Source organism: Martes martes (genome assembly GCF_963455335.1).
Source record: "Martes martes genome assembly, chromosome: 6".
Classification (NCBI taxonomy): domain Eukaryota; kingdom Metazoa; phylum Chordata; class Mammalia; order Carnivora; family Mustelidae; genus Martes; species Martes martes.
The window spans coordinates 96,170,942-96,243,030 of NC_137893.1; the positions used below are offsets into that span (position 1 = coordinate 96,170,942).

At 42.2% G+C, this 72,089-nt stretch overlaps 1 protein-coding gene across 3 annotated transcripts; it reads left to right on the forward strand.

The window, feature by feature from the left end:
- Positions 1-11,848: 11,848 nt before the first annotated feature.
- Positions 11,849-38,341, forward strand: TFAP2B (transcription factor AP-2 beta; the record flags this gene model as incomplete). 3 transcript variants are annotated; one of them, XM_080807120.1, is made up of 8 exons in its annotated part: positions 12,195-12,285; positions 15,453-15,479; positions 16,734-17,192; positions 22,046-22,106; positions 29,633-29,852; positions 31,509-31,627; positions 33,844-33,985; positions 36,981-38,181. In XM_080807120.1, 8 exons carry the CDS (start codon positions 12,205-12,207, stop codon positions 37,279-37,281), a joined length of 1,410 nt encoding a protein of 469 aa, XP_080663246.1. The 3 variants fall into 3 exon arrangements, with proteins under 3 accessions (XP_080663247.1, XP_080663246.1, XP_080663248.1); XM_080807122.1 differs by lacking the exon at positions 15,453-15,479 and adding an exon at positions 38,280-38,341 and having other exon boundaries at positions 12,205-12,285; positions 36,981-37,240; XM_080807121.1 differs by lacking the exon at positions 15,453-15,479 and having other exon boundaries at positions 11,849-12,285.
- Positions 38,342-72,089: the final 33,748 nt, after the last annotated feature.

Consider the following 72,089-nt stretch of genomic DNA (forward strand, 5'->3'; position numbering starts at 1 on the left):
CTGAAACCAAGAATTCGACATTTAAGTGACTGAGCCCCCCAGGTGCCTGTTGTATGTGTTGTTTAAAGTTTAGCAGCATTCCTGGTCTCTACCCACTAGAGTAGCAGCACCCCCACAACCCTAAATGAGGACAATTAGAAAATGTCTCCAGATGGGGTACCTGGGTGGCTCAGTTGGTTAAGTGTTTGACTCTTGGTTTTAGCTGAGGTCATGATGTTGAGGTCCTGGAATCAAGCCCCAGCTTGGGCTCCTCACTCAGCAGGGAGTCTGCTTGGGATTCTCTCTCCCTCTCCCTCTGCCCCACCCACTCCACTTGTGCTGTCTCATTCTCTCTCTCTCTCTCTCTCAAATAAATAATAAATAAAATCTTTAAAAGAGGAAAATGTCTCTAGATGTTTCCAAATGTCTCCTGGGGCTGAAGGTTACCCCCACATTAGGTTCACTGCCTGGACAGAAAGCCAACAGCCTACCACACACTGTATCTGTTTTCTTTCCTTTACGTTCATTTTCTCTCTTTCTTCATTCATCTTTCTTTCCTTTCCTCCATTTGATTCCTTTTTACTCCTCATTTTATTGTTCTCCTTTTCTCTTTTCTGTCTCTAATATGTAAGACCTGGTTTTGCCATCATGCACACCAATGGCCCTTGGAAGCCAGAGAAAAGCTGACTCTGGGCCTCAATGAACAGCAATAGACTAGCAGTCAGGCTAAAGGGATATTTCTGAAGTCAAAGTGGGGCTCAAATCCTGTTTCTGTAATTGACCCATTTTATGACAGTCTGGGAAGGTTGCTAAACCTCTTTGGACTTTGGTTTCCTCATCTGAAAACTGCAATAATAATGCCTTTTTCATAGGGCTTGCGAAGAATAAATTAAGTTAGCTCAAGTGCTTAGTATGCTTAGCTTAAAGCATGGGACACAGTGAGAATTCTATTGGTGGTAGTTATTATTGACTCATACTAGGCTACTAGAAAGAGGGAGGCTGTGCTTTGATCACAGTGAAGAAATTTAAGAGTGGAAGAGCTCGTAATAGAAATTGAAGCATTATTATTGTCAGTCGTCAAATCTGTAGAAGCTAATCAGTCTAAGGAAAATAAATGTTAAGGGCAAAGTTAATGACGGTTATGCTTTGAGTCTTTCTGCCCAGTTAAATCCACAAATTGCTAATTTAATTGAAGTGTCTGTAATGTGACCAATTCACAGAGGAAAAGCTGCATTTATCCTCAAATGTAAGCTGGTGATACTAGAATTTATTCATAATAATCCTTCCAAAAGCTATGGCTCCCTTCTTCTTTTGAAGAAAAAAATAACCATTAGCTGGAAACAATAGTTCAACTCACCAAATTACGTTCAGAGAAAGTTTTGAAACACCCTGATTCTGAAAGGCTAGAGCTGGTATACTTCTACCCTTCAGATAGATCTAATAGGACTAGGAAAGCCTTAGACCTCTTGTCTCTGTAGCCAAAGTCACTTTGTTCTTTGGAGTCACTTGAGCAAAAGGCCACTTTGCATTATCATCACAGTCTCTAAAATTGTGTTTCTCATTTTCTGGTACTGTCCTCATAACTAGATCTGAAATGAAAGGTATTTGCAAAAATAACATCAAGCTCACTGATTTAGAGAGAGAGAGAGAGAGAGAGAGAGAGAGAGAGCTCTTGCCCCAAGATACCAGGTTAAGAATAAACAATGGTCAGACTTGCATGACAGATTCGTGAACATCAGAAAGATGCCTGCCAGGTAGAGCTAGGGTGTCTGTAGGTAAGTCCAAGTATCTGACTAGTTGCTGCCTCATCCGGCTGGTTCCATGAGCTGTCATTCAACACGCCAGCGCACTCACTCACAGAATCTCATTCCTGGATGCTGAGACCCAAGGAGAGAAGAAGACCAGCCAAAGCCACAGGCTACATTGGTGTCCAGACCAAGACTTGCCCCCTTATAGGTACACAATCCAATGCTCTTTGTTGCCCAAGGGTCAAGGGCTAAAAGCTATGAAGTGATAGAGATGTGGTGCTAACGACAGGCTTCCACTGGTGACTTCATAAATCAAGACCTGGGGACACTCGGGATGTATGGGACAAAGAGTCAGGACTGGCAGAATATAGAAGTTTCTCCTATTAAGAAATGGGAGAGAGGCACCTGGGTGGCTCAGTTGGTTAAGTGTCTGCCTCTGGCTTGGGTCATGATCCTGGGGTCCTGGGATGGAGCCCCATGTCTGGCTTCCTGCTCTGCAGGAGCCTGCTTCTCCCTCTCCCTGTCACTCCCCCTGCTTGTACTCTCTCTCTGTCAAATAAACAAAATCTTAAAAAAAAAAAAAAAAGAATGATAAGTTACTTAGAAACTTAAACTTAGAAACAAAATACCACTAAATGTATGTAATTTCATAGTCAAGATCACAAGCTCCTCATCCCATAATATTTCATTTTCTTTACTAAGACAGCAAAACGTTCTAAACCATTTCCTTTTCTGATTTATCTTCATACGTACTTAATGCATGGCAAAGAATATAGGCCCTGAATACATATTGTTTGAAAGGATGAGCCCCAGAAAGTCATCAAATGGCTTCAGAAGCTACAAATATGACCTCGCTCAAGTCCCCATTTCAATTCCCTGAAGCTTTTAGGTAGTTTTCACAATGAAAATGCGTATTTCACATATTGACCAAAATTCTGAAGGAAGTCAGAGAAAGAGGACTAAAAACTGTTCATTCTTGGGGGGCCTGGGCTGCCCAGTCAGTTAAGCATCTGCCTCCACTCAGGTCATGATCTCAGGGTCCTGGGATGGAGCCCCACATCGGGCTCATCAATCCATGGGGAGTCTGCTTCTCCCTTTCCTTCTGACCATCTCCCCCACCCCGTCATGCTCTCTTTCTTTTCTCTCAAATAAATAAATATAGGGGTGCCTGGGTGGCTCAGTGGGTTAAGGCCTCTGCCTTCAGCTCAGGTCATGATCTCAGGGTCCTGGGATCCAGCCCCGCATCAGGCTCTTTGCTCGCCAGGGAGCCTGCTTCCCCTCTCTGCCTGCCTCTCTGCCTACTTGTGATATCTGTCTGTCAAATAAATAAATAAAAATCTTTTTTAAAAAATTTAATGAATAAATAATTAAATAAAAATTAATAAATAAAAGTAATAGGTCTTAAATATTTTTTTTTACTCTTTGTTTAGATCATAATGCTGGAGTTAATAAAAATATTTACAATACAGCAGGAAAAGAACATGCTTCATGATTTCTTTATAAGTAACTGTGGGAGTTTTATGAAGAATCTTCGCATTCTTCCGCAGTTAAAGAAAGTCTTGGAAACGATTGCTTTTCTATTTGTTGTGCACTTATTAAATCACCTAAAGATTTTTTTTTGTTTTTATTATCGCTTTTTAAATTATTTACTCTTTTAATATACCTCTCTGTGAGGTAAGATGACACAGTGTTCCTGTAATACGGAGAGCAGAAAGATTTGCTTATAGAAAAGAACCCAGAAATAATTACTGTACATTGTTTACAAAAACAAACTTATAATAGCTTAAAGATTTTGGAAAATTTCTCAAAGGGAGTCTGGCTTGGAGTGTGATCATTGGATAAATCCTCTACCAAAGGATTTATTTCTTTTAGGAATGAAACAATTGTTTCTCAAAAATGATCACAAACAAATGCCTAAAACGCCTTTCATCCATACTCCAAATAAATAAATCTCCTTTTTTTCATTCTATAAAAGCACCCAGAGAAATTTTATTAAATATGGGGGGAGTGTGATAATTACAGAAGCAAAACAATCAGAGACTGACAGACCAATAAGGCTATTGAGTATAATTACTGTGATGTTATTTCTACTAATAGAAATCAGATAACATATGCAGTACATGGAAACATGGGTTCAGTAAATGTGCACAATTCCCCAATCAGATAATACTTACACAGATGCAGAAATAATGGGATCTTCCACATATACCTCTCAATGCCCGTCCTTTACAATTATTAATCTGCTAAACTCGAAATGCAGCATCCAGCTGAGTACGTGGGGTAGAATCACAATATGGTGTCCCTCGTAAAGGACCTCACGGCCAGGCTTATGCCCGCAGACCTCCTGCCTAGCGCTACCACATCCCTGACAGAGGTCATCCAGGCTCTGTTCGAATCCTGTAGGGACTGGCAGTTCACCACAATCAAAACTGCTTTGTCCAGTACATCCAATTTTTAGAAAAACACTTTTTTTCTTACAGAGTTCCATCAACCTCCTGGGGAAGCATCCCTCTACTGCTCTTTGTTCCGCATCTTTAGAGGAAGAGAATTATTTCACCTAAAATGCGTTGAGCACATTTGGGCTAGCCACTTCGCTGGCTATAGAGCAATGAACGAAACAAATACCAACTTTTTTCTCCATCCATGCCTTCTTCCCCAAGACCAGCCCCAGATATTGGAAGACCGAGTTCACATCCCTACATTTCCTCTGGTCTATGACGACTAGCCCAGGTTTCTCAACTCTTTGTCCTTTGATGTGGCTTCTGATACTTTTTAAAAAATCTGATCACTTTCTTTTAGAAACCATTCAGTTTATCAAGGGCAATCTCAAAGCAGGCTACTTGAGTGGAACACAGTGCCTAAAATGCCGTTATGTAGGGCTATGGGATTGCAAATTCTCCAGAACCAAACATAGGACCTTGACTAACATAACGTGGGAGGTCACTCACTGTCTGTGTTTACCAGTCTCAGTGCATTGTTGGATAGAATGCCAATGTGATTATTGTGTTCCAGATACCATAAAGACGCTGAGCAGTGGAAAATTATTGGTGTTTCTTTTTCTTTCCTTTTTTTTTTTTTTTTTTTTTTTTTTTTTGCGGTTGGGGAAGAGCAGGAGACAGGAAGAGAGAATCTCAAGAATTCTCCTTGCCCAGCACCCAGCATGGAGCCTGATGCAGGGCTCAATTTCACAACCCTGAGATCATGACCTGTACTGGGATCAAGAGTTGGACACTTAACCGACTGAGCCACCCAGGTGCCCCAACTGTAGGTATTTTATTATCTTCCTCTGTCAGTCTCTGATTTTCCCCTTCACACTTATGTTTTTGTTATTTTTGTGTTTGTTAAAATTATAGATTGGGGGATTTGTTCCAGAGTATCACCCTGTTGAAATGTTTTGATTCCTTATGCTATAATCCGGTGTATTGACTGTTCTCCCCAGTGTTTAATACCTGAGCAATACAAAACTCTTCTCCTGTTTCATCTTCTGATTCATCAATTTTTCAAAAAATATTAGAATATGGGGCACCTGGGTGGCTCAGTGGGTTAAAGCCTCTGCCTTTGGCTCAGGTCATGATCCCAGGGTCCTGGGATGGAGCCCCACATTGGGCTTTCTGCTCAGCAGGGAGCCAGCTTCCTCCTTTCTCTGCCTGTCTCTCTGCCTACTTGCGATCTCTGTCTGTCAAATAAATAAATAAAATCTTTAAAAAAATATATTAGAATAAGACTAAAGACAACCTCCCATGGAAACTATCGAAAAAATGGCCTCAAATTGTTTTTCATTAATCAATCAATCACTTCGGGAGAGAATTATTCAAATAGCTGTAAATCTATGTAACAGTAGATAGAACATACCAAATGGTTTCCTTAAGCTGGAGGCCAAGATACATATTTTATATGTATTATCTCATTTAATCATCATGACAACCCTCATCCAGTCGTTATTGCTATGTGCAACTTTCATATGATAATAAGTCTCCTATATGGAAATGTATTTCAAATGTTCCATATCAGGAAGTGGAGGCTGAGGGAGGCTAAGCAATTTTCCTACTATCCAGGAGACTAAACGGTAGATTTGGACTTGACACACTTCTGTCCCACTCCAAAAGCTCATGTCTGTAGTCAAAAAACAAACCGCTTCTACATACCATGGCATCACTCAACTCAGATGGGGGAGCCAATGAGAAATTCTTGACACATCTCTGTGAGCTCCAGATGTATTATGTTCCTGATACTCAGTCTACTGAACCTATAACAAAAGGGAACGGGAATGTATGGAACAATCTGTTCTTCCTGAATCTGTGTTGGTTCCTAGGGATTTCCTCTTCCCCTTCCAGAGTACATGGCTAACCACTCTGACAGCCTAAACTATCATTTTTCTGGCTAAACAATAGCATGAGTCCCTAACTGTGCTTTTCCTTCTTTCTGAAAAATGGAGTGTTTTCCCACCTCTATTATTAGCCATTGCTTCCCTTTTGCATGTTTTATCAACAGGTTATTGACCATAATTTCAAGATCACAACCACAAACTCTTTTAGCACATTAGGATACAATTCTAGACGTAGATGCCTGACCTCCTTCAAAGTGCCAATTAAGTACTGTTAAGATTACATCCTCTTCCTAGAGCTGTATTCTTATCCTTTCTTTCTTTGCTTTCTCCTCAGATGATATTCCTAAAAACCGTGTGGATGTGTGTGTGAGAGATTAGTATTTATCAAAAGATCAGGGTCAATTCTCTTAAACTCTTCCCTAGAGAGTCCCAGAGAGTTGAGCTTTTGCTGTAATGTGTTCAAAAAGGAATACTTTCATTTTAAACTTTTCTTTAATTCCTCTTTGCTGCTTTCATAAGTCTCATAAACTCCATTTCTAAGGAAGAAAATTGGCTATCACCCAGTAAATTTGCTTCATTTTATAGATAAGAAAACTGAGATCTGCAAAGGTCAAAGGACATGCCCATGGTGACATACCTGATAAGTGGAAGAAACATCTTATGTTAAGGGAATAAAAAGTCATAAAATGAATATCACTTTCTGTTTTTATCAAAATGCATAAATGTGAATTTTAGCAAGTAGTTCCATGGTAATGTTAATTTCTCCCAAATGTCCCTTGTACTTAAGAGACATTTCAGCCCTGATGTTATACATTGTATGTGTTTATTCATGCTTTAAAGGTTATATTTCTGCTCTACATCTTTCCATGTCTTTATTTGCAAATTTTTACTCACAGATATGTATTGGTCTATTGCTTGCATTTTGAAACCAAATTGTTTAGTGTTCTCACCCTTTGAGATTGCTCCTTCTTAAAGCAATAATATGGAAAATGTCCACAATGATGGAAATACCTGTCTTCCCGCATTAGTCACGCCAGGGAAAGCGCGCACCTCTCACATTTTGTGTATGAAATATCCCTTGGTATTGGGAATAACTGTGCTGTGGCTGTTTGCATCATTTACTCCAACCCCCCATCTTCCATTTCTTAACCTCTTTATCTCCAGGAGATAGAAATTTGAAAATTGTCCCCTGGGCAACTTCATACCCCTGCAATTAAACAGAAAAGCCTAAGGACATCAGAACATCTAAAATATGTAATAAAATTACTACTGCTCCTCAAAAGTCCAAGAGAAAGTAGTTTCTACAGGCACAGCGATTTTCATTCTTACAAGTGATTTCAACTAAATATCACTTTACAAATTCACAAGTACCCAACTGTTTGAAGATTGCAGTTAAAATAATAAATGCTATTTCCTTTCCAGTGTTTGTCTCACTCTATATAATCACAAAGAATCAATAGTCACTCTGTACAGTCACGAAGAGATCATTTCATCTTTGTTTAATTTTTGTAAACACTCCTGTGTAATTAGCTCCTCCTATTTTGTTTCCTCAGACCCAGACCACTGAAACCTATGTAGTAGCAAGTCTTCTATATCCAAGGATAGGTACTTGAATTGTGTTTTCACACATTTGACAGTAACTTTTCCAAGTTGATGTTAAAAGTATATGATCAGGGGGCTCCTGGGTAGCTCAGTCAGTTAAGTATCTGCCATTGGTTGAGGTGGGATAGAGCCCCATGGCTGGCTCCCTGCTCAGTAGGGAGTCGACTTCTCCCTCTCTTTCTGCCTGCTGGTCCTCTTGTTTGTGCTCTCTCTCTATCAAATAAATGGATAAAATCTTTAAATATATATATATATGTATGTATATCTGATCAAGATTCTTTTAAAAATATGATTACGAGAAAGCTGCAAGATAGAACCATGTTAGAAAAGTAGTCAGGCTGTCACCAATAAAAAGGGCAACTGTCATGTCTTATTAATCAACTTGGTGGAGAATTAATGGTTCTGATGGGTGAAAGGTGGGAGTGGAATCTGCACATGTCAGAGTAAGTCAGTGCTCCCTTTTGCCTTCTCCTTTGCCTGTTTGTAAATCCAGAACAAAAACAACTCTGGAAAAACTTAATCCAAAAATGCTATCATCTTAATTTCAAAAGGAAGGGAGAAACAAAGAAAGACAGCATCATGGTGCTGTGAAGAAAGTGCTCAGTACATGGAAGACCTGAATTGGTATTTCCATCCCACTTTCCAAGCAGGAGCTTATTCGAGCTCCTGCACCCAGACTGAGTGCAGGCACCCGGGCCGAGGAGGATCAGGGTATTGACTTGGCACAATAATCCTAATTCTAAGTCTTGGCTTTTTCCATTTTATTATTCCTGTGTTTGTGGAGGATAAAAAAATAAATAAAAAGGAAACCTAGGTGGCTCATGTAATGTGTAAAAGAAAAGGTAGTCCATCAGGCAGCTGCAAAGGGAGCTAGTTTATGACCTGAAATCGTAGGTGCCAAGAGCGAAAGGAAGGAAGTATGAGAAAATTAGTTAATTCATAATTAGATTTTTAGAAAAAAGGAGACATGACAGTGCTAGTAGTTGATCATGATTTATTATAATGGTATTTTTCAAGGATGCCTGGGTGGCTCAGTCGTTAAGTGTCTGCCTTCAGTTCAGGTCATGATCCCTGGGTCCTGGGATTGAGCCCCACCTTGGGCTCAGCAGGAAGCCTGCTTCTCCCTCTCCCACTCCCCCTGCTTGTGTTCCCTCTTTCGCTGTGTCCCTCTGTCAAATAAATAAATAAAATCTTTTAAAAATATATAATGGCATTTTTCAGTAACATTTTTAAATGAAAAGTTATAAGCCTACTCCGAAAACCACCAGCAGAGGGCTCTATCCTAGGTGCTGTCGCCTACGTTTATCAGAAAATACTCCCTCCATTTGAGACTGAGAAAACGAGGGCATTATTAACTCTCCTTTCCGTTCTTATAAATGGAAATAAATATAAGTGAAAAGGGAAAATGCTAATATAACTATCTCGAATGTCTCCAGCAAGCTTTGAACCTAGGCGATTGTGTGTGTGCCCTGAAAAAGAAATAGAGGCATAAGGCAGGATGAATGGAAAAGTGAAATGATGAAAATGCATATTTTACTCGTTTATCCCCCTTTTCAAACCAGAATTTGTTTCGCCTTTACGTTTTCTTTGTTCGGCATCTATTAAGTCCTCCCGGGGTTCTTTTCCTACATCATGTGATTGGAGGTTAAAGCGAAATGTAGCAGAAAGTGAAGAGCAAAGCAAAGCAGGCTCAAGTGAGGAAAATTTTCTCAGTAGAGATTGAGTTTTTAAGTGTACATTTTTTTAGACTTTTGAACATTTTAGATCTTGAAACAATCGTTTAAAAATTAGTACATGTAATAAGAACTGAACTTTTAAAACGCTTTTAACGGAAACAGGTTTTCAAGAATGGAACTGAACAGCTAGAAAAAGAAATCAGCAGCCCTGCAGGATTCGCTTGTATAAAATCCCGACAGAGGGCGCTGTTGCCCGTTCGATGACTGAGCGTCGGCCTCCCAAGGAAAGATTTCTCCTGCAATTTCTAGGATTTTTTTGAATAATGCCCATGTGGAAAAATTGACGCGGGTTTTAATTATCCTTATGTATTTCTTTGCATATCTCTTTATATATGTGTGTATATTTTTAAATTTATACTTCGTTCTCAATAAAACTAGATTTGGAGGGTTTTTTTTTTTTTTCAGTTTTCCTAAAAAATGTATATAAATTTTAACCAAATATTTCAAGATGTTTCTAATCTTAAAAATACCTAATATTAGCAAAAAGTAAAATTACATATGCAAAATTTGAAATTATACATATATAAGACTATAAAATAGCTATGCTGGTGATATAATTTAAATAGCTTTACATATAAAAGTATCTTCATGGGGTTTTTTCTTGTTTTAAGCTTTAGAGTTTGTTTATTTTAAACTAATCAATGATATACGAGAAAGATTTAAAGGATTTTAGAGGAAAAAAATTAAAATTTTTTCAAATGTTTTTTATTTGGGTTGGAATGATCTTTAGATTTAAAAGATAATGGAGTTATTGACTTGAAAGGAAAAAGACAATTATTCTCATTAATAAATTTGTGTCTAAAGCATCTGAATTTCCAAGTCTGTAATAACTGTCTTGCAAAATATTGATCTGGGACTGATTTTAATTCTGGAAAGGTGGGAAGGAATGGTAAAACCCGTCCCAAGTCCCACCACACAATGAAATTAGATAGAATGCTTTCCCATGTCCAAACCAGCTCTGGGGGCAAAGAAGAAATCTTTGCTCATGCTCCCAGTGGGAAATCTCTATAGATTTTGTATGATTTAGGGTGTTAATATTTAAAGTAGGGGAAAAGAAGAAGGAAGGAGAACAGAATGGAGGGAAGAAAGAAAGGAGGGAGAGAGGAAGGGTAGGAGGGAGGGAGAAAAGGAGAGGCGTACCATGAACATTACAACTGGAAATGAAGAAAAAAAGGGTTTATTCCTGAAGTTCATTCTGAAGCACATTTTTTGGTGTTCCTTTCATTGGACTTATCGTTAAGAAATCAAATAAAAAGCCTGCAGAACTGTTCGTTCTGCATTATATGAAGCTTCTCCTTGGTTTTTATCAAGTCCACCACGGTTGTCCGGAGCCCTGTCCTGAAGAGCGTCTGTCCTGCGCGCACAAGGCAGCGCTCAGCAGTCGTGAGATTTGCAGACAATCGCCCTTTGCAGATTCACTCTTATCAGGTTTAATAACTTCCACCCCAAATTGCCCCGTCCCTCCTCATTCCCTCCTGTCATTTATTTTCTGCCCCAGGGGCAGAGATCCTCCACTGGATTTCCCTTCTGGCTGTGGGAATCCTTCCGTACCCTGAAAGGGAGTAGAAAAATAGAAGGGGTGGGAAAAAGAGGAATGAAGTGAGTATTCACTTCGTGATGAAATTCGGAAACCTTGTGCCTTAAAGGACACCCATTTGCAAGGTTTGGGTAACTTCGTTATTGTTGTTTATCTGTTCCTTTTTGAAAAAAAAAATACAGAATTCACTTAAGGGGGGAAAAATACATTCTAAACAAAAAATTTGCACATAGTAAATATTTTCACTATCTCTTTGAAGAACATTCTGCTTAAATCTCCTACGGGTTCAGGTGAATATTTCTTTGACTGTCCATGATTAAAACCACTTAAAAGTTATAGGCAACTGTGCAGATACAATGTCCTATGCCTCTGCAAAGAAGGCTTGGAATTAACAGTGTGTGAATGTGTGCATGTGTTGCTCCCAACATCTGAAAAAAAACCCCACTTCATAATATGGAGACTCTAGCCAAGGCACAAGGAATTCGTTGAAAATGCACACAAACAACCCTTGAAACGACAAACAAGACAGACTGAGGTGTTCATACAGTATTTAAGTTTCCAAAAGTGTAGGGCAAAATGGCCAAAAAATATTAGACATGGTCACCGTCACGAACTGGCTTTTGCTGTTGTTGTTGTTCTACACTGACAGAGGTACAGCTTAAAAAAAAAAAAAAAGTTTGTAGACATCAATACAGAGAGATTGCCCTAAAAAATCCCCAAATCCAGCTTTCAAAATACCCTCCTGCTGAACACACATGAATAGGAGCTTTTGTGTATAAAAATCTCAGAAATGGTCCCCCTTTTAAAATCTACATAGAAAATGGGGGACTCTTGGCCCCCTGGTTTCTCATTATGAATTGTAAAGACTAGTCAGTGGCTACAATGATTCATCATTTTCCATCTAGAGGTTTTTAAATCTGTATATTTATATTAATCACAATGAACGACTATCTCTCCTTTAAACGCATGTTCGGAGTCTGCAGACTCTGCGTGACCCAGGGGTGCTTATATAACTCAATGTGGGTGTCTGGGTGTAAATACGTGTTTATGATTTTTATAATATATATGTCTGTGGGTTGCATCTAACTCCTGTGTGTGTAATAATGTTTTTCTCTCTGCTGAGGCTTACTTCTCCAGCCTATTGTTTGAGACAACAGATATAAGTTGCGATGGGAGAGGAGCGTCGGATTTGGTGTGTATCCCCCATTTCCAATTATAGATGGATCATTACAGACAGCGGAGTCCTGAGAAGCCAGACATCTGCTCCTCACATGAATGCACTCACCTCCTAGAGACCAGGCTGCCATCATGCTCTGGAAGCTCGTGGAGAATGTCAAGTACGAAGATATCTATGAGGTGAGCCGACACCCCCGGATGCATCTTAGAGCTTTGCAGATAGAGAATTTGAGCTTCTTGACACCCCAACTGATATATATTTTTCGGCGTTTAGTCGTAGATTTCCGGCCGGTTTTCTCAGCTTTCTCTAACTTTTAGAAAAGGGGCAGGGGGGAGACTTCGCTATTCGGAAAAAGAACTTTAAGGTTGAAATCTGGCTACTTGAAGTTAGGAGATTTCTCTCGCCGCGCTCTCTCTTTTTCTTTTATTTTTCTTTCTCTCTTCCTCGCTCCCCCCCCCCTTTAAGGTTCTGATGGGGAATGCGGTGCTACTGAATGTGGGCAGAGGAAATAGGGTCTGATAAAGGAAGAGGCTCTCCTCATTTTGAGCGTGGGAGAGCATTAGATTTTCAAGCCTCATTCGTAACAGACTCGGGCTTTTAATTTTTATTTTCAATAATATTTCTGAAATCAATAACCAACGGATCCAAGTAGAGGACGGAAAATTAGAAGGAGGGAGGTCGATAGACGGCTAGACGGGTGTAGACAGAGCACAAGCCAAGGAGCCCTAACAGACCTTTTATTTTTATTTTTGTTTTTCTTGTGTTTTGCTTTCTTGAGGGCCAGTGCGTCCAACCACCCCACGTCTGGGCATTTTTAACTCAATGTTCTGCGCTTGTTCAGCGCGCCCGGCTCTCCAGCGCTGGGTTAGCGCAACTCTCCTCGGGCTGGGGAAGTTGCCCGCCGCCGGGTGTGCGCGTGCCGCCCGGCGAGGCCGTGGCCGCGCCCGCCTCTGCCCTTCTCGGTCCGCGGCGCCGACCGCTGCGGCGGCGGGGCAGCTCCGGGGCTCACGAGCGAGGCGGGCGTCCGGGCGGGGCACGCGGCGGGACGGGGAGGGGACGGCGGCGGAGGCCCGCGGAACTTCGCTGGGAGCGGAATGGCCTCGCAGACCCGGACTTAGGTGCCAGGGCAAGAGGGAAGCGAAGGCTGGAGGAGACGTCGAGGGAGGCAGGACAGACAGAAAAGCTTCGAGGAAGGGCGCCGCCGAGTCCAGGCGTGGGGAGGTCGAAGCTGGCGAGCCGGGCGACGGAGACCGTAAAGCGGAAAAGTTGGAGCGAGGAGGGAGGACGGGAAGCAAAGTCCCGGGCTGGGAGGGCCAGGAGCGCTCGGTCGGCCTTACCCAATGGCCGCGGCGCGACGCACAGAGGCGCCCCCAAACCAGTGGGGGAGAAAATGCGACCCCTGCGCGCCGGGACCACTCCGGAAAGCCCGGCGGGAAGCCGCCTGGCGGATAATGGGCGGCGCACGGCAACGGCCGGTGAGCTCCGACTGACGCTGCCGGCCCGGTCTCACCCGGCGGACCCGGGCTCCGAGGCCCGCCGCCGCCTGGCCGCCGCGTCCCGCGGGCAGAGCCCGCCGCCCCCAGCTCGGCCAGCTCCTAAGCGTGTGTGTGCGTGTGTGCGCGCGCGCGCGCGCGTGTGTGTGTGTGTGTGTGTGTGTGAGTGACAGAGAGACGGAGACAGAAAGGGAGATTGAGGAGACTCGTCTTTCCGCGGAACGATGATTAGGGTTTTCCTTTCCTCTTTTGTGGCTGTGTATTGACTGTAACGAAGAGCCGTGCCTCCGCCTGGTGGGGTTTGTTTCGGTTCGGCCTCCTTTTCTTTCTTTAACAGGCGGGATAATGGTAAAGTCGAAGTCGCTAGAACTATCCTAAAGAATGTGAGCGCCCGAAGTGGGCAGGAGACGGGCGGAGACGGGGGCACGGTGTGTAAATAGCTCGGAACATACATACAGGGATTTCAGTGGGTTCCCAAAAGTGAGCAGGATGAAACTTGTTCTTAGCTTATGAAAAAGTAAATGGCTAAATGGGGAAAGAGGGAGGGAGAGCAGAAAGGACTGACAGAGGGAGAGAGGGAGAGGGAGGGGTGGAGTGGAAGAGGGGTAGAGACAGGAGAATAAAATGGGAGGGAGGGGGGAAGAGAAGGAGAGAAGACCGAGGGGGGAGGGAGAAGAGAGAGAGGAGAGAGAATATTGCAGGTATCCCTATTTGCCTAAATTTTCTGCTCAGTAATACAGGAGAACCCGCAACCCTGTGGAAGGAACCTTTTTAAGTCGGGAGGAAGGTTGAACTTTAACAGAAATGGCAGTCAGGCCAGTTGAACGGGTTCCTGAAACATCCAAAAAGGTTTTCTGTTGCCCCTGGCTTTGCCTGGAAAGGATAAGTTTAGTGTACTTGAAGATTGATTGCATATATTTTAAACTGAGGTAAAAATCACGGGTCGTATGAGCAGTATAAGGAGGGAAAGTCTACGCAAGGAATGAAAAGCCCCCATCTCGCCCCTGTCCTTTAGAAAGTAAGCATAATCTCCAGTATTCAGTACAAGTCTTTAAACGTCACTGTAAACAACCAGGCCCACCGGTTTACTTTCCTCTCCCCTCCAAATGATGAGGCAACGCCTTTTTATTTTGTTTTTTAATCTGCACACAAAGCACCTAGGGCGATCAGTTCTTCCCATTAGGAAAGTCCCTCTCCAGGAACAAGGACACCTACGTTCTGTAGAAGCCCCCAGCGATGCTCTCCCTCACTGCCTTGTCCAAAGGAGCAGGGGCTGCTTTACGCGTGTCCCCGGCTCAGTTAATTGAAGTTCTGCCTCTTTCCTGCTAAACTTTTTCCCCAGTCTGCCTTTGCCAGCCCCCTCGTCTGATTACATCTAGTAATTCTCCACTGAATGAACGTCATTTACAATAGTAGGGGAGCTCTGCGCTCGCTGCTGCTTCACGCTCCATTTGTCCTCCATTCTCCCTTTAAAGTACTCGTGTAATATTAATAGTCATGAATATCAATTATTATGAGGCGGTGTAGGCAAGCGGAGGGAGGAAGGGGCGCCCGAGCAGTCTGAGCCCAGCTTCGGGTGGAAGAGGACTGCATCTGGAGCCCCGAAGAGCGGCAGAAGAAAAGAGGCCAAAAAGACAGCAAGAGACCGATGAACAGTTCTGTCTGTGTGTGACAGGCATCGCCAATCTTGTTTGGGGGTGGTGGGGGGGATTTTTTTTTTTTTTTTTGATGGCTTGTCCTGGAAACCCCTCAAGCTCGGCTCCTGTGTCCAGCTCGTTTCTCTGCTGGACTCCTTGATTTTTTTTTTTAAATCATTGTTTGATTTTGAGCAGTAACCAGGCTTTTTTTTCCAGATGTTAGTCCACACCTATTCATCCATGGTGAGTTTGGATTCACGTTGTACCAGAATTGCATGCTCCCTCCTCTCACTGTCTCTCTGTCTCTCCGTCTCTGTGCGTGTGTCTCACTCTCTCTGTCTCTGTCTTCCTTTGAGCGCCTTTGGCTTGGTAATTTAGCACCATAATTGGACGAGGCTGCAGCTGCTTCTCTCTGCATTGTGTGTTCTCCGTCTGAGCTCCATGAGTCAGCTGGGAAGGGGGGAGGCCTCAGAGAAAAACTTTTTATTTGCCATTGCAGTTTGGAAATTTAGGTGACTGTTTCTCCAAAAAGAACTATAGGGACTTTACCAAGGCGTTTCCACAGAGGAGAGGGAGAAACTTAAACACTCCTCACACACACACCTCCCCTATTCTCCTTCCACTTAGTTTGCCACTCCAGATAGACCCAACAGTAAGTTGTCTGGGTTTTTCTTGTTTTTCCCTCCCAACCCCAGGTCCTTCATTTTCACACCCTGGAGTTTAATAGCATTAGATACAGAAAAGCAACCTTAGAAATAACTCCTCGGAACCACAATTCGACTTAATTTAACGTGGGTTCAGGATATGATTTCAAATGAGAGTCATTCCAATCAAATACTATTTAAATTATTTAATTCCTCGTAGGGAGGGAGGGGTGACTGGGAACTCAGAGTAGGCAGATTCCTCAGAGCTCCTGGAATTATCAGGTTCCTGTGGGGAGCTCTTTGGTCAGCTGGCTGGGTTGCCAGGGAGGGCAGAAGTTGGTTTTGAACAGGAGGAGCAGCACAGCAAAAGTATGGAGTTTCATTTGTTATGCTTTGAACCTCTGAAAGAGTTAGAAAAAAATAGTTTAAAATACCCAGAAGAGGAAACACTCTGTATAAGGCTACTGTATTTTTAACCAAGGAATTTAGAATCTCTCCCCATACATGGTTATTTTACCCTCACTCCTTTTGCCCGCTTTACATTCCCAACACAAGGCTCAGATGTTGGTTAAGTGGGTGGTGATTCTCCCCATTTTTTCCCCCAAAGCCTGGCATTTGGAATTGCTGAAATCATGTGCCCTCTGAGTCAACTTGGGAGTATAAGTTTCAGACTCTTGCTTTCCCTGTCCTGGGAAGAATATACAGAAGCCGGGCTTCTCCATTAGTCGCTTGTATTTTTTTTTTTTTTCTTTCTCTCTCTCTCTCTGTCTCTCTCGCTCTCTCTCTCTTTCTCTCTCCCTCTTTCTGTCTCTCTCTGTCACTCTGTTTCTCTCTCTCTTCTCTCCGCTCCCAGGACCGGCACGATGGCGTCCCGAGCCACAGCTCCAGGCTCTCCCAGCTGGGCTCGGTATCCCAAGGACCTTACTCCAGCGCCCCGCCGCTGTCCCACACCCCGTCGTCAGACTTCCAGCCGCCCTACTTCCCGCCTCCCTACCAGCCGCTTCCCTACCACCAGAGCCAGGATCCCTACTCCCACGTCAACGACCCCTACTCCCTGAACCCACTGCACCAGCCCCAGCAGCATCCCTGGGGGCAACGGCAGCGGCAAGAAGTGGGTTCGGAAGCCGGCTCTCTCCTGCCCCAGCCTCGGGCAGCCTTGCCCCAGCTCTCGGGCCTCGACCCCCGGAGGGACTACCACTCGGTCCGCCGGCCAGACGTGCTGCTGCATTCGGCGCACCACGGCCTGGACGCGGGCATGGGTGACAGCCTCTCACTGCACGGCCTCGGCCATCCCGGAATGGAAGACGTCCAGGTAACCACAAACAAACAAATGAAAAGGACAATAAATAAATAAATAACGAATGCCCCTGGGAGATGGGAGGTGTGGGGGAGGGGCAGCTCCGTGTCCTCTGGGGGTGGTAGCTTCCCTCTTTAGAACAGGAATAGCTGGACACCACATATATAACTGTTTCTGTGTTGTACGGGTATGGCCCTGTAGTGGCGATTTCTGGAGGTCCGATTATGAAAGCTGGAACCACTTGAAATCACGAAGGAGAAAAATATTTGTGTGTGTGTTGGTAGTTTAACATCATCAGAATTAAAGTTAGATGTCTTTTGTCTTGCCTTAGCTACCTCCTAGTCCCTTGTACTTTGTGCCACCCAGCTGGGTACCCTTCCCAACCCACTCCCCATGCATGTCCCTTAGTGGGCCTGGCCTCCTGACAAGGCAGGTGACAGACTGGGCTGCCTAGTCTGGAGCTTCAGCAGAGAGGCACAGGGTCCTCTCAGGCTCCAGAGGTTCCTGCTGGATGTTAAGCATGACAAAGCACATGGGAAGAAAAACATGTGCTATGATTGTCCGAACTGGGTCCTATTTTGAATGTCTCATAAGCTGCTGAGCCCTTTTTCAAGATAACTGAGTTCCAGAGTCATCTCCTGAGAAATGGAATAATTGTGGGGAGAGACCCAGAAAGCCATAATTCTGCTTGGGAGTCCAAGAGGACACATACCATTTTGGAGATTGTTTTCACCTTTTGATCCATTAAATGACTGTGGAGCAATATTCTTCACATCGCTCCTCAGTCCTCCTCCTCTGTTAATATTCTTCTCTCCCCAAAGCCACTATCCCAGTTAAAAAGGCATCACGTGTTTGTTTCTTAAAACAAAAGGCTCAAAACACTCCCCCCACCCACTCCCTAACCCATCTGCAACCTACACAATGGAGCCTGATTTGGTTGAGAATACTTGGTTAAACTAAACAAAGAAACATCAAAGAAATGATTTCTAAAAACTGTCTGGGTGATTCTGAGCAGGTCTCCCTTTGCTCCCTAATTTAAATAGTCTGCAGAAAAGATAAATATGGTTGAGAGGTATTTGACATTTCGGTCTCATTGGCATAGTTGTGTATATTATGCATCATTTTAGACATACCTCTAAAGCAAAGAAAAATGAAATGGGGAAGAAAAAAGAGTACTTGGGTCCTTTTTTTAACCTTACTTGAAAAAGAATGTATTCTGAACAGTTAAAATGTGGTGACAGCATCAAATGCTGTTTGTGTGTAGTTTATGATGGTTTATTGTTTTAGAGGAAATTCAGTTATTTACTGTTTCCAAAAATGATGGAATCACCTGATTTGTGGCTGGATTTGCCGGTAGTAATAAGAATGATAGTTCTGTTGGTTTAATCAAGCTTTCTTATCCCTGTCTGGAGGGATTGCTCTTTTTGGAATACCATACAAGGAGGAAATATTTAATAGCTTTTTAAAAAATGTACTGGGGTAATGAGTGTGTTTGGGGAGGGGCGTAAGTTCTTAAATTAACCTTCCTGGGTGCGCTCAAAGTGCCGATAATGAAAGTGGATCAACTCATCACCAATGCTGTTGGCAATGCCAACACACTAGCCGCGCCACCATCAACCCGCAGCCGAGTGACTTGGTCAACTGAACCCAGGAATTGTCCTAAAAGAGAGAATATATTTCTTTAGTTTTAGTTTAGTTTAGGTTTAGATTAGTTTTTAAAGATATAATAGTGAGGGGTTTTGAGTGTTTGGCCAAATGCAAAGGACGAGAGAACAGGAGCACTTCAGTGTGTGTTGGGGAGACACACACTGTGTTGTCCAGGCGTCGCGCGGCAGGCTGAGTTATTGCGTCGGAACTCGGACCGCGAGGTGCAGAGGGCCGGGAGGAGAGAAGGCGCAGGCCCCGGCCCACGAGTGCTCCCCGCCCACACACCTCTGCCGGGTTCCTCCCGCAGAAGCTTCGCAGCCGCTCCTCTGGCGAGGTGGGGTGGCTCGCCGGACTTTATCTGGACGACCCTCAGTGCAGGGGGTTGGGGAGAGACACCCCACGCCTGTCCCAGGCAGCGGGGACGATATCTGCTTCCGTGGGGATGACAGGCCTTCTGAGGCCTGGGTGTGCTTGACGTGACATGGGACAGGTGACGAGGAAAGGGGAGAAGATGTACCTAGGACCAGAGCCCCGAATGCAGAGGCTGTGCCCCATCTGCTCCATCTTGGAGGATCCACTTCCGAATTAGGGATCTGGAGCGCACGGGGGCAAGGTGGGGGGAGCTGAAGTTACAAGAGTCTGTGGGGATCTCGCCTTTTCCTGCAGCGACGGATTGGGTTGGCTGTGCCCGACCAGTCTTTAAGAAGGGACCAGAGAGTGCCTCGGCCTGGACCTCAGTTATTGTTCGATCTCAAGAACCTGTTCTGTGTTCCGGATCCACCACCCCGCCCCCGCTCCTCCCCCCCCCGCCCCCAGCCGCGGACCAGACAGATCCCCAGGGCGCTGCTGGGCCAGTGGGCTACATAGCGAGGGGTACTCACCTGGCCGAGGCTTGGTGTGGGGGTGTGTTGGGTGACCCGGACACACACGCAGAGGGCCACCGCCCCGACCGTGAGAGAAGAGAAGGACGGGAGCTAATTAACCAAATGCTTCTAATATTTTTTAAACGAAACTATAAAACCCTGTCAATTTCTATTTCAATTTACTCGCAGGGTCTATTAAACTAGCAAATCGCGGTTTGGGTTCTGGGTATGCTACATTTCACCCATTGTGTGTATGTATGTTGGGGGGTGCACTGTTAAAAACTCAGAAAAACAGCATCAGAAAGAAAGATGGAGTGAGATGACACCTAGTTTGGAGTTTAGTTGTCCTGAACACCTCTTCTTTCCAGTCTTGGCTCTCTAACCTCTCTCACCTCTACTACCCCTGAGTATAAACATATCAGGATGTTGTCAAATCCACCACACACACACACACACACACACACACACTCTCAAACACACTCTAGTGTCTTAAAGCAACCCCTGGTATCACTTTTAACTAAAGAAGTCTAGTAATTACGAGTCTGAGTTGTTTTTCTGCGCTTCCGCATGCAGTCCTAATTAAATCTTTACGATCCTCCCTGTGACGATTAAGCGCCAGCATGCTGCGTGAATATCCTGTACAAAAACCCAGCAGGCGGCCGTAATTAGATAGAAAATCAGACAAGAGCCTTCTCATTAACTACCACAACTACCCCACGTCGCTGATGAGGCGTATATACATATTTACGTATGGATGTGAGGGTGAGGTGTGGGGGCGCCTGGGTCCTGGCCTCTGAGATCCCTGGCCAGTTCGCCCCCAGACACAGGCGATTATTTTTGTCTTGAGTGGATACCTCCCTTTGTAGACACGTGAGCATAGCAAGGTGTGAATCGTGTGTGTGTGCACGTGTGTGCGCGTGTGTGTGGCAGGGTCTCCTGAGGAGTTTCAAACAAGTTATATGAAGTATTTTTTTAAAGAAGTTTTTACTATTTCTTAATATGTACATGGCATGTTGCAACATGGAAAACGGTTCTTACAGAGAATAACAATTTTCCTCACCTTTCCGACAACTGAAGAGTGACTATTAAAAACGAAAAGAAACAAATTAACATGCTCCCTTCACGATTAGATCATCTCATTTCTAATGTGCTGCTTGTTTGGGGTAGACAGTCTCCTCCTTGTGATGAACACACGCCCTGTCTGGGGATGCAGCGTGAGTGGGTGGAAGGTGCTGTGAAAACATAGCCTCACTCTCAAGCCCTTTGCTTTTTACTTCTCTGTAGAGTGGGTGACAAACTGGTCCAAACTTAGGTTTCTAAGAATCAGGGAAAGCAGCAGTACATTTCAGAAAGACCTAGTATTTATTTTTCTTTGGGGAATGGAGGACTTTTGGATGTTCTGGGATACACAGCCAGAACTCTGTTCTTGTGCATCCTGACAGTAAGAAACTCATTCCAAAAAAAAAAAAAAAAGAAAAGAAAAGAAAGAAAGGAAGAAAGAAAGAAAAAGAAAGAAAGAAAGAAAAGAAACTCATTCCAACAGCTATTTCCCCTCAGAAGTGCTGCCAACACCCAGGGTTGAAACTTCCCTTTTTTAGGATAAGACTGTGGCACAGAAGATGAATGCTCTTTGCCATTACCTAGGTGCTGACTGGGAGGATCTGAGTCTCTGTATCTGTGTGTCTGTAGTTACTTCCCTCCTAACAGGTGTGTTTCTTGCTGGGAAGTAGCAGCAGCAGGATGGGGGTGGGGAACAAATTGTGCAGGTTCCTCTCAGGGATTATCATGCAGCAAGAAATTCATAGCACACAAGGACGTGTATGGACTGCATGGGTGTGCGGTCCTGCCAGCTTGCAAACGTGTTCCTATGTGTTGCTGTTTGCATTCCATTCCAAATTGCTCAGACTTTAATTAAAATCCCATAATGTAAACTATTATGTATTTGTAAAATGACTCTAGGGTTAAGATGTGCTGGGATAGAATTGAAAACAGAAATTATTCTTACTAATATTGGTGAAAATCTTTCAGCTATTGCCAAATTTTCACAATTCATAAGAGCAAATAATATAAAATTTTATATGTCTGTGTAACATCTATGTTTAATATAATAACTAAACCAATACTGCATCCCAGATGTCTCTCAATTCCCTTTTTCCTCTGTTTCCATTGGAAGAATTTATAATTTGGGTGACTTTCATTTCCATGTTGATTTGGAGGTAATAATGATAATAATAAAACCTCCCTTTGTGAATTAATATAAATGGAAATAACAGAAACTCCAGTTTGGAATGACATGATTTATGTGTGCAATTCTTTAATATCCAGTCAATTTGAATAGTGATGTTTTTATATTCACAGTCAGTTGAAGATGCCAATAACAGCGGCATGAATCTATTGGACCAGTCTGTCATAAAAAAAGGTATGGATTATCCCTCCCAAAAGTAAGCAAAGTTTTCCTGTGCAGTCATGTCTTTATGAGTTTTCACTTTGGGGGATTTAGTTATTTTATAAGACAGAAATGTTTGTTCACAACCATAGGACAGGGGCTGTCCAGATGAAAAAGGCATGTCTGGAAGAAGGAAATTTGGGGTGGGGGCAACCAAAGGCAGAAGCCCAGATAAGACACAGAGGGACAGAGACTACTGGTATTTTTCTCAGGGTACATTTGGTAGCAATTCTAGATGTATCTTAAATAACTGAACTACCATAATGTATGAAACTGACTAGGAACACTGCTTTCAAAAATGTGCTATAATTATTTCATTGATAACTGGAGTTTGCTGAGCTAAACCCAAAGTTGTTGAGATAGTTCCCCTTCTTGTTTTTTTATTTGGTGTGTGTGTGTGTGGTAATTCTGTTTCCAGTTCCCTGTGTTTTAGGAGTTGTTTCTTATTATGTTTTTAAAAATTGTGCCAAATGTGTTGCTAAATATGCACATCCTAAGATGTTGAGACAGCCTATGCGGATTCCTAAATCTTTCTACATATGCATTCATGATTTAGTGTGACTGTGGAATCACCCCATACTGTTAAAGGGCATGTGATATTAACAAATGTTTGCAGTCTCTTGTACAGCTGTAAGCAAAATAATTAACTAATTAAACTAATTAAATGTAATTACAATAACTCATTTCGGGCGTATTGCAGCTGCTTAATTTTTCCCCCTCTCTTCTGACAGTCACTGAGAGAATGCCTGGCGATTAGTGTGGCTGCCGAAAGGCCCGAATGTCACTCACATGCCACTATTTAGGATCCTGAATGTGTAAACAGTGCAATCTTTAATTATCACAGGACCTGGTATTTGGAGATACAATTTTAACTACTGTAACCCTTGCTTATCAATTCTGGAAAAAGGCCTGTCCTTATATTTGGTGTCAACAATCTCTAGCTTCAGTCATTTATGATTAATTTGAGCCACATAACACTCACAAAAATAATTGAAGAAAAAGTGCTTTGGAAAGTAACCCAAAGTCAAGCCGTTAGAGTAGGAGTGCCATGAAGTCAGAATTCCAAACAGGGTGAAGTATTCTAAATTATCTTCTTTTATACAGACAGAAAAAGTGGCTTTAAGAGGTGGAGGATGGGTGGGGGGGAGCTGTACTTGGAATAATGCCATTTGGCTTTGGAATGTTATATCCTGAAGAAGAAATAGTAAGATTTGGGGCAAAACTATTTATTTTAAGTATTGCTCCAAACATCCCTCCCTCTCTTCTTTAGATAGTATCATTTCATTATTTATTTTATTTATTATTATTATTATTATTTTAGATAGTATCACTCCAGTTTTTAATGCCAGCTTTTGGGTTTGCTCAGACACCCAGTGTTGGTGCTTAGATTTGCGACTGTGCTGACAGCTCACTTTCACCATTTCCTCTGGGGTCCTTCTCTTTTGGTTAATTGTTGGTTGATGGGGGTGAGTAGGGGGAGGGTGGGGAGGCACTTCTCCATTGGCTTTTTTGTTTCAGCTCCCTCTTCCTTTTCACGGAAGACTAGAACCCCTTATCTCAAGGTTCTGTATCCTAGAAACAACATTTGGGCTGTCAGTGGGGCATGCCCAACAGATGACCAATCAGAAATGTTATTAATAGGTAGGCCAATAAAAATATTTGGAACTTAGCTTGCTTAACAAAACGGAGCTGAAAATGTTCTTAGATGTGGGATGCTTGGGTTTCAGGGCTCATGTATGTTTGTCAGCAAAATGTGATTATCTATGTAGAAGGGTATCTCCGGTAATAAGAAAAGGAGAATATTGACTGAAGTTGCTGGTTCTATTTTGAAAACATGGAGTACTTTTTCTGGCTCTGAAAGACTTTTTTAAAAAGACTTTGTGCAGCTTTAAACAACTAAGTGGCATTCCAGTCACTTTATTGAGTTAGAGGGCAAGGTATGAATATGAAGTGTTAACTCCATTATTTAATATTTCAGGTATTTGCTTTATTACATGAAGAAAAGATCCTAATATATGTTTATATTTAGAGAGGCATAGGTAAAATAGGAATAAGTGGTTGATTTACTGTTCTAGATAACTATGAACCACTTGAGGGTATGGATTCACTTGCTCTTTCCTGGCCCTCTGGTCTCTCATCTTTGTCCCCTCCCCTCCCCTTTAAGGGATCTCTCCCAGAGATTAATTTCATAAAAAAGGAGGTAAGAAAGTTTCTGAACTAAATTTTCTTAATTTCAACAACTAGCAAGGGACTTGGTTACTTTATTTATGTTCTACTGGGCTTTTAGAGAGATTTTAAAAAAATTTTATGTTTTGTAGAGAGATTTTAAAAAGTCTGCCTCGTTAATAAAAGTGCAGCCACCGATCCAGGTTCGGATGTCTCTGCCATTATGTATACTGAAGCCAGAAGACTTGGGCATAAAGGATATATGTCTTTATGTCTCTCACTCTAATTATTGAAGGGCTCCCTCCTAAAATTTAACCAGTCCAATTTTTCACCCGTGTTGATATCACCCTATAGATTATAAGCTAGCTCTCTTGTAATGTTTGCTATCTGGGCTTAGCTGACATTTCTGAAGTAATTTAGTTAAGAGGAAATGAGTTGTTCCCAGTAGAGAGAGCAAACGAGTGGAGTGAAGGTAGCCAGCGTGATAAATGGCTCTTTCATTTGAAGATCTCCAGAGCTCGTTTACGGCTAATTTTCTGTATTGGCCCCCTTTGAGCTATTAATGCAATCGGCAGGGACCGTGGCCCCTCTCCTCTTAGCTGCCCCATTAGAGCTCCCATTAAGATGCCGAGTCTCAACTCCAAGGCAGGAGTGGAGGGAGTAATGAAAGGTGCTTTTTAAACTCTCCTAATCTAAACCGGCAGAGGGTGGTTAATACGATTTGAAGGGGGCTGGTCAATGAGCAATCAATAAAGTAATAATGAGAAGGATTCGGTACATTAACAGTCTAAAAATCCAACGAGACATTAAAAAATCATTCTTAAGTCTCAGTTCCATTAAGATTAGGAATCTGGGCTGGGGAGGGGGGCAGGTTAGTGCCCAACTGATACAAATGATCACTGCCACCATCCTATAGCTTACATTTAAAAAAGGCTCACCTAGGCTTTAAGAAAAAGTTTTTGGTGCAATCAGAGGCTAATATGCAATCGGTTTGACACCTTAGAGAGCAGAAATTCGCTGGGATTTCTTGGAAAGGCTTGCATGGCTGGAATCCAAGGTTCAAATGTGACTGTGGGGCATTTTGATTGGTCTTAGGGATATCCTGTTTGGTTAGTTTCAGTTCAACCTCAGTTCTCTCCCACTTTTTTCCCGTTAGTTCTGGCCCCTTCCCCATATAAACACTTTGGTTAGTGTGGATTTTCTTTGGGGCGGGGGAGGGGTTATGAAGAAATTGCCAATTTCATTACAATGTTAGGATTCTTCCTTCTGACCTAGAAGGTAAAAAGCACCAAGAGTGTGTCTGAAAAGGTATGAGTTTCCCCTCAAAGGAAGAGGTTCGCATTTCCAGGGCTGACTTGGATCCCAACAGGTATTTATTCAACTGGAGATTCTGAGATACATTCCCGCCACCCAGGGAGTAATCAGAGTTCACAGAATTTCAAAGTTGGAAAGGTTAGTCACTCTTCTCCAACTCCCACCCCCCTCCACTCCCAGTGAAAAACTGAGACAGAGAGAAGATAAATGACTTTCTCAAGGTCCCACACACAGAGTAAGTGATGGGACCCAGTTCAGTTTCTAGACTCTTAGACTTTGCCCCTAGAGGGATGTTAACCCTGGATGTTTGTAGTTCTTTATATTCCAGCTTTCTTTGTAAGAATCCTTTTATTTTTCTTTACAGGAATTTGGTGCTCACATTTATAGAGGTGCTATATATCCATGTGAAATAACATTTAGCCCTCAGGTAGATTAGAAACAATGCAAGTATAAAGGAAGGGGATGTTCTGCTGGTGAGAAGTAATTATTTCAAGCACTGTTCAACCTCTTGGTAGCTTCCTGGTGTAGCTTACATATTTAAAGTCTGAGTATCTTTCAGGGGGGACTTACCCTTGAATCTATTAAATGGGTTCATTTCTTCCCTTCCTCACCACCACCAAATCAGAGCCATAGGGGGTCTGTTTGCAATCAAATTCAAAGATATCAAGGCTCCAATTTCATACTTAAGTTTAAAGAATACAGATTAAGTGCTAGTCTATTAACCATTTGGCTCTCTGTAGTCCACTAATGAATAATACTTTCTCTAATCAGTCTTTCTTCTTCTCTCAAATAAAATTCCAGTCACTGTAATGAATATTGATCAGTTTTAAACCTTTCTTTTTCTCCCCAATATAATGCAAGAAGAAAAAAAGAGGGGAGCAAGTTTTGTGGATGTTACATCCAGGAGTTGGTCATAATATGCAATGGAGAACCAAACGGGGTGGGGGGGGTACCACCGGTTTTAATGTATGCACAGAAAATTGTAAACATGTAAAGAACTGAAAGCTTCACGCTGAGTTTTGCTATGCTCTATTTCCTTACCATTTCCTGCTGTCGCTTTAAACCTATCTTAGTCATCTCTGGGTTCCATGAGCAGGAACAGTGTGCTCATAATTACTAACAAATCAACCGGGCCCTGTTGCTCTCTGGGTTTATTGATAAGCTGAAGGAAAGCAGAAGGGAAAAGACAAAGAGAATAAAATATGGGGTTAATCAGCTGAGCTAAGCAGGTGTGAGAGTGGAGGGGAAGGTAGATAATAGTACTAGGGATTTTAAGGAAAGTTAGGACAAGAAATGGGTAGGATCTATTCCACCTAGACCTAGTCTAGGGTCTAGGTTTAAGGCCAGAGTAGGAGAGGGTTAGAACCTGAAGATGAGAGGGTAGAGGGTAGGAACATGATTTATACTTAAATTAACAAAATGGAAATATAACCTGAAGCATGTCTGCTCCAATAGTTTGCCTCTTTGGGGGGAAAACAACAACAACAAAAGAAGACAGTGGTGTGCTGACAGAAGCTAACTGGGATTTGTGATATTTTTGTGATAATGCACTTGTGAAAGGTACAGCCCATAGGAGGGAACAATATACATTCCCCATAGGAAATGGCTCTTGTCAGGTAAATCAGGCAATTAACAATAGTGAAATTAGAGGGCAGGTTATAAAGTGTCTCTAAAGGCCTGGCTCTTCAAGAGATTTGGCAACTGGGACTCTCAGAAGCAGATAAATTACAAACCTAAGGAGATATTTGGTTGTCCGATTAGGGAAACAGGAACTGAACTTACTATTTTCAGCTTAGCGAGGTTCTTTATTGTTAAAATATTCTTTCTAAAAAATAATTAATAGTATTAAGTATTAAATATAAAAACATTGCTGAGTGTCGAAGGTAGATTTTTGTGCAATTTATTTCTATAGTTCTTACCATGTTAAAATTACAAAAGGCCATCATCTGTATTTTGAGGAAAAGTTTCTCCAAGATTATCTGATGTTAATTCCTATGATCATAAATTATTTGCTTAGAGTTTTTGAATATGAATCTGAAAGATGAAAATTGAGAGTATTGCAAAGAATGAGACTGATCAAAACAGATGTAGATGTTGTGTAAGAGAATTAAATAACAGGGTGTTCCCACCCAAATCACTCGCTTTTAAATAACTTTAACTCCACATTTTACTCAAATTTAATTAGTACTTGCACTTGGACTTTTCATTGGTTCACTCTCAAATGGGAAGCAGCTTCACTGATAAGAATATGATGAGGGGAATCAGAAAGAAGAAAGCACCCTCTGTAGCGCCCCACCACCATCACAGCTGTGCAGAAGATCCACTCTGTTACCTAACATCATTCACCTGCCCTGAGACAAGGCTTTGGACTCTGTAGACAGATCCAGATATACCAAAATGTGTACTAAGGAGTAGCAAAAGGGAATGCTCCTGGACCCCCATCCATTCTCCTAGGAAAATCCTTTTCCACGAGATGTTTCTAAAGGGCCAAATGCAATTCCTAATAAATAAGAAATTTGGGACCTACCTGGCTTTCAGCAGTCTCTAGACAATCATGGAGGTCTGAATGGCAGAATCTGTAGTAGAGAGAATAAGCTGTCACAAAAATACTCAGTGTTGGTTATTCTGTTCTATACAAGGGAGGTTGTGCAACTTGTTTGATATATAGTATTCTAGGCTCGAGATGGTGGAAAGAGCTTATCTTTCCCCTACCAGGATTATAGGATGAGACATTGTGTTTATTAAAGAGAAGGAATGGAAACATTTTTCATGCCAGATGCATGTTCAGCAAATACTGTTTGAAGATTTGGGAGCTTCATATCCCACTGGAAGTAGCTAAGTCAGGAAAAGTCACCTGCCCTGTGGCTTCTAGAACCTGCAGAAAGAAAATGGGCTTCAGCTGTATAGAAGTCTGAGGGAGTAAGATGGCCAGCAAGAACTGGGACATTGACCATTCATTGTTCCTCATTCCCAGCCTTCTGGTTCTACTGAGCCCCGCCTCTTCCTGAGGTACAGATGACACTGAAACACAATTAAACAGACATACAGGCTGGAGAGACTGAATGATCCTGGGTAGCAGTTGCAACCAGCTGTCAGCTCTTATTAACTTCTGCATAAAACATACCTTGAGTGCGGTTTGTTATCAATTACTTGCCGAAATGAAACAACTGGGGCAAGGCAAGACCTCCGCTCACATGAATTAGAGTGATTGGTTGATTGATCAGGGCACCTGTTGTAAATCATAACTGCTCCAATCACCAGCCGGCGCTTTAGTTAATTTGTAAACAAAATTCATGTCACTGTGGAATTGCTTTCACTGGAGAGGAGCATTTGGGTTCATTTCTAAATGAATGTATTGTTATGATGTAGGGAAGAATGAGATCCACTTTGGAGCAATGAGCATCTCCTTTGAGCCCAGGCATAATGGTATTACTTGGCTGTTCTTGAGCACAGTGTCTCTGATAGGGCCCACTCTCCAGTGCTTCCAGTGATGACCACATAAATGGGTCCAATAGGAAAGGAGGGAGGGGTTCCCATAAAGAACACCGATATTACCATTTTATATCATTTATAGTATAATCACTTTCAGACTTCAGCACCAAATGTGGTTATTCGCCTTAGGAGACCGTTGAGGAATCTGAGATTCAGAAAGGTTCACTGAGATGTCTCAGGTCATAAGCTAGCACATGATGGAATAGGATTCGCCGGGTTTCGCAGCACAATCTAAACTCTAGGCCGTGAGTTTTCTAGATTGATATAGTGAGCGGGACTGTGGCAAGCGACACGCATAGGTCTACACACATGGGGTAAGTTTCCAGAGGAGTGATGGCTTTTCCATTTGTTTGTACACAGTGCTCTGAACGCACGGCAGCCCCACTGGAACAAACACTTCCTCCTCCAGCTTTCCACTTGGCGCCTGTCCTGTGGCCTCGCCCCTGCGCACGCACCGACACATTCTATCAGCCGGTCACCAGGATCGAAACCCGGTCACCTTTATGGCATATTTTTTTTCTCTCTAGTTCCGGTTCCTCCCAAATCTGTGACTTCTCTGATGATGAATAAAGATGGCTTCCTGGGAGGCATGTCCGTCAACACCGGCGAGGTATTTTGCTCTGTCCCCGGCCGTCTGTCTCTGCTCAGTTCAACTTCAAAGTACAAAGTAACTGTGGGGGAAGTTCAGAGACGGCTTTCGCCCCCCGAATGCCTCAACGCGTCTCTCCTCGGCGGCGTCCTCAGAAGGTAAAACCCCCGAACCGGTTATTACCGGGTGAAGGAAGAGGGCTCTCCCGGAAACCAGCAGATAGCCGGACGCAGTTGCCTAGCAACCGGGCGTCCAGCGCGCGGCCCCGGCGCTGCGCGTGCAGAGAACCACGGCCGGCCGCCACGTGCTGGGCGCCGCGCGCGCGCAGACGCCGCCGCCCTGGGACCCACGCGCTGCAAGCACGCGCCGCTCGCTCTCCCGCTGCCGTCGGTGCTGGGAACCTCCCTCTCTCCCTGCCCTGTGCTTGGCGCCTGGCTCTTTTTCTCGCCGGGACACTTGGAGGGCATTCTGTAGCCTGAGTGAGACTCAGAACCTACACACACTTATCTAAAACAGACGTTTCATGGAGTAACCTGCTTTGTACCAGTAATGTACTGTAATATTGCTCTGTTTTGTTTTAAAATATGGTTGGCAGCTGACTAAATTGGTCACTGCCCACCGAGGCATTGTTCCCTGCAGTTTGAAAAATTCCATGCTAGACTTGCAACCTCCTGTCTTCAGTAAGAGCACTACCAATAATAACAATGAAATAGGAATAGTTATTTCTTGGGGGCATTCAAGTGCTCCTTAATATGGGAAGAAGACACTCCATAGACTCCTCTGGGAAAATGGGGGAAGAGATGGCTTTTATCTTCAGATTTACAGCCTTCCCCCGGAATCTCTACCTGTGCCTGGTCGAAGGGCAATTTGGTAGTGTCTCTAATATGAAGGTGACACTGTAGGAGACGAACTTTTCAAGTTAGCCTCTTTGGGGAGTTGAAAGTCCCTTTCTTTCCTGAAAGTGGCTGTGTGAATAGTACCACAAGAGAGGTGGGAGTAACTGGCTTTTTTCTTGTATTTTTGCCCAGAATTTAACACATACAGGGAGAATTTGGGGAGGAAGTAAATGTGTGACTCATGGATTTTTCTCACTTTGAATCCTCTTGCTCTGCTCTCTTGAAGTGAGCCCTTTGAGCCCCAGAGTGTGGAAGTTTCTTTCAATCACCCCTGGGCATTGAGCGTGTGTGTATAAAACTTGCTATGAGATTAAGTGAGATAATCAATATACAGTGCTTATCGCATAACTAAACTCCCTAAAGTGTTAGTTTAACAGTTACTGCGATTACCATCATCATGTTGGTTTCATGTTTCAGTCTTCCTTCCCCTTTTAACCTAACTCCATTTTATATCGACTCTTGACCCTTTCCTTCCTGGAAAACCCCACCTGTTTCAGCTAGTTAGTGCCTTCTCTCTGAACCACCCAGTTCTTTCCCTCTTTTCAGCAAGGTTGTGCTTGCCCAGTTTATGTTCACCTAACTGGCTCCATTACAAGGAAAGAGCTTGTGTGTTGCCTATGCAACTTCTACCTTTTCTGGACCCACAACCTAAACCCTGATTATTCCCATCTGGTATCATTTTTTTCCTCACGAGATAAAAAAAAGAAAACGACTCAATTTTTTTTTTTTATGCTCTGTATTGCAGAAATTAAGCAAACCTCAGCAAACTATCAGCAAATAACCAAAAGGAAAGGGGGAAAATGTGCTAACCTCGAGTTAAAACCTCTTCAAGCTCCACTGGGCTTTAGATTGCTAAGTCTAAACTTTGTTTCAGGAACACTCTGAGGTTAATCAGAATGTTAATTCTTGCAATTTCAGAGCCAAATCGAAAAATGGGGGGAGATCTTTGCGAGAAAGGCTAGAAAAAATCGGTTTGAATTTACCCGCGGGCAGGCGCAAAGCAGCAAATGTCACGTTACTCACCTCCCTGGTGGAAGGTAAGCAAGACGTGTGGCCATTTCACGAAGTGGCTGAGTTTAACTGTTGGCTGAAGGCTGACATTTTACACGTTTCATGATTAACTGGAAATCATTGCGATTGTTGTGCCCTTATGAGTTGGATGTCAAGCGGCTGCCTGAGAGAAGTTCAAAGGTCCTTTTACTTAGAGGGAGCTGGCAATTGCAGAGAGGCCAAGGGACATGTGTGAGGGTCCCTAAACTCTGAAGAGTGCTCAGGTCCAGGCGCCAAAGCAGTGCAGGGGTTACCTCTGCCATCAGGGGCGGGATGCAGTGTGTGAAACCCCTCTGAATGAACTCTTGCAAGGTAACTCTGGAAGCAGCAATGCATTCTAGACTTCTGTCCTTCCCAGGTTCTACCTCTGAATCGTCAGTAGTAGAAAACACATTGTCAGTTTATCAAACTATTATTGCATTCATGATCCCTATGGTTATTTTAAATCTCATGCCACTCCCAGGGTCCTATCTCCTGCTGATTACCTGGAACTTATTATTGATGAAATTGGCTTAGTGAAGTCAATGAAGCCTAGGAAAAAATGGGATCGAGGATGGTGGTGAGGAAACAAGGAGGGGAGTCACATAGGACCTTCTGTGTAGATTCATTGATTGTGAATTAAAGGCCCATAATTATAACAAGCACATTCTAATTTGCTCATCATTTGGGGGTTGGGGGTGATATTTATGGTATATAATAAACAGGATCTTCTACACAGTTGAGAACAAGAGGATCTGCAGTTAATTTGCAGGATGGGGAAGGGATAGGAAATACAGCCAGATGGTCTTAATGAAGGAAGTAGAATTTTCTCTAGAGTCTAACATGCTGGTCTTGGTTTCTTTTTTTTTTCTATTTTTATGGATATGATATTATGACACTCCTATGGGGAACTGATTTTTGGAGATCTTAGAATATGCAAGTAACAACCATAAAGTCATCACATTCATAGGCGTTGCACTTTGCAATCTTTAAGGCAAAATTGCCTGGCCCAAACTTAGAGTCCGGGGCAGCAGTCACCAAATTTCCTTATCACACCTACTAGCAGTTGACTCTCAGCCCCTAGGAGTGGGGTGGGGTGGGGTGGGAGGTTGTTTTTTGCCCTTCAGGGAATTACTAATATCACTGTCCTTATTTTGTAAAAGCAGTCAAGGTAATCTCTATCCAAGATGTGAATTTGGGTGGAGAAGGGACGAAACAGGAAAACTACTGAAATTCCAATATTCATTTGGCAGTTTTCAGTTTTATGGATCTGGATCACTGTAAGCATCATGCCTGAAGTCTTTTTTTTTTTTTTTTGGTTACTATAATGATGTTGATTAAAAGTAAGCCATGCCTCTTAAAAATATCATAGCTATGGGATAATTCAACATATCTCTTTTTCATGTTTGATATCATCCCTTGAACACCTAAGGCTGTGCATTAAAGGGTAATAATGCTTTATTTGAAAGGGGCTTCCAAATTAGCTGAGGAATCTCTCAGGTGTCCAGGTTTTCTGTAGCTGCTGTGTCATCTTGTGCAGTGGAAAGTCCTTAAGTAGGAAGACGATGACAGGACCCTCTAAGGAGAAATCTGAAACCTATCAGGGAACTGATAAAGAATGAATACTTCATTGCTGGACAGAAACACTTATTCCATATATGTTTTACATATGTTCTTTAATTTATGTGGGCATGTACACACATGGAATTATGGTTATATGTATATTAATTATTAATAAGAGGGGGGTTTTGTCCTAATGCAGTTATAGGAAGATACAAAAGATAATACAAAAGATAGGAATACTTTTAAACTTTATTTAAAGCATGTGTAACAGGTGCTTTTAAAAGGAGGAGGGAAATCTGGCTCCAATAGCCAGCCAACTGTCTAGGTGCAATTGTAAGGTGACTCCTGAACATATCTGCCCATCTTTCCCTTAAGAGAAAGCATGGGGTGTAGGAAGCCCGAAGCTATTCCGGGGATGTCTAGCTAGGACTTGGCTAAAAAGATCATCAAGGAGAGGCTGGAAAGAGCAGCAGGAGCAAAGTTTCTTCCATCAACTTTATGGCCTGAGAGTCATTTTTATTTGGGCTTCAGTCTCACCTTTGCTTTTGCCCCCAACAGCTGGTCTCTTCTGTAAATACCAACAGTCGACCAGGAAGGATCTCTTGGCCTGGGATGATGAGGAAATAGGGACTGATTATTACCTCTGCTGCTGTCTTTTCAGGAGAAGCTGTTCACTTAGCTCGGGATTTTGGGTATATTTGTGAAACGGAGTTTCCTGCTAAAGCTGTTTCGGAGTATTTGAACCGGCAGCACACCGACCCCAGTGACCTGCATTCCCGAAAGAATATGCTGCTGGCTACCAAGTGAGTGTCCCAGACCCTCAGCCTTCCCACCCTGCTGCATCACCTCATCAACTCCTTGGGTGGGGGCCGGGTCGGGGGTGGGGGGGCAGTGCTGGGGAGGCAATGCAGCCCCCACTGGCAGAGCAGGGAAGCAGCTCAGTGGTAGAAGTAGCTTTTGCAGCCTGTGGATTGCTGGCAAGGAGGTCTCCACACTCCACCCTGCTGCCCTTCTCTCTCTCCTCTCTCATCCCTCCTCCCCACCCAGGTTGATTATGGGCTATGGGTTTGTCTGGGTCTGCTCTATTACCAAGTTTTGGGGGGAAGAATGGCTCTATTAATATGAATCCAGGCTTTTTACAGTTCTTCTCCCCCTGGGGAGACCAGACAGACTTTCTCTGGGTTGGTCCTTGTTCGAGTTCTTCCCCAGATCCCTAGGTGCCCATTTCTGCCAGGTTTCACCTCTCTCTGTCATATGCATGCTCCGGGTGTCTTTATGTCACCCACGTGTACCCATCTCTACCCACAGCTCTAATTATTCTCTTTCCAACGTTGCTGTTTGGCATCTTCCACAGACGCAAAATTTACTACAACTCCAGAGGGGAAAACAGTAAATCTCTGGCTAAATTTAGGTCTAGAGCTCATTTGAACTTTTACAGTGGGTTTTCTATTTATTTGATTTACTCCTGTCTTTGGCTTCGATGTCATATTGTTGGTGTTTTATGGCCGGCTCAGGCCTGCAGTGGGCGGCGCTGCGTGCACTTGCACGTTTCTCTCGCAGGCTCGGCCCAAACAGCGGCGCTCATTTATTTAGTGCTGGAGGACGCGGTTTGTTCCGTTGACAGCGTAATTTAAAGAAATATATGGAAGGCTGAAAAATCATTTGCTCAAATTTGTCCAGATGTTTTTGAGACGTGATTGGAATTTGATTGCCCCTTTCCGCAGGGTCAAAAAATATTAATGTCCCAGAACTTTAATTGCTTACAGACCCTGCTTTGGGCTTTGAAGATGTAGAATGTTTGACTCCAAGCATTTGTTCTCCCCAGTTCAGAATTTCCTTTTTGGCACTTTGGTAATGAGTACAAACTTAAGGAAAGACTTCCTTAACCATCTCTTCCAACAATCAAAACCTGACACCCATCCTCTTTTTTGGAAGGTTTCCTTCTGATGCACCAAGTAACAATGTAACAGATCTATTGCCCTTCTGGCCCTTGCCTCTCTCTCTGATGGTCGGGGAACTGTTGGTGCTTCATAAAAGAGTAAATGTACTTTGGGGAAAAAATAAAACTAAAGTGTATAAATCAGGTAATAGGATTTCCCTAAGGAATGCTTGTAACTTCCCCCACCTCATCACCTCTTGAAATCCTGTAACTTCACTTAGAACACCCATTCTTAACCTGGGGTGAGTATCAGAATCATCTGGGGAGCTTTTCCAAGGTATTTATTTGTGGACCTAGCCCCAAGCTCCCTGAATTGGAATCAGGGGGGCAGAGGCATGGATATGTGCATTTTAGCCCCACAGGTGATTCCGAAGTACCCCTGACCTAAGAGCTGCCTATTTAGATAGCTAGAACACTTACCTATCTTTTCCTGGTTGTAAGAATGTAGGTGTGCATTTTGAGTTGAGAAACCAGTAGAGGGGATGGTAGAGAGAGGGTGTCTGTTAGGACACCAGTCTTAAAATCTGCCAGTCTTAAAATCAAAATCCTTTCTCTTGCTGCAGGTGGGAGTGGGGGGGAGGTATTCTCTGTCTCGTTCAGCCATTACTCTTCCTGGGAGTAATCTCCCCGGCAAAGGATGCCCCAGGGTCACTCATATGGGCCTGAAGGTACCTGCCTTGTTTACCTGTTGTCCAGGCTCCACATGTCCCCAAATGTCAGGCCATGAAGAGAGTGGAGGGGTTGGGACTGGAACTCTGTAGTTTTTCTTTCTCACCACCCCCCCCCACCACCACCACCAGTGGAAACAGACTGACAGGAGCCGTCTGCCAGTCTGTGAAAGGCTATGGCCTTTGGGATGTCATTCCTCTGACTGGTAGCAGAGCCAAGCCATTGGACCTTCTGGGCTAAAACCCTCCTATATTAACCCTCTTGTCCACCTCCTATATTAAAAATTTCTCAAATAAGCTCAATTCATACTTAGGCACGTAGGATTTCTAAGGCTGAAAGATTCCTCTAAATTGTAGTTGCCTTGAGGAAATAAAAACCTTCAACAAATAAAAATCTACCCTCCCGTGTCTTAACCATCTACCTGTAGATGGTTAAGGTTTTGTTTTGTTTTGTTTTTTTTAAACAATGTAGGGATCCTTTTATATTGACAACAATCCTGTTGTACAATGATTTTCAGTAGCCTGTGCTTAAAAGAAAGGGCGAAAAGGGGAAAAAGGGGGAAAACATATCTTCCTCCCCAAATACTACAGGTAAACAGATTTTTGCTTTAAATGGAATCAGCATTCTCTCCTGGAATAAACAGTTGCATGCCCTGGGCCATGCAAGTCTCCGGCAATCTGCTTCTGTGCCAGGGACAGGCTTGTGGCTCAGGGGCTTAAATCTTTCAGGGCTTTTTGAGGCTGATCACCAAGAGGTTAGCGAGGCAGAGGAAAGAAGGGGGAAGGGTTTTGCTTTTGTTTTTGTTTTTTTTACAAAACTGCCAGGTAAGAGCCAAAAATTACTGAATATTCAAAACCAAATGCTAAAGCCTAGCGAATTTCCCATGCAGACTTTAAGCGGTCCTGGAATGATGAGGGGAAAGATTGGATTTGAGGGGGGGGGGGGAAAGGCAAGGCTTTGGGATAGAAGGGGTGCATAACTTCCCCACCCCCGCTTTCCTTCTAGTCCCAGCTGCTCCAGAAGGGAGAGCGCTGGGAAGGGAAACAGAGCGGAATCGTCCACATTAGCCTCGCTCTCCGGCTCTATGGTGACCGGGCGCCCCTGGGCTTGTGTGAGCGTCTCCTTTCTAACGCCAATGCCAACGACACTGAGTGATTTTAACCCCCCCTACTCCTTTCCCTTCTTCGCAGGCAACTCTGTAAAGAATTCACGGATCTGCTGGCGCAGGACCGGACGCCAATCGGGAACAGCAGGCCTAGCCCCATCCTGGAGCCGGGGATCCAGAGCTGCCTCACGCACTTCAGCCTCATCACGCACGGCTTCGGCGCCCCGGCCATTTGTGCCGCGCTCACGGCCCTGCAGAACTATCTCACCGAGGCGCTCAAAGGCATGGACAAGATGTTCTTGAACAACACCACCACTAACAGGCACACGTCTGGGGAAGGCCCAGGTAGTAAAACTGGCGACAAGGAGGAGAAACACAGGAAATGAAAAATTAAAAAAAAAAAAAAAAAGAAAGAAAGAAAAAAAATGTTTTAAATACAAAAGGAAAACAAAAAATTTAACTTTAGCTTTAAAATGTTGGATTGGCTTGGAAGAATTATATTAGGTAGAATACACATACAATCAAATTTAAAAAAAAAGAGCTAAATAACTTTAAAAAAAACTGAGGCGTACAACGGAGCAACAATATCGGTTCTCAGTGTCTATTTCAAGATACACTTGGAGACAAACGTCTGGATTTTCCACTTCGGTTCTTTCGAGCTTAGTAATACTGATAATAAAAGAAAACCATGATTTTCCCCCTTTGGAAAATAAACATAAGACTAAACATGAGAAAACGCTAACTTATTGGAAGAAAATCGGAGAAACGTTGGTGTCAGTGCTTTGAGAGTTGGTTGACTGAGACGCACGAACTTTTTAATTTTTAATATTTTTTTAGGAAACTCTCTCGCAGTCCCCACCCTTTCACCTCACCTCACCCCTCTCCCAGCCACTCTTTTCTACGTTGCCCGCCCTCCCTCCCTCAAGCTGTCACGGGAATTTTCCGGGATGAAAATGAGTGTGGTTAGCCCCTTTGCGTTGTGTTTCAGTCCCCTCGGTACCCCGCCCCCGCCCCACCTTGCGTTCTTAACTCACCAGCGCCCAGCTCCCGGGCAGTTGGCACCCTTGGGAGGGCGAGGGCGGGCGGGGAGGGAGGCCCGCGGTGGTGCCGGTGGGGCTCCAGCCAGCGGAGCAGAGGCTTCTGCGGCTGAGGAAAATCCAGATTAAGTTGATTCAGACTCATCATCAGTTCCTTTCAGAAATGTTACTAATTCCCAGCCTGGCCAGCATCTGCATACAGAGAATCTTGCATTTGTTTTATTTGTGTCATCTACCAATTTTAAGAACCATAGTAAAAAAAAAAAAAGCACAATATGAATACGTTGATTAGTATGTAATTCCTTCGAAGGGGTATGTACCATTTCATTCTCTTCTGTTTTCCAAAGCTTTGCCCGCATGGTTTATGAGCTTCTTCAAAGAGGACTTGGGCTTCCTACACAATCTATAAGGTACAGAGAAAAAAAAAATACGATCCCTTTTTAATCAAAGCCTGTGTGTCAGAATTCTGCAGGTGCACTTCTTTAAAGAAGCTCAAAGGGAATAATTTAGAAAGTGGCCAATAAGAGATTGAAGCTGCTTTGAGTCTAGTTGCTAACAGATACCTCAACACGGAATTCCAGGGGAGGGGGAGCTGAAAAATGAATTTTAGGGGAGAAGAGTAAGGGTTCTTGGAGCCCAATATTTTAGCAATATTGCCCTGCATTTGAAATAGATTCCATTTCCTTGGGCTCTTTGGTGATTGCTGTTCTAGCGGGTAAAAAAGCAGCTTTTCCAGTGGTTGTGGGTAGGAGAGTGCTGCAAGCTTTCATGTTTCAGCCACAATTGCTTTCTTACAAGATGCTTTATGAATGAGACACTCCCCCCTCCCAGATGCGTACTTCTTTTGGCATATAATGGCAAAATAATGAATGCAGAGTGAAAGGAGATGTATTTCAGCTTTGAATTTTACCGTCTGTATACACTGAGACTACTCCCAGTGGATAAAGTTTCCTGCATTTAATGTCTCTCATTCTGGCAGCTCTACTCCTTTCTTGGGCTTCATCTGAGCATTATCATGAAATAAGATCTGGAACTTGTTGTCCCCACCCTCCCCAAAGCAGTGGGGAAATCCACCCCCAGTGGTCTCTAAACTTAGTGTTGATGCACGCGCCTCTTTATACAAACTAGACCTTAGGACCTTTGCAACATCCCTGAAAGATAAAGATCCAGATGTCTGTTCTGCAGGATTTACATGTAGGAACCACGGGGACTCTCAGTTCTGCCGCCCCATGGGCTTTGGCTTTGGGGGGAGGTTGGAAGATTGGGGTTTAGGCACCTGCTGGGAGCTTTGCGCTGACACTTTTATGGGGGAGGGAGTTAGGGAGCTGGTTTCAGGTCACCAGGAAGGTCCAAGCAACAGTTTATGTCACATCCCAGCCCATCTACCACTAGCTCCTTTGGGAACATCTGGGTGTGCAGGGCTCAGCCCAAGACGAGGTTAAATACAAAGGTTGGGAACTAAATCTTAAGGAGAGTGTAGACACTCCATCTCTCCCCAGCTCAGAAGCCTGCGCCTTTGTCGGAGGGCCTGGCCTCTTGCATTGTATGTATTCTGATTGCACAAGGCCAGGAGAAACCACACTGAAAACCATCGTCTCCTTTCCTTGCAGGGCAACGCGCCCCACGCGTGTGACGTGCGAGAGACGCGATGGACGCGCCTTGCTCTTACTGTGCAGGTGCTGAGAGCGTGTGGGCCACTCGCGCCCAGTCGTGTTGAGGACATAGAATCAGCCGCTGCAGGGGCCTCGGGCCGCGCGGGCCCTTTTCGCTCTAGGTCTCACCCTAAGGGCTAAGGCGACCGAGAAAGCCCCATTCTCCAGTAGGTAATGGGGCGGCGCCACGCGGGCTGCAGGCGGGGAGGGGTCTCTGCGCTGCCCATGCCCTTTGCCACCAGCGGCCGCTCCGGGCCCCTGCTCCCGGAGGGCAAGTGGCCTAGAAATGCCCGGGGGAATCGGAAGCTTCCCCAGCCTTTGGCAGGACGAAAACGCTCCCTCCTCACGTTCCTAAAGGCGGGTGATGGGGTACGAATTGTCCTATTTGGCTATGCAGGCTCTCTTCACCGTCCTTCGCCCTCATTCGAGCGTGCCTCCCGCGCCCCCGTTAAGTGGAGCCCCTTGCGCGTTTCCCCCGCCCCCCCCACCCCGCGTGGAGAGAGCCCACTGCCTCCCCTCTCCCTCACTTCTCCGTCTCTGTACGACCCCCACCCCCTTTGCTTTCGTTAGCCAGGCCCGCTACGTTTATCTGATAATTGAGTTATTAAAAGATTTGGTTTCCTTGGGCCCATAAATCAATAAACAGTAGGATTAACGCAAGAGTTTGCCTTTTAAGTCAAGGGAAACGTTTAAAACAAGCCCTTTTGAGTTTTGTTTTCAAACCAAACAGGTGAGTTGCGGCTCTTCCTCCTCCCTGCACTCTGGAGACATTTTATCCGTGCCGCGTGCCCCCTCCCGAATGCGCACTCCCAAACGAAAATAGCTGAAGATAGAAAAAGGGAGTCAGGATGTGGCAGCGCTGCCTTCACACTTTTCACTTTCCAAGTTCCCTTTGGAGGTTCCAAAGGTCTCCTGACCATTCTCTGTCCAGCCCTGCCTCCTCCTACAGGTATTATGGATCTCAGGGGATGGGGGAAAAAAAAAAAAGACGGAGGAGATCTCTGGGAGAAGTTTCCACCATCAAAATGATCTTTTAATTTCTCCCCCAAACTGGGAAAGTAACTTTCTCTCACCACCCCCAGCACAAAAATTATCTTGCATTTTTCTTTCCTTCTCTCTGGCTCCACATCCTTAGCTTTCTCCACACCCCCATAAAGAACCGAAGAGGCTTTCAAAGACCCGGCTGTTTTATTTTCTTTGGCCAAGGGAACCGCTTTCTCTCAAGCAATTATTTCATATCCTATGAAAACTTTGGTTGAATGGAAAACCTGAAGTCCCGAACTTATCTACACACTGTTCCTCTGGTACAAAGCCTTACTTAAAAGGGCAACTCCTTCCTACTTAGAGTGTTTATAGAGAATTTGTCATCACATCTGATATCCTGTATGCGTAATACATTATGTGGAAAGGAAATAATAACCTTAAACCATCTGATGTTGCCTCAAAAGCCCAAATAGTGTTTCCCCTCCTGTGCCAATATATGTTAAATTATCGGGGTTAAAAAGAGAAAGAAAGAAAAAAAGAAAGGAAAGGAAGAAAAGAAAGAAAGAAAGAAGAGTAAGAAGAAATATCAAAATATCAAAATTCATTTTTCTTTTCTTTCAAAAAGTGGAATGAACACTATTCTTTAAATGCCAAAATTGACTCCACTGTTGAGTTTGTCTCTAATTCACTAATATTGTTTTTGCCACACAATCGAGAAGTATCAATCTATTGACTCTTCTGAAGAAGAGTTCTGGAGGGTATCCATGTTAAGTTTGTATATATTTATTTATGCTTAATTTAATGGGAATGTGTAAATATGGCAAGTAGTTTGGGATTATTTATCTGTGAATCTATACCTCTGTGAATGGGTGGTTTAAAAAAAAAAAAACGAGAAAAAAAAAAAAAACGCTTGACCTTAGGTAGAATCCTATCTGAATTTTTCTGTTCTTTATAGACAAGCTGTTATGGTAATGGGTAGAAATTGGTTTATTGTCCAGTGTTGATCTGATTTACACAAATAAAAAGACTGTTGTGTTTTTGTTGTGTTTTCATCTTCAGTTTCTTGAATATGGACATTGTTTAATTCCACGGACAGAAAAAAAGTATAGCCAAGAATTTTTTTTCCTTTTTGTCCTCTCTCGCCGAAACGCAGGCAATGTTTTCATTACAGCGTAAACACAATAAATTTTGTTTCTTAGAAGAACAGATACTTTTGTTTTCACTAGGAGGTGTTTTTATTTTCTTAATTCCAAGTTGACACGCTTCTCTCCTATTTCTAACTAGATTTGTAATAAAAGCTCATGTTCACTGCATCTCTTGGTTTATTTTTGCCCTTTAAAAAAAAATGAGGTGTCAAATTTACTTCCCAGGTAACTAAAAGACTCTGTGTCTCAGTAACTAAAGGGCTCTGGGTCCAAGTCAAAGATGATGCTCCCCTCCCACTGCTAATGGGATTCCATTCTGGCATGGTATTCCTTGGAGGAAATAGTGCAGGAGATGCCCACAGGGCCAGGTATGGGCTCCTGCACCCTACACCTGGGGATCTGGAGGAGTTAACTGGCTTATTTCACGATTGAACCCAACCCTGACCTCACCAGCTGTGCAAGGCCCTCCATAAACAAATGAGGAACAGCTCCTTTGACCCAGAGGAGGAAAAAGACATAGTTGTCTTAGGAGGTTGGATCTTACCTTAGGCTCAGAGGCTGCCTAGAGAAGCCAGAGCTTTTCTCATTTGGGTTAATGGGCTGCAGCCCAGCCCTAATGGGCTGCAGTGATCTTCTCAATCTGTATTTCATCCCAAGGCTTGGGTGTCTTCCCTGAGGCAAGGAAAGTAAAGTCATCCAAGATGTTACACAGTCTGGACAAGTCGCTGTTTCTCTTTGGACCTCAAGGTCTTTATCTGTAAAATGTGGGCCTCTTAGGGTCCTTTCCAACATTGAAATACTGCCTGGTTTAATTATAAAAAGCAGAAACAGTAACATGTATATACATTTAAGGATAACCAGCAAAGTCGAATCTTGATAACTCCAGATTAGGAGAGTACTTAGCACGTAGTTGGTGCTCAGTTAATTAATAATATGCCTCCCATATCAATTTTCTGTTTTTCAGGTGAATCATTCCCAGTTGGACTTCCCTATAGGGAAAGACAGAAGGGACAATGGAATCTGCTTTGTGTGAGATCTTCCACTTCTTGGCTTCCTTATTAACTAAAGAAAGGTGGGGGAGGGTATCATGGCTAGAACTATAAATGACCAAATCATAGAACCCTCCTCTCCTCCCCCCAAAAAGGAAGGGAAGTAGAAGCAAGGAAAGAATTGCGAGGGAAATGTGATTAAGAGGGCATGCAATCCATTTATTTATTATGAAAATAGGTATACGTATTTGTATTTACCTCTGGCTCAACTGTATTGCATTGAGTTCCCTTTTCATTTACTTTTTGGGGAGAGAGGGCTTGGTTACCACTGGGATTATACAAAAGGAGTGGTGAGTAATATCCATCTCCTATGGCAAATTCTCCTGCAGAAGCGTCAGCTCCAACTCTGGTGAAACAGACCTGTCATCTATCATCCCATAGGTAAATTCCAGACCACCCTGCCCTTGCCACCACCATTTGACAAGGAGAGTATCTGAGACAATCATCTTCCCTAGGTAAAAGCCAGGATCCTGAGGGGCCCAAATGTGAGAAAAGAACTAGCGTGGAAGGAAGAACTAGAAAGAGAAGGAAAGGGGTAGGGAGCCTGAGACGGATTTGCCTAACAAAATGGCCTGCTCACAGCTCCCCAATCCCTTTGTTACTGTTTTACCAGGCTGTGGAGGGAGTAAGGAAAGCCACAGCTGGAACCGCTAGGCCAGGGACCCTGGCCACAAGGTCTGCACAGGGACCCTAGGTAACCTTGGAGATTACCCTGCCTGCCCTCTCTGCCAGGAGGCAGCCAGCCAGGTTTAGTGGCTTACAGTCCCCCCTTAAGCCCGCCTGCCCACCGGTATTAGCGGCTTAAGGGCCCTGATTAAAAATAATGCTCGGAGGAAGACTCGCTTATTTTTTTTTTTTTTATGAGGCCACATTCTTTTCCTTCATTTGCAAATAACAGCCCTGTGGGGTTCCTCCCCTAAAACCCAGGGCAACCAGAACCTAGAGCCCCTAGAGGGGTGCTGGTCCAAAGGGATGTGTCCCTTCCTGAGGGAGATCAGGGCTCCCTGACAGCAAGCTGCCTTCCCTGCTTGAACTTCGAAAGGGTGGTTGTCTGTCATGTAGAAGCCACAGAAATTAAACGCGCAGCTCACAAGTCCATTAATTTTAGCTCCCCATTAATCTATTTATAAGTGAGCCAGCGCTGGCTCTATAAATACAGTCCTATAAAATTGAACTCCTTCCCAATAAATCTTCCAAGTTGTTTATTTACATGTATTCCCTCGCCCTGTAACGAGCCTCCTTTAAACTTGGGGAAGATTCGGGCAGACTCCACCCGGGATGGGGTGTGCTCACCCTCCCTAGCTTCCTGGTTGGAATCCTATGCTCCTGGGGAAGGAAGGAAAGGCACAGAGGCAGAGGGAGAGGGGGTGGGGTGGAAAAAGAGGGCGAAAACTCATTTTTCATTTTTGACTTTGTTTCCTCATTTTTACCCCAAACTCACTCTCTCCATATTTCCCATCACAAGCTCCACGTTGATTTATATCGTCATAAACAGCATTCGTGAGACTATAGCTTCTCTCATAGCTTGGGGTGAGCTTTTTCACTTCCCTAGCAGCCACTACTTTTAAATCAGGGCTCATAAATAACCCCGTCGCTTCTTTCGGATGAGGTCACTCAAACGTCTCCTGGGGTCCACTTTCTTGCTTGGATCCCTATTCCCCGCCCTCCCCCAGGTCACTAGTTGGCACCGCCCTCCCCGCACGTTTCCAGAACGCAGCCTGGGGCAGCGGCGCTCAGCCGGGGCACCAGACGGGTGACACTGACACCCAGGCAAGGTGTCTGCGTGCGCACGCTCGTAGTACGCGTGCGCCGCCCCTGCCTCCGCCGAGCCCACGCATACCGCGCCGCTGCCCGGGTGTAGGCACGCTCTCCCCTCTGCAGGGTCGGGTGTCGAGAATCACGCACGCGCGGACACACGCGCCGCCGCGCGTCGGGGGCGCGACTCCAGCCCCGGCTACTGCCCGGGACGCGGCACTAGCTTGCAGGGGTTTTTGCTGTGCGTCTTCGGGATTGAGGCTCCGAGTTTGCAAAAAACGGCTGTAGTGTGGGCTGTGTGTGTGTGTGTGTGTGTGTGTGTGTGTGTGTTCAGACTGAGGGAGCAGTTTTGTCACACAAGTTCAATACGTGCCACGCAGGTCACAAGCTAGCAAGGTCAGGCGGTGATTTTTGCCCACTTGTTCGAAACCTTATTCGTTCTGCCCACCCTGCTTCTTTTCGCTTTCTCTCTTCCCTCCGAAGGTCTGCCGCCTTCTGGAACTAACTCAGGCAGGGAGGCGTCCAGACCCAAGTAGGGGTCACACCTGCTGCCGGGAGAGGCCTCTGCATAAAAATGCTTTTTAAAAAAATTTAAAAAGCAGTACAATAGCCAATGGACTTAGCAAAGCGTGACTTGCCCAGACCGCAAGAAGGGCAACTCTGGCAGTCATCTGTAACTCGCCCACCAGTTAACGTCCTGGACGTGCCTGTTAGTGGGGATATTAGCCAATGTTTCTAGGATGTGGCTGTCGAATGTAATTAGCCAACACACTTAACTGAAGGGCGGGCATGGGCAGGGCGTATATGCAAATATTTTGGGGAGGCCATAGTCCGCCCTCTATAACAAATGTCCCTTCCCGTACGGACGTTTATCAAATGACCAGAGAAAAGAAGCTGGCACAAGAACAGTGGGGTATAGAGCTGTGGGAAGGGGAGCTTCCTTGGGACTGAGACTGGGGGTGTGAGTCTTTTCTGGAGTGGAAACTTGACCCAGGTTAGACCTGTACTGTGGCAGACGGAAGTGAAGGAGGATCTAGTCAACCCAGTGAGTTTTAGGGCTCACTGGGTGAACCACTGGGTCCTGAGCTGCTAGAACCTGGCATCTGGATGCGCAATTAGAAGCTGGGCAGCTTGGAAACACCTGAGTACAGACGGGCCCGTGGCTGTTCAAGTGGCAAAAGTGGGTGCCACCATAATCTGAGTTTCTAAAGAAATAGGATTTTAGACAGCTTCTACACAGCAATTTTTTTTTTTTTTTTTTTTTTTTTTTTTTTTTTTTTTTTTACTGTTGAAATGTCAACAGTTCTAGGTTTGGAAAGGGGCAGTGAGGGGTTGTACAAAATGCCTGGGAAAATCACAGTCAAGACAAATAAAACAATATAAAACCAAACCAAACCTCAGTGTCCCCTCAACTCTCACAAAAGGAAAAAAAGGAGGGGGGGGGAGAAAAGGTGCCAGCACTAACTTTGAGATCAATGTATTAATCTTGGACCAGGAGGAATTTTGTGTATATGTTATCCTACTTTATAAATCATTCTACCAGGAAACTAAATGAGAGACTTTTTTGGGGGGGAGCATTATAGTTAGGGCTATTTACATGCACACACACACACTTCACAATATGGGAAGTCCCCAAGAATTGGACTAAACAAAAAACAGCCACAGTGAAACAGTTTCCAGTGTGAATTTTCTTTGTCACGAAAGCCCCATGTGTTGCAAAGGTTGTTCTAGGGCTCTTGTTTTTAGGACCAAATTCTTTTGACCAGAGATTCCTATAGATAGGAAGCTTCTAAGAGTTGAAGCAGAAGCACTCTTTACTCTTTTTAATGCATTCACACACTTTCCCTTCTGCTGTCTTTAAGAAGCAGGGAGCACAGGCAAGAGCCCTACCAACAAAATGGGCCCACATGAGTGATTCATTCACTTTTATGTTCAATCTAAATATTCTTTTCTTCTTCAAAAAAATAAGAGCCATTCAAGACAATGGGGCCAAATAATCCAAAGAAGGATCTAGCTGATCCGGGTCCCTCTGACCTTTTACCCTTCCTTTAATTCTCAATAGTGAACATCTGTGTTTGGTGGCCAGTGTCTGAAAGTAATAAAGACAATTAGAGCATTTTATTTTTTCTTGGGGGAGAGAGGTTTGGTTGCTGGTGTGGAGAGGTAAAAATTTTGTCTATGACACTGTTTTACAGGATGAAACTAGGGGAATACCAGCCACCAGGCCTGTTGCTTGATAGGACCTACCTAAGGAATTGAGCATAGTAATATGTACATTGAAGTTATAGGTTATTCATATTGCCCCTCTGTTTGTTAGCCTGTGTAAAATTTTTTAAAAACAATCCTATCATTTGTCAACTCTACCACAAAAAGAAAATAATGTCCACCTCTCTCCAGTCTTGTTCTGAGTTTCCCTCCAGTTGTAAAGACTGTTAAATTAGGTTCCTGAATACATACTCCCTCTCCCACCACTTTTGTGAAGGTTCTTCTCTCTCTTCCACCTAAGAACAAACCATCACCAAGCCAAAGCCAAACAACTTGACATGTTAATTGACTGAAAAGTATTTTAGCTTTTGGTGTGTAAAACTGTGAAACCCGCCAATCTTGAGACCATTTGAAAGGGTCAAAGTTCTGAAAGAATAAGATATTCTAGGGATAATCAATTAGAGAAATTTATCTCCCAAACAGATGTCAGGGGTGAAAGAAGATGTTTTCTTAGTATGTGTTGTCCTCTTGGCACTCTGCTGTGGGTTTTTGATGATGCAAAGTGGTTTCTTGTAAAGGACATATGAATATCCTCATATGATGAGCAAACAGGATATATATATATATCTCCATGCATAAAACTACATAGCTATTTTTTTAAAGATGTATTTATTTATTTTGAAAGAGAGAGTGTGAGCAGGGAGGGGGGTTGAGGAAAGGGGGCAGAGGGAGAGAGTCTTTCAAGCAGACTACTTATTGAGTGAGGAGCTCAATGTGGGACTCGATCCCACAATCCATGAGATCATGACCTGAAGTGAAACCAATAGTCAGATGCTCAACCGACTGAGCCACCCAGGTGCCCTGCTACATAACAATTTAAAACTCTTTGGTGAAGTTAAAGTAAAAAAATGACTATGTGATAGACTATATTATATATGGACTATTATATATTGTATGTAAAATATGTGTGTCCTGGAATCTCAGTTGAAGTGAAAATTTTTTTATTCTTCTTTTAAGATTTTATTTATTTATTTGAGAGAGAGAGAGCAGAGCCAGAAAGAGAGCACAAGTGGGCAGGGGGAGAAGGAGTAGCAGGCTCCCTGCCAAGCAAGGAGCCTGATGAGGGGCTTGATCCCAGAACCCTGGGATCATGACCTGAGCCGAATGCAGACACTTAACCAACTGAGCTACCCAGGCACCTCTGCAGTGACACTTTTTAAAATGGAGGTCATTTAGAAACATTTTTAATGTTCTCAAATGTGTAGAAGGGTGTGTGTTTAAGAACTAGAGCATGAAACTTTAAAATGAGGCTAGAGTTTTCCCGTCCACTGGACACTGGATGGCTTTTGTGCATGTCATCACTCTAATGCACACACGGAAACATGAATTTGTAGTGGAATTGTTCTACATTTAATCGCATATGTGCATAGGCACACACAGAAGACTGTTTTCATTCACCATTTCTCCTTGATGTTAAACACGTGTTGGGAATTTTGGAAATTGACTTCTCCGGATCATATTTGTGACTTTGTTCTTACACATGCAGTTTAGAAACCTACAAGGTGATAACTAGGTTATTCTTCCTCTCTCTCTCTCTCTTTCTCTTTTTTTTTCTTTCTTTCTTTTTTTTTTTTTTTCTGTTAATAACTCTGTCCTTCTTCCTTTTCTCTCCCCCACTGGTTTCACCCCTCCCCAGCATTCTGTCAAGCAATAGGCTATAAAATAGTTATCCAGACCAGCAGCCAGGCAAGTGCCGGTTGAGAGTAATTTCTGCCCCAAGCATTTAGCCCAGGGCAAAGCAAGCGTGCTCTCTAACTGATCAACCTGGATATTTCATTATTCATTAATTTACTGTTTAACCAAATCCCACTCATTATCAGAGGCAACGCTTGGCAGAGCCCAGCGAACAGTAGCAGTTGGTGTCAGGCGTGGAGAATTGGCCCATTTGATCCTGGGCTGTTTTATTATTCAACACCACTGACTGAGAAAAAGGTCCATGAATAATAAAGAGCCAAAGCGTGTTTGAACTGAGAAGCATGACACAGCCTTACAAAACAGCAGTTAGAAAATTAAAGGCAAGGTGGCCCAGACTTTGCATTTTTTATCTTGGCTGTGGGCACAGACGTTTATATCCCTACATTGTTTTCAGTGATTTTTTTTTTTTTTTAAGTCCTTAAGACAGAGGCATTTGCTTCAGTCAGTCTCACTCTTTCAAAACAGACCATTGAAGAACTCAGGAGCAAACTGACACAGCAAGAAACAAACATGCCTCCAGATGGGAACTTGAAAATGTCATTTCTAACCTTATAATCAGTTAGGTCCTTTGTGGCCCTACCCAGCTATGGGGAAGATTTGGGTGATTTTAATTCTCCTTTGGACCTGCCATGATTCATACTCTGGGTTAGTTTAATAATATAATTCATGATGCTGATCAAACACATGTTAAATTCCTTTTCTGTCCAACTGGTTCCTGGATAAGACTTTGGGTCCATGAGCCCCTGGCTACAAAGCTCATATAGCTAGGGCTTTTGGGATCCTGTAGGTAATATCTAAAATCTCATTAACATGGGAGAAGGGCCTATGAAATATATAGTGATGAAGGGAGGGATTTATGTTCCCTCAGAAACACCTTTTTTGAGTTTACAGAAGCAGTAGTGGTCATGAGTTCTTTCAGGCTTTGTTAGGTCTGTAAATGTATAGATGAGTTGAACACACTTGTTGGATCCATTGGTGGTGGTGGGCTTGAAAGTATGACTGCCTTTTGGATGACCTGTCCTGTCATTCCACTCATGTATCCATTTTACTCATTGATTTACACTCTTTGAATAAGCACGATGAAACCTAAAACGGTAATAATAACAGTACCTTTTGTAAGTTGCCTTTTACTACCTAAGAGCCCCTTCACTTTATCCATACCCAACTGGACTTATGCAGAGAAATAGGGCACAGGGACTGTGGCTCTTCATTTAGATGAGTAGTAGCTGTGTAGAAATAAGTTTCTTGCAACCAATAAAGTCCATTTGGGCTTCCTATACTCATCAAAAGTTATAATCTTCCAAGATTTTCCATGACCAGGTCGGGATAGAATTGCCTTGGTGCTAAGATACTTAGAATGACACATGAAAGATGTGTCATCCAAAGATGTTGATGGTGGGTCAAACTTGGAGTAATTTTTTTTTTTTTTTAATGTTCAAATCAATAAACAAAGGTTGAAAACACTAGAGGGAGACTTGGCCTTTTCTTTCCTCTGGATATTCTCTTGGCTGCCTTGGATGCATTTGGGAATTGTTGTTAATATAATTAAAATAAATATAATAAATAAAATATAGTTAAAATAATTGTTGTTAATAATAGTTAAAGTAGGACAGGAGGGTAGCATGGAAAAGATTCTCCTACCATCATCAACCTCAACGCTTCATTTTACAGATGCTTAGAGAATGGCTTATGCAACCTTATGTGTGTAGCTCCTGGTAGAACCATAATTAGTTCCAAAGTGCTTTTTCCTCTGTAGAAGGTCTTAGGGCTTTGGTATGTATACATGTATATATGTATGTGTGTATGTATTTATAAGATCTTATTTATTTATTTGGCAGAAAGAGACACAGCGAGAGAGGGAACACAAGAGTAGGAAAGAGAGAAGCAGGCTTCCCGCCGAGCAGAGAGCCTGATGCGGGGTTCGATTCCAGAACCCTGGGATCATGACCTGAGCTGAAAGCAGATGCTTAAGGACTGAGCCACCTAGGTACCCTGGGGTTTGGTTTTTATTCTTGATAAGATTGTTGGATTTTTTTTTTCCTACATATATTTTAGTAGTTTTGAAGAAGAGGCTTTAAAAAAAAATACAGCTCTCATATGACTAAAGTACAGCATTTTCAAAAACACATCTCTTATAATGGGTGTTCTTTTGGCATTGAAATTTTCGGCATTAATTATAAGAAGAGGGTCAAAATCATTCTTCCAACTTAATTGGGATTGGAGGGTCAAGATAATAAGATAAAGAACTCCATTGTTTTCCTTCCTAACATGGTGGACCAGGTTGTTCACTTTTAAATAAAAGCGAGTGTAAGTTAACATTAAGTATGAACATGACTGGTGCTCGCTTCGGCAGCACATATACTAAAAAAGTATGAACATGACTGAATCTTACGACAAAGTTAATACCTTGACTTCTCAGATCATACCAGCCCTCATTAAATCATAAAACACATACCCTTGCATATGACCACATATAAAGAACTCCCAAAATGAAGAAATTAGGCAACATCAGGCACTTCATCTACTTGAGAATCACAAGTTCCCTGTCTTCCCTTTTCTTTCAGGCTTGTTGCAGATTGAGATATTGAATCTTACTCTCTTGAGGACTCTATTTAAGACTCTTAAGATCCTCTGTTACCCCTTTAGGTCCTTGGGATTTAGAACTTCACAGGGTCTCTCTGAAGAGGAGACACTCCTGGAAATTTGGAAGCAGAAGCTATCTCAGCATTTTTCTGATCTTGATGGGTCATAGGGATGAATAGGCCTGGTATGAACATGACCTCATATGAGAAAAATTACTTTCCTGACTCCTTTATCTACTGTTATACTCTTTAACTTCTCTTCCCATGGTTCTCAACCCTGGCTGCACATTGAAGTGACCTAGAGACAGTTTTTAAAGATACTGATGTCCAAGCTCCATTCTCTGATGTACTTAATCTGAGACAGTGGTACGGCTTCACAAGATCCCCAGGCAATCCTAATGTGCACAAGATAACAAATCAGTGCTTTATGCTCTCAGAGTACTTTCTTCAAAAGATGGCACTTGTCTCATTGTCTCATTATAAAAATCTCTCTCGGCCGCCTTATATTATAAACTTTAAGGGTAAACGGCATGTTTCAATCAACTTACATAAAATATGGCATATAGTAGTTGCTAATTCATCCAGTAGATTCTTATTAAGCAGTTACTAAGTTGGAGGATTTGGTGATACATCAGTAACAAGATTGATCTGGTCTTTTACCTTGTAAAATTTGCAGTCTTTTGTTCTTGAAGGCAAGTATGTGGATCCTGCACTTGTGAATCTCTCTAGGATTAGTTGATAGCTGGCCAAGAGACATCATCGTACAACAGGTTATTGTTGAGGCTTCCTATGTCCTAGTTATTACGCTAGGTCTTGGCTACATTACAGTAGAACTGGGCTGCAAAGGCTATTGGTTGGGGCATACTGTTTTATCTGCTCTTCGAATTGGCCCATCCTGTGTGTCCCAAACTCTCTCCACTTGTGAGATTTTCACTTACCTATGTAAGGAATCTCAGATTTTTAAAATCTAAAAGATTTCTACAAATTGCTAAAATACCTATGATTTTGATCCCTAATGCTGCACTGTAGGTGGTAAAAAGAATGAGTAGGTGTTTGCTTCAATTTCCTTTACTATAGTTTCACCCCAAGCCACGACATAGTATATTTTTCAGGTAATAATGAATTTGAAATTTGTATCCGGATATTTTAATATGCTGTGCCTCATCAACATTTCCTTCTAAATCAAAGATAAGTATCTGTCATGTAGATAAAATAACTATATTTGCATTTCACTTTTTGAAGTATTTTCATCAACTTAAGTAACAACATTTAATTTGATCCTTGCAACAAGTCTGAGATGTAAGATAGGTACTAAAACATCTCTCTTGGTTTTGCTGGTAGGAAACCTAGGCTCAGGTTGAGAAACCAAGTTCCTCTTGCAGGGAAGTGGCAGAACACATAAGTTTGATGCTCTTATCTAGATCATTCCATACTGTCATACTTAATCCAAGTATGTATCCATACATGCCACAGAAATGCACACGTACTTTTTTATAGTACTTAAAATGCAAAATAATAAAGCTAGAATATGAATAAATAATAGCATGATATATATTTTAATAGTGTACTAATGTACATCAACTGGACAAAGGTGTGCTATGTTTGTGAGAAGTCTGAACCATAGAGTATTTTAAAAGAATGCAGTATTACCTCTTTTGAGTATATAGAAGTGGACCTGCAATAATTAAATCTTCCTTTTAGAAATCCTTAGAATACTAACTTTGATTAATACATAAGATTGCCTTGTAATTATACTCTCAATTATTTGTATGTAAATGGGTGCTCCCCAAGTGCTGGAGGATACTGAAAACAGTGTCTTCTCTTAAACAGTTTATATACTCTCCCTGTAATCTTTATTTACACTAGCAATTTGTTCAGCAAGTCTTTTCTCCATTGATATGGTAAAGGCAAACTTCACTCAGCCAGATCTTTGTTAGATCAGAAATTCTGATTTAAGTGACTCTGAATTAATGAGGTTTTACTTTATTTGCAATGTAATAGGTTTCCCACCACATGTCTGCCTTTACATGCACATATAACCTTATTAATATATGTTTTCATACATTTAAAAATATTCTGCAGAGCTAATGAATTGATTTATCAATGAACCTGAGAGGTTTCAAATTATTTTATAGCTTCTTAGTATAGATTTGCCTTAGTCCATCTGTAGCAGTGGAGGAAAAATTCTGTTTCCTTAAGTCCTTTTATGAGGGTGCCAAAAGGTATAAAAATATGAAGCCATTTAATAGCCAGGCTCTTTGAAAGTACCAACACACAGTGTGCATGCTAAGTTTAATCACACTGATAGATTTCCATGTAATGTCTCAATTCCAGACTCCCTCATTAGTGCAGTCAATCTTGAAGTTCTCCCCGGTGAGTGAAGGGTGAAGGTGACTTGGACACCCGTGAGAGGGTGGCAGGAGATTGCCAACACCCAGAAATAGACAGTGGGAAAAAGCTCTACCATATGAGGCTATAATCCTAGCTGTGGTCAATGTGTTGAAAGCTTTATATTTCCTGACCACAGGATCTTTCTATAAAATGAGCAGGGAGGAGGGATATTCCCAGGATTAGCCAGCTGGCTATTTCTATATGCTTATTAAAATTTCTGGAAGAAGTAGTGGGGTCTTTTAACCCTTTTAAAATATATCTGCTTGGGAAATCATAAGCTTCTCCCTCATCCCAACTATTTAGTACAAGAGGGCTGGATAAAATATTTTCAAACTTAAATTTTGACAGTTGCAGTGAAAAAACAGGAATATAGAAAATGGTGGTAGAAACAGTAGCAGTAGCAGAAGCAGGGAGAGAATCCAGATGTCACCTTCGTAGGAAATCTTTTTCTCCTCAAAGGACCCGCGGGTCAGGCTTTTTAATTTTGGACAAAACACAGTTTCATTCTATCCCATGCAGGGTACAGGGACAACCTCCTCTTTTCGAGGCTGCATTTGGAACCTGCTGCCTCTTTGTATTCAATATCCACATGCTATTCCCCTAGCTTGCTGAGCGAATCCCTGCACAATAGTGGCATTAAGGAAAGCAAAGCACCAGCAATGCATTTGGTTCTTTCTTTAGGGAAGAAAAACAAACAACTTAATGCTTAACATTCATCAAAAGACACTGGGTCATCACATATACTATTGAAGTAGTGGTAGAGTTGAGTCCATTTTATGACAAGTCCTCAGAGCTTTTAGTCAGAACTGTGTGACAGAGGGATATTCTTATAGTTCTTCTCATTCTTTCTCTTTCTCCTCTTTTTCCCCTCTCCTCCTCCTCCTTCTTCTTTGAGAGGGATTTAGTAAATAAAACCAAGATGGTCTCTCTCTCTCTCCCTTCCTCCCCCACTTCATACACATATACATGGATATGTTTATATATATATATGTGTGTATATATATACACATAGAGAGAGAGAGCGAGCATGATAGATATAGGTATAGATATAAATGAAGATAGAGAAACACACACATATAAATTGCTCTTCTCCGTTTCTTTCTTCCTCTTCTCCTCCGTTAAATAGAATCACTGAGCTAACCAAATCTTCATTTTCGGTTGTAGGGCTCCCAGGATATACATAGAGGAAATCCAATGTCCTTTTAGTATCTTGAAATTTTATCATTCCAACTGAGACACCTTTTCTCCTTTAATTAATATCTTCAGAACCAGTGCATAAGCATTGGATTGGAGCTTTAAGCCAACTCCAAGTAAATTCTTTTGTTGAAAAGGATCATGAAGGGGCGCCTGGGTGGCTCAGTGGGTTAAAGCCTCTGCCTTCAGCTCAGGTCATGATCCCAGGGTCCTGGGATTGAGCCCCGCAATGGGCTCTCTGCTCGGCAGGGAGCCTGCTTCCTCCTTTCTCTCTGCCTGCCTCTCTGCATACTTGTGATCTCTGTCTGTCAAATAAATAAAATCTTTAAAAAAAATAATAAAAAAAAGAAAAGGATCATGAAAACAATAGCTTTTAGTTTTTTACATTGTATAGTGTGCCTTCACATATTCTGTTTCATTCGATCTCTTCCAAGTTCTCTGGAATATTACGGACCTCATAGGGTTGGTTAAATAAAGGGAGATTTGAGGGTGCCCGGGTGGCTCAGTGGGTTAAAGCCTCTGCCTTCAGCTCAGGTCATGTTCCCAGGGTCCTGGGATCGAGCCCCACATCGGGCTCTCTGCTCGGCAGGGAGCCTGCTTCCTCCTTTCTCTCTGCCTGCTTCTCCGCCTACTTGTGATCTCTGTCTGTCAAATAAATAAATTTTAAAAAAAAGGGGAGATTTGAAAGTTAATAGGCTTGCCCAGTAACAAGGAATGAAGAGATTCTCAGCTGATTCTCTGGAAGTCTTCCAGGGGCCAACAGACATCCTACTATGCTAGAGTTCTCTAAATTGTAACAGAAAATACACACTTATCAATTTGACTATAAAAATTTAGGTGAATAGTGAAATAATGAATTAGATGACTTGTAAGTATGTGTGTGTGTGTTTGTGTGTGTGTGTCCAATTACTTTGTTCCTAAGGAGGGGTTGTGTGTCAGGTCAAAGGTAGAAGCAGGGGAGGAAAGGAGGGCACTGATTTCTGAGAAATATTTCTGCTTTTTGGCATCTAACCATGAGGAGTTTGGAGCACAGGAAGACAAAAAGTAAGTTGAATGATTATCTAAGGAAGGAATGAGTGATGGGAATACAAGGATAGAAAGGAAAGTAAGATAGAAAGACAGAAAGAAGAAATAAAGAATGAATTAAGGAATGAGCAAATAAAATGGCTAGTAATGGCATTTTTCTTTCTCACCTAAAGCCTGATATTTAGGACCCCAAAGTATTATGTTTACATTAGAGTTAGGCAGGCATTTAATAAGACTGAGGCAAGAGAAGGCTTCCTCCCTCCTAAGTAACTCTTCTACTTGCTTTTTGATGCTAGAAATTTTCTTAACACCAGGTAAAGTTTTCAATTCCCTCTTCTAAATTTAAGATTTTAAAACAAATACACTGGTAAAATAGTCCATAGCGTGGATGATTTTTTATCAAAGTATAAAGGATGATTTCAACTTATTTGCTGTTTGGATATAGGAGAATTATTTCTACTAATGTGTTCTTTGAGCCTTGGAGAATGGGATGGAGTTGTTATTGAACTGAATATGAATGGAGGATGTCAGGGGAGACTTTTAACTTATCAGTGGAGAAATCTGGTTAGCAGCATCTTAACCAGTGCTGTGTGCCTCCTGACGTGATTAACTGAGAAGAAAATGTCACTTGTGTTGTCACTACGTACTTTGATTTCTTGCAAAAAAAAAAAAAAGGGAGGGCATCATTTGAATTTGATCACAAGGACACATCCTATAAATCCAAATGCAGGGACCATATTTGCAGCAAGTGGTATGTGGTCTTCAAAAGTATCAGTTTGTGTTGTGGAAGATGAAGAATGGCCAAGGAACTCTTTCAGATTGGAGAAGACTAAAGAGACATGCAACCAAATGCAAATTATAATCCCATAATAGGATGTGGACCAAAGAAAAAATTGCTATAAGGATTTATTGGGAAATTGATGAAATTTAAATATGAATACCATGTTAGAAAATAGTATTGCATCAATGTTAGGTTTTGTGATTTTGCAATTGTACTGTGATATAGAGATGTGGTATGGGCAACTCCTTGTCAAATAGTTCAGGACAGAAAGAGAGAAGGAGAGAGGGAGGAAGGTAACAAATGTGGTAGAACTGAATCTAGGTGAAAACAGAAGTTCTTGGTTCTATTTTTGTAATACTTGCGTAAGTTTGAGAATCTTTCTACATAAAAAGTTTTCAAAAAGTAGAGAAAGCATTTTCTTTTCAACGATTTCCTTCTGTTGGAGAGGAAATTGAATTATGCATTTGGGCTGTGTTTTTGCAAGTGGTAACTTAGCAGCTCTCACTGGTGAGAAAGAGCAACAGGCTTAGATTTCGTCATATTTCTTTAGGTTCAAACAGTCCATTTTGAAGATGCCTGTTGGTCAGACAACATAACTCCTCCATTTGCGATATGTTAAATAATAGTTATGTCCTCCAACTAAAGGTATAATAGAAGATATATTCACACAGGGCTAGACCTGGAACAGACATCATTTTGTTTAACATGCTTCCCTGGAGATAAAGATCTTGATTGAAAACTTAATTTGGGACATTTTAGAAGAGTTTACTCTCCTTAAAAATGATCAAATGCAGTTACTTAAAGTCTTTAAAAAGATTCTTTAGAAAGATCACAATAATTAAGGACAATTAAATTCTCATGATGGAATGAATTAGATGTGCTTACTGAATCATGAATGTAAGCACAGCTATAGATGAAACAAATTCTAAGTTATATTTGGAAATAATGATATTATAGTTTTATGTTATCTCTCTGTTTCTTCTCACCAAATCCAGGAGAAGCAGCAGATAGGGGTAGGAAAACATCTCTGCCCTGGGTCAGGTCCAGCCATTATTTTTTTTGTTTTTTTTGTTTGTTTGTTTGTTCTCATCACCCGGTGTCCCATTGATCCATGCATGCCCATGTGGACGCATTCCATTTTACAGTAGCCAGTATATGCACAATCTACTTATGTCAGGGTAATGTATCAATTCTGGAGAATTCTTAGTCTCTCAATCTGCCACAACCAAGTTTTGTATTAGTATTTTTTTTAGTATTTGAAGTGCAAACTTATTATACTGATTTTCAAGGCTTTAGCTATTTACTTCCTATCTTTTAGTATATGGGTTCATGTAAATGCTGAAAATGTGGTTAACTTCCCATTCGGTAATTGTATAGTCCTTCCATAGCTGCCTAGATAAAAATATCTCTCCTTTGTAGTAGCGACGAAGGGGTTTTGAAGATTCTATTGGCTTTTAGGGGTGGGAAATAGAGCAAACTTCAGGCTGAGCACTAGTTAAAAAATTGTCTCTCCCACTACTCAGAAGTCATTTACTTTATTGTTGCTTCCTGTGTTTTGCCATCAACGACCCCCCCATGACATCAGCAGCCTTTGGTTAAAAGCTGTTCACTGGCTGCCTTGACAGGCTTTTGCTGTTTAACTGTTTCATGGCCACTTAAATATGTCACATATACATGCTTCCCAGCGATTTCAGTGGGGTTTCCCACGACATAGGTTCTGGATCCAGATTACAATCTGTAAAGACATGGCTGTTTTTAAAACTAGCAGGGTTTGAGTGGAACTCTAGGAAAAAAGAAAGTGGCAAGTGCACAGAATCTGTGGGTCTCTCACCGTAAATTCTTTACTGTCAAATTTCCATCATAGCACAGGACACAGTCTAGTACAATGCCAGCGGGGATTTGGGGGTTGGGAAGGGAGAAATGGGGTGTTTCTACTTCTGCATAACCACCCTGATCCCTGCCTTGTTCCTAGAGAATTAAAGACTGTACAACTATCCAGTCCTCTACCCAAGAGTGATTTCTGCTGAATCTGAGTTAGCTCTCTACCAGCATCCGCCAGAACACAGCTATTAGCAGGAGCTGTCACAAATGTGGGGGCAGTAACATGCTAAGATTCTCCCTTCAGCGCTGGCTGTTCCTTGGGGTCTCCGGAAATGTAACCTCCTATCAGGTTGGCTTACAGATTGCCACAGTGTTTACAGATTGTCCTGAAAATGAGATGTCATGTGAGGGGATCCCGGGGTGCAGCTCTTGAAATGAATTCAATATGAAAAATTAAAGTGATGTGGGATCTTAGTATGAGTCAAAAAACCTATGCAGAATTGTAGATGAAAGGAAGTTAGCACTGTAAATTATGTTAACATGGATGGGGAACATTTATATCAATCATCAGGGCTGGAGGATGAATTTATATAGGGGTAATTGATGAGTCACATTAAAAAAAAGCTAATGTAGATAATAAGTGAGTAGAGAATAATACCCCTGGTGTTTGGGCCTGAAGCTGTCCTCTGGGTCACAGTACCTAACAGTCAAGAAATTATTTTTAACTATAGGTATAAGAAAATGCTGACTACCTTTTCCTTTAGACATCCCTGAACATCCTAAGTCATTACAGGTGCTAAAGCCATGTAAGGATTTTAAAGCACTACTTCCAGATTCCACAAGAGAAGTCCTGTGTGGTCTGTTTTACTGCAAGCACAGTAAAAATTAGTGGGCCCTATTTATTCATTACTAATCTGGTGGCAGAGATGTATCTTAAGTCCTCATGTGCTTTAAGTGCTGCTGTTATTATTTGTTGGGAAATTTTCCCTTTTTTTCCTATTAAATCTTCATTCCAGGAGTTGTGTTTATTTGGCACTAAGTTAAAAGGAGAGGATGTTGTTAAAGGAAGGGACCACTTTACTGTTCCTATTAACACAGCATCACACTCCCTACCGCTACTAAAATCCAATTGATTCAGTCTCTGAAGTCTGTCATCAAAGGGTAATTTGGAAACTATTAGAATTCACAGATATCATTTTTTAATTTAAATACAGATCATGATAAAATGGTTGAAATGTGGTGCAACATATTTCCTTTTTCTAGGTTTTGGTAATATGATATTAGTCATATCATATTTTAATTTTATTATTTTTCTGTGGTATTCATAGAATAGTGTTTCTATCCTAGAGGGGCAAATGCATTTAAAAAAAAGGAAGGAAAAACTTTTATTGATAGAGTTCTGTCTACACTGACAAGTACAAGTAAGAGCATTTCAAATTAGAGCCGATGATGGGCAACATCTGAAGTCTCACAAGACTGAAGTGGTTAATAAAGATGTATCTGGCCGTGCTTTAAAACTGAAGTAAACAGCATGGACAGAAACATAATGAAATCCAAAGAAGCATTAAATGGTATATTTTCTTCCCAAAGAGTGATAATTTATCTCCTGAGATTTCCCTTTCACCCAAAGAACTCAAGTGACTAAGAAGGTTAATAAGTTCATTTGAAGTATTTTAACTTCATATTACATAGGCATAGTTGAGTGAACACTCCCTCTAAATTCAAATGTTGAAAGAGTACCCCCGTCCCTATATGATAGTATCAGGAGGTAGAGAGTTTGGGAGATAATTAGGATTCAAGGAGGTCACCAGGGTGGAGCCCTTATGAACAGGGATTAGCACCTTACAAGAGTCATTGCTTCCCCTTTCTGCTCTCAGCTATGTGGGGATATAAGGATAGGTCACCTGTCTGTATCCTGGAAGAATCTCATCAGAACCCGACCCATGCTGGCATCATGATCTTGGACTTCTGGGTTCCAGGACTTCGAGAAACGCATTTCTGTTGTTTAAACCCCACAGTCTGAGCTATTTTTGTTATGGCAGGCTGAGCTAAGATACTCCCTGAGATAACCCCCTTTACTTTTTTAAATAAGATTTTATTTTATAATTTATTTTAGATAGATAGAGAGAGAGAGAGAGAGAGAGAGAGAGGGTGAGCCCACACAAGCGGGGTAGGTGGGGGAGGAGTGGCGGGAGAAGAAGGGGAAGAGAATCTCCACCAGACTCTGCCAAGTGCAGAGCCCCACACAGGGTCTGACCCTATGATCCCGCACCCAAGCCACCCATGCAAGACCACTACTGGACTGAGCTAAGAGTTGGACGTTCAACCAACTGAGATGCCCAGGTGCCCCAACCTCCTCTATTTTTAAACCTGGAGACCAAATTGATGGTTTCCTGTAATATGAGCATATTTGTTTATTTAAAGAGTTTTGGGGGTTGTTTTTTTTTAAGATTTTATTTTTAAATAATTTCTACACCCAACATGGGTCTTGAACTTACACCCCTGAGATCAAGAGTTGTATGCTCCACCAACAAAGCCACCTCTGGTGGTGGCCTATTTTGATCCCAATCTAGTTTCAGATGTTCTAGGAATACTGGAATTAATTAATTAACTAATTAATTAATTTTAAATATTTATTTATTTGAGAGATATAGAATGAAAGAGAGAGAGAGAGCATGAGACGGACAAGGGTCAGAAAGAGAAGCAGGCTCCCCGCTGAGCAGGGAGCCTGATGCAGGACTTGATCCTGGGACTCCAGGATCATGACCCTAGCCAAAGGCAGTCGTTTAACCAAATGAGCCACCCAGGTGCCCCAGAGTACTGGAATTTAAAGCTACTATTTTTGAGGGTACTTGACAGAGTCAGGAGAGTACCGCAGTTAGTCGGCTTCTCCCTCTTGTCACAGGCTCTCTGGAGGTAGGGAGCAGTGGCCACTCAGCGTGCCCTGGGCAGCTCTGGGTAGGGAACATATCTAGGGTAAAATGTTGTTTTTGACTTACGTTGGGGCGCATCATACATTTTTGCTGCCAGCCTTTTCCTTTTCCTTGCAAAGGCTTTCAGTGGTAGTGCGAAGCAATGAAACTTGTCTCAATTGCTAGCTTTTCTTTCAGTGAGCCATCTTCATTTTGTTTTTTTCCTGGTTCATCTGAAATGGGCTCCCCAAATTGGGCTGCTGTGAGACTTGCTGGAGAGGCTGCTGAAGTTTCATGGTGACTCTGAAGACTTTCGTGGCATTGTGTCTGCCCCTTCCTATCTATTCTGATGTTCATACATTCAAGAGACGTTCAGACATTCTCGAATATGAGCCTTTTTTGTTGTTGTTGTTGTTGTTGTTGCTCAGCAAGGAAGTCTTGTATAAGAATTCAATTTATTTTGATAGGAAAAGAATGCCTGTTACAGGTCAAGGATAATGCACGAAAATGAAGACATGATAAAAGAGGAAACATGCTGCTTCCGTGAGATAATCAAAGAGCAATACAAAGCAATGAACACTAGTGCTGTTATGGTCCAACATGTCATTTTGTTTCCTTCGTGGGTGAATTTGGGAGAATACAGACGAAGCCTTCCGACTGTGATGTCAGCACTTCCTCATCAAGGAACGGGGACTCCTCTCTTTCTGGCAGTCATGACCTCCTTGAGAGAATATCCCTCTCACAGAGGATCTCCTACAACCCTCCCACTCCAGAACAGGAGAAGAGGTAACATGAGAAGAAGTGCTTAGTGCAGTACACCAATTCCTACTGGGTGGATCTGAAATGCCCACAATGCTTATAAAAGCACCACTCAGGAGTCATGCCCACTAGCACTTTTGTGTGTTGACTGCTCCACCATCCTCTGCCAGCCTACAGAAGGAAAAGCAAGGCTTAGAGGAAGATACTCCTTCACACAGAAGCAGCACTAAGAAGCACCTGTAGCGAGATGAGTGGGAAACCATCCTGATAAACACATTTTAGATAAAAAAGGGAATGCGACATGGCCTTTCTATTTTAGTGACATTACAGTTTTTCAGTGGCTATCTGAAAGAATTATATCTGATCAACAGGCATAACTAAGCTCTTAAGAAAAAAAAAGAATTCAACTATGTTAAATCTACAAACTATGAAAATAATGTAATAGCATATTAGAGATTACTGTTATTGGTGTGAGAACAACCCCCGATCGGTGGTCAAGATACACGAACGCTAGTGCTGTATTCTGTCACTGTGTAGCCCCATGACCTTGTACACGTCTCCTCAGCTCCTTGGGCCTTAGGTTCTTCACCTGTAAAAGGAGAGAGCATAAGTAGACCAACTGGACTTTATAGGCCTTTTCAGCTCGGTGACTCCACGCCTTACAAAGGCATTTTAAGAAATAATAATCATTCAGCCTTTCCCCCTCTTTATTTCTTTTTATTTTTTAAATTCTCCTGTTGGGGTATGTACCCAGGTGACAGCTGGGGCTCTGTTCAGTCAACTTATTAATGAAAATATTACTGAGTTTGTTCAGGAGATCTACAGATATGCTAATTGGCAGCTGCTCCATTCTTCTCAGGGAGCAATTCCAAGGGAAATATTTGGAATTGGGTTTGAAATACTTCTTCCTTATTCCTGCCTGGGGGATTTATGTAAAAGAATAAAAAATTTACCCTAAGTCAGAAGATTCTCTGGTCTGATCCACCTTTTCTAGGACTTTATGAGCAGGAGGGAAGGTTATGGCAGTTTTTCATTTTCTATGAGAATGTCAGAGCTTGGAACAATAATGGAGTCTGGAATTGCTCTTCATAAAAGTGTATGAAATTATCAGCAGAATGGAAGGGAAATGCAGGAGGTGAGATAAGAGATATAAAAATAATTTTCTTATTACAAAGTAGTTTTCTTTCTTTAAATGGCATGCAGGACTAATCCACCCTGATATCCATGCCGGGTATTTATCTGGTAATATATTTCTTTGCAAATAACTTCACAGGCTATTATTATTGTGATAAATTCTTCTCTATCTGGAGTTTTCCCAAGTGGCATAACATCCTAAGCAAAGTTTCTTCTGTCAAGGATGCAGGTGACTATGTAACTCTAGAGCTCTAGAGCAGGGATGAGGTACACTGTGAAACATAACATCCAAGAGGTTAATAAAAATCATAAAAGTCTTGACTAACTTTGCAAGAGGAATGGGCATAAGGCAACTCAAGTATCCCAGCACAAGCCAACCACAATGCCTGAGAGGAACTGGCATTCATGTAACCCTAAGAATGTAAATTGAATAATAATTTTGTAGACATTAAAGCCACAGAAGATGCCTGGGGTCAATATTAAATGCAGAAAAAAAGATTCTGTGCTTAAAATTCTGTTATAGAAACTTGAAGACTTTGTCAGATTTTCAAGGCTTTCTCTATACAGAAAAAACATATTCTGTTGAGCACATGCATGATTCATTATACATGCAGACATTCTAGGGGTTTCTGGGTGGTGGTGGAGGGAGTAATTATGGACTACTGTTCAGAGAAAAGGAAAGAGGAAAGATAGAATTGCATTTTAATGTCACAGATATTTCAAAGACAAGCTGAGACATTTTTAGAAAGGGAAGAAGCTGAGCAGGAAGATGCAGAGCTGTCTCCAAAGAGATTTGCTCAGAGTGGAGAGTCCTCCAGATCATTCTCTGGAGAGTGGTCTTACAGTTAGAATCACTGAAGACCTTGAGCTTAAATTTAATTCCCTGCTCAGTCTCTGGAAATGGTGCCTTTCTTTTTGTGTTTGCTTTTTCTTTTTTTAAGGATACATATCAACCCTGCCTATTATATCCTCTTCAAAGAATTTCTTTAATTTATAAAATTAAAAGTTTTGATTCTTTAATTCTGAATTCTATATATTCAAAAATTGGTAAGTCAGGCCTATTCCAGTCAATTTCTATGTAATTCAATTCAATTCAGACACACAGATACATTTCTAAATGTACGTGTCAAGTACATTTTCCATGTTGGTAGGCAGAACTTCTAACAGCTTCCACCTTTTTCTATTCTTTTTTTTTTTTTTTTTTAAGATTTATTTATTTATTGGAGAGATGGAGAGAGGAAGAGAGTGTGAGCATAAGTGGGAGGGTCAGAGGGAGAGGAAAAGAGAATCTCAAGCAGACCCCACACTGAGCTGGGAGCCCCAACACAGGGCTCGAACTCACCGCCATAAGATCACAACCTGAGCTGAAACCAATATTTGGTCGCTTTCAAAGGTCGCTTCCTTCATCCCAAAGTACCACAGATCTCTGACTGAGGAGTATAAACTCGTTCAACTCTGTTGGTTATGGCTTGTAAATAAACATGGACTACTTTTTTGGAGGGGCTTTCCATTGGTGGTTCAGAGGTAACAAAGAACCCACTACCTGCGAAACCATTTCCTTTTTTGTACTTTTTCTGTATTTAAATTTCAACGTTACTATTTTACCCCGTTGTCTAACTCATTTGATTTAACATTTTATTAGTCTTATACAATTTTGATATTAATGATAACTGTACAAAAACTATAAAATCTATAGAATCATATTGGAATCAATTTTTTTTTCAGTTGTCTATCTTGTTTACTCCATTTAAACATGGGTCCCCGGGTAGGCATGTGAGTTGATAATAGGTGGGAAGGATGACATCTCGCCGAGGCTGGGGATCATCCAAAATAATGCCACTTACCATGAGACTTTTCACTTTGGTCCACAGATTTGCTGGAGGCCTTCAGTATAAATCTGGCTTATGTAACTCGATTATAAAAAGAAAGCGTTTGAGTATGTCACTAATGCCGTGCTTGAAATGTTACGTGTCATTTTTGCTGCATTTGGCATTTTACTGTATTTTTAACAATAAACTGTGACGCTTGATGGGCCAGGTCCTTTTAGAGCTCCTTCCATTTGTCTAACAGGCCAACTCTCTGGGACAGTCCGAGGCCACGATCTTCTCCCAGGGTGTTTGTTGTAGTCTAATCTACTGATAGGTGTTTTCTTAGCCTAGATCCCCCTTAAAGAGGCTGAGAAAACGGCTTGGTAGGGGTCATATAACTTGGGAAGCGAACCCGAGAAAAAGGAGTGACTGGCTGGTGCCAAACCAGGAAAGAGGGAAGGCCAATCAGGAAGTTTGTTACAGAATGATCACTAAGTACGCACCATCGAGAGAAAAGAGAAGTGCGCATCCTCCTGCTCCCCACCCCACGGGTCCGGAGTTGCGGTGTCTATCCCTTTGTCCCTCCAGCTGTGCGCATGCGTCAGCGCGGAGGCATGCTTCCGGGGCGCCCGGGACCTGGAGCTCCCACGGAAAGGGAACAGGGCACGTGCTGCTGCCTCCCTGGGGCGCCTCGGAAGGACACAAAATGTCCCAGAAGTTATGAGCAGTATCAAATCCAGAAGTGCTCTTTCCCTTCCAGACTATTGAAGAAGGACCTCGTTTCCTTGGGGACCTGTCTGCTTTGGTGAGAAACCGGAAACTTTTTAAAACTTCACTATGTAGTTAGCGTCCACAGGCTTCAGCTACTTTAGGGCACCGTCTTCGCTGGGGTCCCTTGAAAGAAGAGCCTGTGACAGTTTGGATGGAGTTAGTTTGAAGTTTTCATCTCAGCGAGCTGGAATTCAAGAGAGGGGAACGAGATACAGGGAACTGGAGAGCCAATCCAAAGATGCAATAGGATGCAGTAATGTTTGGTCACACTGGGCGGGGGTGGGGGTGTGCGTTTGGAGTGATCCTGCCAGGTCTTTATTTTTTAATAATTAAAAAAATTTAATAAACATATAGTGTATTATTAGCCCCAGGGGTCCAGGTCTGTGAATCACCAGGTTTACACACTTCACAGCACTCACCATAGCACATACCCTCCCCAGTGTCCATAACCCAACAACCCTCTCCCTAGCCTTCTTCCCCCCGGCACCCCTCAGTTTGTTTTGTGACATTAAGAGTCTCTTACGGTTTGTCTCCTCCCAATCCCATCTTGTTTCATTTATTCTTTTTCTACCCCCAAACCTCCATGTTGCATCTCCACTTCCTCATATCAGGGAGGTCATATGATAGTTGTCTTTCTCCGATTGACTTATTTCGCTAAACATAATACCCTCTAGTTCCATCCACATCGTCGCAAATGGCAAGATTTCATTTCTTTTGATGGCTGCACTGTATTCCATTGTATATATATACCGCATCTTCTTTATCCATTCATCTGTTGATGGACATCTAGGTTCTTTCCATAGTTTGGCTATTGTAGACATTGCTGCTATAAACATTCGGGTGCACGTGCCCCTTCGGATCACTACATTTGTATCTTTAGGGTAAATACCCAGCAGTGCGATCGCTGGGTCGTAAGGTAGTTCTATTTTCAACTTTTTGAGGAACCTCCACGCTGTTTTCCAGAGTCCTGCCAGGTCTTTTGAGGGTCTTCTGAAATGTGTGAAATGTGTCTGCTTTATTGTTCCTTAGACTTAGGAAAGTTACGTACATCTCCTTAGATAAGAGGTGTAAATAAATGGCAAAAGATGGATTTTAATCCAGGGCTGTGTGATTCCCAAGACCTTCTACTTAACTACCAGAATATAATGCCTGCCTGATTTGCATATTTGTCTGGTGATACTATCGTGTCTATTCAGAACTACCAATCTAGAAACAGAAGAAGATGGGTGAAAGCAAAATTATCACACGTTCTTGGTTATCAGACATAGGTTTGATCTCCAGTGGAACTTTTTGTAAAGATTTTCATGTCACTGTCCCTTCAGTTCTGTCCCTCATTAAACTGTTACCAGAATATAAGGTGACAAAAATGGATTTTCCTGCCACTGATCATTTCTAGACTAGTAGACATCAGATTTGACAGTGAAAGTCTCTTGAAAGAAGGCATTACTTGTTATGCACATTGTCACTGTTTTTGTTTGTTTACTTTTGAAAACAACTAGGGAATCTAGTGCTTAGGTATTATATGTGTCATTATAATAATTTAAGAGTATTTGAAATATTACGCACCTTTGTGGTTTTTTGGTAATTAGAATGAATAGAGTTGTCAAAATAATATTTTGATTAATCATAACGTTGCTGATATTTTTGAGTTTGCCTGAATGTGTTTGTGGCTTCATTGTTTATGTTGTAGGCAAGCTTAATCATCTGCGGATGGTATTTTTTGATGTTAGTGGGGAAGTTGTTTATCTGTCTCTACAACTGTTTAGGACCCTGCCTAACCAAAATTACAAAGGAGCAATGTTTATCCTTAATGTCTTCAGCTTCTTTTTGGGTACTGGTTTTTCCTTTCTCCACACTCTGAGATGCCAAGTTCATCTATCCTATCAAGAAAGGCTTTGTTATCCATCATATGTATAGTTCAGTATGGACTTAAATCAATGTATTGGTGCTACTCTTCTTTGCCTTTGTCTCCTCACTCTCCAACAATCCCGAGTTCTCTATAGTAGCCTAAATACAGCATGTTGGCTCTGCTTTTTGCTTTACTCACAAGGCCCTCTGTGTAAGTCTGTTCTCCCTCCTCTTTGCTTTGTTGTTTTCTGCTCATCCTTTGAGACTCAGCTCACGGGGGTGACTGGGTGGCACAGTTGGTTGACTGATTCTTGATTTTGGCTCAAGTCATGATCTCAGGGTCCTGGGATCAAGCCCTGTGTTGGCTCTGCACTCAGCGGAGAGTTTGTTGGAATTCTCCCGCTCCTATTCCTCTGCCCCCTGCCCCCAGTAAATAAATAAATCTTAAAAAAAAAAAAAAAAAGAGAGAGAGAGAGAGAGAGACTCAGCTCAAGAATAACCATTTTAGGAAATAACCCCTGACACTCCTGTCCTTTCTAGAAGCTTAGGAAACCCTTTTTTTCTGGTCCTATAATGTTCTATATAGAACTCTATTACTGGTACTTACCATGTTGTTTCATAGCTGTTGTTTCCATTACATAGTGATCATCTTGAGGGCAATAACTGTGTTTTATTCACATTTGTCAACTCAGCACCTGGTAAGTAGTAGGTACTTCACGTATGTTTGCTAAATTGAATTTGAACTAAATTTAATATTTTGGGGCCAGGAGTTCTTTCTATCTCGTTAAAATAATATAATAAAAAAACTCCTTCTTCCACTTTCCCTGGTGGAATATCAATATTTCCATTCTATAATTCAGGATTTATAATTTGGTGAAAAGTTAAACTTGATCCACATAGTTTCATTTGATTAAAATAATTTTACATAATAGTGTGGGGGGGGTAAAAGGAGGTTGGCATGGGGTAGCAAATGTGTTTCTGAATTTTAACTGACACAAGAAACCAATTTTCAAACCAAAAGCATATCCTTTGGTTTTAGTGATGTTGTGTGCCAATTCTGAGTCATTGCATAGCTAACCAGAAGCTTTAGAATATTTTTAAAAATGTACATGCTCTGTAGATAGTGGAATGTCCAGAGAGTTATAACCTTGAACTTCTGTACTCAACTGTTTCCTTCCCTGCTCCTTGCAATTCTTTCATATAGGATGATTACCATATATATGTAATCGTTTATATTTGAATGTTTGAATCTAGTGCTTAGGCAACCTACATAATTCTAAATTTTAAAGACTGCATAAATACATGCTCATGGATATTAAGGGAATTTTCAATTCCCATTTCATACATAATCATGTCATGCATTCTAAAGCCATAGTGTTGGGGGCAAATCACAAATCAAAGTCATTTATATCTAATACCATTAGTGAGAAAACTTTAATATTAAAATGGTAAACATCAATTATTGCTATCACTATGACAGCTTAGAAGACTGAACTAAAAACATTGGGAACCTAGACAAATAAAATACATGTTTTGTAACATTTTAATTATTTGGAACTCTGTTCAGAGATATATTTCACTATATATTTCATATTTACTATTTCACTATTTATTTGTCCTGTCATTGTTTCAGAAGTATTTTTCTCATTTTATTTTGCATTGTTATCACTATCAGTCTACATTCAAAACTTACCTAGTGACTTCATTTCAAGCAATTCTTTTGCTTTCCACAAGATTCATGACTTATACTGGCTTACTTTTATAATTTTTTTTCCGTTCTTAAGCATTTATTTATCCTGCTTATCCTGCATATTTTTCTCTTTTTAGTCCTGCATATTCTGTGCATATAATAGTTTGTCACAATTTTAATCTATTCGGTTTATTTACTGATATTTGCTAGGCACCCAAATGTGCCTTATATATTCCAAATGTGAGTTTATATGTATCTGTGTGTATGTTCTATGTGATCTAGTTTCAGGAAGAAGAGATGGTTCCTTCTATTTAATGTGTGAATTGGTCAGGTTCAACCAGGGAGGTACACTCAGTAGGATGGATATATGTGTGTTCGTAAGTTTGTATGTGTGTAAACAAGGAATTGGCTGACATAATTGTGAGGTTTGGCTTAAGCAAGTTCAAAATCTGCAGGGCAGGCAGTCAGGATGGCAGGATAGAACTCCCTTTTCAGGGCACAAGCCAGAGTCGATGTCCACAGGCCCAGTCTCTCTCAATCTTTCTCTGAACCTTTAGTTCCTCTTTAAGGCCTTCCAGCTGATTTAACTCCGGCTCATCTCTGTCATCCAGGAAACCCTCTTTTACTTAAACTGAAGTGATTAGGGACTCCAAATTCATTGGCAGAATCCCTTTATAGCAACTCAGATTAGCATTTGGATAACTGGGGACTGCAGCCCAATAAAGTTGACACATCAAAAAGTAATTACAGTACTTTTAGACTTCGATGTGAGGGTAGATAAGTTACGTATTAATGAGGCAACTGACCAAGAGGATAATTCACAACTACAAGTGCTGTTGGAATTAGGAGGATTTGAAAGCTTATTGTTTATTGAAATTAATCTGGGAATCCTTCAAGCTAGATCTTGAGCTGGATTTGAGTATCTTGGTTGATCTGGAAAAGAGACTATGAAGAATGTTTCACATTAAGAAGGATAAATATAGGGGTTGCCTGAGTGGCTCACTCAGTTCAGCATCTGCCTTTGGCTCAGGTCATGATCCCTGGGTCCTGCGATTGAGCCCCACATCAGGCTCCCTACTCCTTGGGGAGCCTGCTTCTGCTTCTCCCCTGGCTTGTGCTCTCTTTCTGGCTCTCACTCAAATAAATAAAATCTTTTTTTTTTTTTTTAATTTAAAGAAGTATAGGGGCACCTATACTGTCGTTGAGCATCTGCCTTTGGCTCAGGTCATGATCTCAGGGTCCTGGGATCAAGTCCCACATCGGGTTTCCCACTTGGCGGGAAGCCTGCTTCTCCCTCTTCCATTCCCCCTGCTTGTGTTCCCTCTCTCGCTGTCACTCTCTCTGTCAAATAAATAAATAAATAAAATCTTTAAAAAAAATAAAAAAAGAAGGATAAGTATAAGCTGATGGGTAAAGGACAACAGTAAGGGACAGGAATGAGATTAGGTTGATTGGCAGAAGTTGCAAACTCAAATATCTCTATGAGGTAGGTGGGTGATGTAAATTAATGAAGTGGGTGGAAATGTAGGGAGTGGTGGGACTGACCTGAAGAGTTGTACCAAGTTTTAAAGTCATTCACATTAAAACAAACATAAAAAGTGCTGTTTGAACCAAATGAAATGTACTGGGGCATTGCTGTAGAACGGAAGTTTGTACTACCTTCAAAATTGGAATGTTGAAACCTAATCCGCAGTGTCATGGTATTTGGAAGTGGAGCCTTTGCGGGGGTGTTTAGGTCATATGGGTGAAACCTTCATGAGGGGATTAGTGCTCTTATAAAAGAGACTCTAGAAAACTCCCCTGTCCCCTCCTGCCTTGTGAGGTTAGAGCTAGAAGACAGCCACCTATGAACCAGAAATCCAGTTCTCACCAGACACTGAATTTGCCCGTGCCTTGATCTTGAACTTCCCAGTCTCCAGAGCTGTGAGAAATAAACTTCTTTTGTTTATAAGCCACCCTGTCTATGGTTGCAATATTGTGATTTATAAGAAATATGTATCCAGACATTCAGATGACCATATATATATATATATATTTCTTATATATTTGGTCTTTTTTCACAGATCCTGGTTCACAGCTCTCAAAACCCTTGCATTTCATGTGATAAGAGCAATAAAGGTGTCTTCTGTTATGATAATGAGGTAACGTTTGGAAGGCGAGTTGGTAACCTATGGATGGGGCCTGTTTGCCAAGGGAACCAACTGGCAATTAGAAGGTTGAAATTTTTCAGTTCTACACTTGACCTCCTGAGAGGGGCTGGAGGTTGGATCAAATGACAATAACCAATAATTTTATCAATCAGGCCTACATAATGAAGCCTCCATATAAACTCCAAAGGACTGGGTTTGGAGAGCTTCCAGGCTGGTGAACCTGTGAAAATGTGGGGAAACGGGCATCCCTGGAGAGGGCAGGGAAGGATTGCCCTTTCCCTGTTCCTTGCCCCATGTAGCTCTTCCATTTGTCTGTTCCTGAGTTATATCCTTTTATAATAAGACGGTCATCTAGTAAGTAAAATACTTCTCTGAGTTCTGTGAGCTGCTCTAACAAATTAATTGAACCCAAGGAGGAGGCTTTGGGAACCTCCTTTCTGTAGCCGTTTGGGCAGAAATACAGGTAACAACTTGGGCTTATGACTGGTGTTTGAAGTGGGGGCTTGGGGGAGCAGTCTTAGAGGACTGAGCCTATAACCTGTGGAATCGGACGCTATCTCTGGGTAGATAGTGTCAGAACTAAGTAGAATTGAGTTCTTGGACACCCTGTTGTCCGTTGAATTGCTTGTTGGTGTGGAACCCCGCTTCTGCCACCAAAATTAGTTTCAGAACCCATGTAATTTATTTTATTACTGCAGCTTGAGCTGATTAAGACAGGCACCAACTAGAGGTATTTACGTAGAGA